Raw genomic sequence first — 71,813 nt, forward strand, 5'->3', positions numbered from 1 at the left:
CAAGTGTGAATGCACAGAAGACCACTTGAAGAACTACGGTTACAGGTAGGAAACCTTGATGCCCCTTTTCATTCCTCATTTCATTCCGCATTTCATTCCAGCCCCTTTTCATTCCTCATTTTTGTGTTTGTGCGTGTGTGCATTTCTTTTAGGTGGCAAATCTGAGCTGAGTAAGGTAAGCAGTGGCAGAGGTGCTTTTACTCCTGGATTTTGGGAATGCAGCCCCTGGCGTCCATACTCCTTGGGGGCTCCCAAATAATCTTTAGTCAGTCCTGGGTGGTGTGGTTTGTGCCCTCAAGAATGTATGTGTTAAAAAATGTTTAATTTGCCATGTGGGGTGTGGGCTCCAAAGGCCTTTAGGTCCAGGCTCCAAAATTACTTAGGTGCACCTCTGAGCAGAGGCGATCTTGCCAGCAGCTCTTTCTCTTGGGGGGTTGTAATTTTTATCCCCCAGTTAATTAGCAGAGCACTAAAGAAGCTACCCATTCCAGTTACAGAGTAGTTGCAGAGTTTAGTTGTTGCAGCTATTTAGAGAAGACACATGGAGATTCTTGTAGAATAAATACAAAGTATTTATTGGTGAAGTATACTTTGGTTAGGAAAGACCTAACCCTAATTTATAGAAGAACATAATGAATAGGTGGGGGAGAGAGAGAGATGTTTCCATCTGCTCTCTAAGAGGAAAGGAAGGGATTCTTTCTGACTCTCAACAGGAAATACCTGAAGAGTCCTATCAGGGGTTATAGAGTAGAGACCTATAGAACAGTTAGGGAGACCCTTACTCACTATCTCTACCCCCAATGCCCCTAGTGGTCATAAGGATAGTTGGTGCAAAAAGTTGATGCACTGGTAGTCCATCTCCAACACTTTCCGGGGCTATGCAATGTAGTCCCTCTACATTCCTCATTTGTGTGTTTGTTTGTTTTAGTTGGCAAATCTCAGCTGCGTAAGGTAAGCAGAGGCAATTTTGCCATCTGGTCTTCCTAGTGCTATGCAATGTGTTCCTTTTCATTCCTCATTTGTGTGTGAGTGTGTTTGTTTCTTTTAGGTCGTAAATCCCAGATGGGTAAGGTAAGCAGAGGCAATTTTGCCATCCTGTCTTTCTAGTGCTAATCAATGTGTTCCTTTACATTCCTTGTGTGTGTGTTTGTGTGTGTTTGTTTTTAGGTGGTGAATCCCAGCTGGTTAAGGTAAGCAGAGGCAATTGCCATCAGGTCTTAGCAGTGCTATGCAATGTGTTCCTGTTCATTCCTTGTTGTCGTTTTGTGTTGTGTGTGTTTCTTTTAGGTGGCAAATCCGAGCTGGGTAAGGTAAGCAGAGGCGATTTTGCCATCAGGTCTTCCCAGTGCTATGCAATGAGTTCCTTTTCATTCTTCTTGTGTATGTGTGTGTTTGTTTTAGGTGGCAAATCCCAGCTGCTTAAGGTAAGCAGATGCAATTGCCATCAGGTCTTGCCTGTGCTATGCAGTGTGTTCCTTTTCATTGGGGGTGTTGTTGGGCCTCGTGGGGTGCAAGGTCTCCATCTGATTGATTCTAGCCCTGTTTAGGGGTGCCAGTCGCTCTGGCCTCATAACTCCTGAGGTCTTGGCAATGTCCTAGGCTAATGCCTCCACAGGCGTTCCTTTGCCTCTGTCACCTGCTGCAGACATGACTTCCAAGAGCTGTCTGCCTCTTGACAGCTCTCAGCCGTCTGCCCCTCATCACGGGCCAGGCCATTTTATATAACCCTGAAATCTCACGGCAACTCTCATGAGACCTGGCGATCTCACTAGTGATCTCGCGAGAGTTTGGAGTGTGATCTTGCAACATGCTAACAACGTCCCACGAGACCACGGCAGTGTCGGGTGACACTAGGTTACCCGACCACGGGAGCCAGTAGGGCCTGCCGGTCTCAGCAGGTGGGGGTTGGGACCCGTCTGAGGGCGCAGCATTCCCGCCCTGGTTGGGAACGTTCCCACCGGAACCCTCTGGACATGGGAGGTGGGGGCTAGAGATATTGGGACCCTGACAGGTGTGTACGAATGGTTCAATAGTAAACTGGTCTGCTGCGAACCAGGCTGGTTCGATGGTTTGATCGTGAACCAGACAGGCCTTCAGGAAAGGTGGTCCAGTCCAAGATCAAGCCAAATCAGCCCTGACCAGCAGCGCCACAATGCTGGTCAGGAAGCCACACTGCTGGTCAGGGATCAGGACATGGCTCCCATGTAGCCGTCCTCTGTGAGAAGTGGCTACATGCATGGGATGGCCAATGGGGTCTGTGTGGTACTGCTGCTTCTTATGCAGCACACATGCTTCCCTCCTCCGAACTTTGCAGGCTTTGCGACTCCCGCCCACCCTCCCTAGTTCAGTGAGAGATTAGCTGGTCGCTTATGGGCCGAGTAGGAATTTTTGGTCTTCACCTGATTGGCTTTGCGTGAAGATTTTTTCGCCTACTCCTCACTGACTGTCTTTTAAAGGGAGTAGCCCCCTTTTTAGGGGTGGGAGTCTGGTTGCAGGTTAAGTGGTCACTTTGGCAGGTGAGTGTGGGCTTTGGAGGTTAAGACCTTGATTGGTGCTCAGCCATAGGTACCTTTCAGGTAGAGATGGTTTCATGGAACAACCTTTCAGGGTTTTGTGGCCCAGGGGTGTCTGAGGTGGCCAGAGCCTAAGGGGTATACTCGTGGGTCAAATGAGCTGTAAGCCAGAATTTGGCTTTTAAAACGCCAAATCTGGTCACCTAGCGAAGGAACCACTTTTAGGGAACTGTTCAGCTGACCCACTCAGAGCTTTGGGGCTGGAGGGGTGATGACCAGTGTTTCCTCTAACAGGGATTCCCAGATGTTGACTACAACTCCCAGAATCCCAAGCTACAATGGCTTTTGCTTGGGGATTATGGGAGTTGTAGTACACAACATCTGGGGATCCATGTTGGAGGGAACAGTGGTGGTGACCCTGGTGGCTACCTCCTTGACACAGTAAACTGTCTGGCTTGGTGGGGCTATGCTGAGGTTTCATATGGCATCTGCCAAGCCTGGCTGCTTTGCCCAACAGTGAGAGGAGCTCAGCCCTCGCTAGGAGGCTGTGCCTACCCGAAAAGGGGATTGGAGTTGCCCACACTCTAGTTTAGGGAGGTTATAGTTATACCTGTTGCAGATCTCTGCATAGTTTAGAGTTAATAAAGTGGCCCTAGTTTTCATCCATACACGTGTGTTGTGTCTTCCTTTGGGGATCTGGGGGCAAAGACTTAATGGCTTGGCGTTGCTGTCCATCGAGAAGCAGAAGATCAAACAAATTCTGGACTTCAGTCATAGAACCATCAAACTGCTTGTAAGACAGAAAGAGTGTCAGGCCAATTTTCTTTACAAACAATGATAAGAAAAGGCACTTCTCCGAACAACCAAATGGAGGATGTTCCAGTCAGAAAAAAAGAGGCAACAGAACAGACATTGTTGCCGGAGCTGAGCTACTTTATTTTGCACTCATTGCAATCAAAACCACCTTTTATTTCGAGGAGGAGGAGAAGGCGGAGGAAGAAGAAGAAGAAGAGGAGGAGGAAGAAGAAGAAGAAGAAGTTGTTGTTATATAGCAAATGTTAATTTATTAAATAAATAATTACATTTGCCACATGCTGCCTTGGCTGAGTATTTGAAAATATACAACTTTCTTCTCACCTAAGCTGTTCCTTAGTGCAGAGAAGCAGGTTGTGGAGATATCTTGCTATTGGCAGTTGGATGCAGAGGCGCACTTACCCCTGGGCCTTGGGGAAAATGTCAGGGGGGCCTCCTGCCATCACCCGTGCCCACCCTGCCGCTGCCCGGCTGTGCTGAACCTCCAGTGTTTTTCATAATTTTTGCTGCCATGTGCATGGCCGGGATGGGGGTGGGGGGTTGATCTAGCAGGCCTCCCCTCCGTGGCAGTGGTCAGAGCAGCCCAGCAGCCCTTGAGAACTCTGAGGCACTCCAGCGCACCTGCACAGTGGGAGTAGATCATCACAAGCCCCTGGATGACAGGCCCAGCGGCTGCTCCGCCCATCGCCGCCACCACCATGGAGGGATGCCTGCTTGGATCACCCCCACCCTCACCGGCCATGCACATGGTGGCTGCAAAAAGGTGGCGAAAAGGGCAAGGAGTGGCGCGGCGGCCAGGGCAGTGGCGTGTGCAGGCAGTGGCGGAAGGAGGCCCCCTATGTTTGCACTGAAAATGTCCAAGGGGGGCCTCGTGGCAGCAGGGGGCTTGTGGCAGGGAGTGTGTGCCTCGTGGCGGCGGGGCCCCCCTCTGAAGCCCTTCAGGCCTGGGCACCAAAATGGGCACCTAGTTACGCCCCTGGTTGGATGAAGGGTTGGTAAACCTAACTGGGAGGTGAATTGAAGATCAAGAAGCAGGCGTCTTGGGAATTCAGCACCCAGACAGCAGACAGGGATACCTTGCCATCGGGTTACCCACTAGGGGGATGAAAAGGGAAGGGATAGGAAGCATTAGGTGTACTTAAACAATTCCCAGCAACTAAATTCCAGCAAACAATTCCTAGCAACACTGCCTAGAGATGTCTATATCAGGCAGTATAGAAATTCAGTAAACAAATAAACCAATAATAGGTTTGATGTTGCTTTGCAGAAGAGCCGCTTTCTGTTGATTAAGGCAGGAAGATAATTTCTGCTGTAATACTCTGACGAAGCAAAGGAGAGAGAGAGAGAGAGAGAGAGACAGAGGATGTTGACACACAGACCTCTAAGCAGGGCCGGCTCTAGGGGATCTGGTGCCCAGATGCAACATTCTGTTGAGCGCCCTTAGTTATCATGAAAAATAAAAATTCGAAATACAATTAGTCTGTATTCAAAATTTAATACACAAAGATTTCATGTAATTATGTACATAACACTGTATCTAATATAATTAGGCATATAATATATATGGACTTTGAAGAAGCCAGATAGAAAAAGCATCGACACTTTTGAACTTTGGTGCTGGAGAAGACTTTGGAGGATACCATGGACAGCCAGGAAAACAAACAAATGGATCAGGTTGGGATCATGATACTAAGGATTCAACCTCAGCTGAAGGAAACTTAGTTGAGTCAGTGTCAGACTGCTCATTGTTAACGCTGATATAATAGGCTGAGGCAGGCAGCTCCTCCCTCAAGAGCAGGGAAAGGGGAACCTGTTTCCCACTCCTTCCAGGGCGCAGCTCCTCCACAGCTTTTCACCCTGTCTGGTATCATTTGCTCCGGTAGCTCTGTCCTCCCTCAAGAGCAGGGAATGGGGAACGGCCGGACCCGCACGCAGGAAAACAAGAGAATTGGCTTGGTTGGTTGCTGCTGCTGCTTGTTTAAACCTCCCTCCCCCCGGAAATGCCCGCAACAAGCTCAGAGGGGAGTCACAGCAAGCACAGCGTCTGGAGCGCGGGAAGAGGAAGGAGGCGCCAGCGGGAGATGGTTGGGATGCTGCACGCAGGCGCCAGGCAGGTCCACGTGATGCACAGTAACAGCGGCGCCAGCAGCAGGGCGTGATGATCGGGCTGGAGCGGAGGGACCAGGGCCGGACTGGGGGCACTGAGAGGGCGGGGGAACATATGTGGGGAGGGCGCCAGGTTTTCAGCAGAATGGGTGGGTTTCATAGCACTTTCTTTTGTTTCATTTAATAATTAATTTTTTTCCTGTTAACTGTTGATATCTAAACTCTGCTTTCTGTTGTTGTTGTTATTATTATTTCCATTTTATATCCCGCTCTTCCTCCAAGGAGCCCAGAGCGGTGTGCTACACACTTGTGTTTCTCTTTCACAACAACCTTGTGAAGTAGGCTAGGCTGAGAGAGAAGTGACTGGCCCAGGGTCACCCAGCTAGTATCATGTCTGAATCAGGATTTGAACTTGGCTCTCCCCGGTCCTAGTCCAGCACTCTAACCACTACACCACGCTGGCTCTGTTACTTATAGGTTACTATTAATACTTCCAATGAAGTATCACTTGTAACTATTAAGAAAGCACAATTCTATGCTAATGAAATAGTTTGGATAGATGTGTTTTTATGTAGCCCAGTTCCTGCAGGATAGTTAGAAACTGAAGTGGATGGCATCTTAATTCACTCCATAAGTCACTTGATAATCTTCCCTTCAGTCCTACAATAGCACTGTTTTATTTTCTCTCTCCCCGCCAGTTTCTGCCCTCCAGCCAGCGTTCCCTCTAATTCTTACCATCAGTGAGCAGAAAGAGTTTTCTTCTGGGCAGCACTATCAAGGCAGTGTGTGCACATCACTCTCTTTCTCACACACACACGCAGACACATTTAAGGGCCTGTGATGGGGGTTTCAGGCAGATTGGGAGGAAGATACTGCATGGGACAGAAGTCTTAGGAAGAAGGCTGAAGATGGAGTCAGAGCTGAAGGAGGAAGGGCAGGCAAAGAGCTCAGGTGCCTGTTCCCTTTCAGGAAGTCAGTTTACCAGGGAAGAGAGTCATTGCTGGCTAGATACTGATGACCTGGGAAATGGCTACCCAGTTTTAAGAGTTTGATTTTAATTGTTGATTTGTTTTCATTGTTTATCATGTTGTGAACCACCCTCAGCCATTTTGGAAGGGCGGTATATAAATCTAATAATAAATAAATAAAATAAAATAAAATAAAATATATAGAGACCAGATTGAGGACTGCAAGAATTCAAGCAAGCCATCAGGGAACAGCAACCAAGCCTGTTTGAAAAATTCAAGGCTGAAGAATCCATCCCAGTTGTCAGAAGGCAGGCCTGGCTTAGAACCGTCCAAGGCCTGTGGCATTTAAAGGGATAGCACACCTTTGTCATCAGCTTCTGTGATTGCCACTTGAAAGGACAATTAGGGGGAACTGATGGAAATGCCAGTTACAGATTCAAACTGATACAACAGAAGGAGAGCTGGTCTTGTGCTGGCAAGCATGACTTGTCCCCTTAGCTAAGCAGGCTCTGCCCTGGTTACATATCAATGGGACACTTGATGTGTGAGCACTGGAAGAGATTCCCCTCAGAGGATGAAGCTGCTCTGGGAAAAGCAGAAGGTTTCAAGTTCCCTCCCTGGCTTCTCCAAAGGTAGGGCTGAGAGAGATTCCTGCCTGCAACCTTGGAGAAGCTGCTGCCAGTCTGTGAAGACGATACTGAGCTAGATAGACCAATGGTCTGACTCAGTATATGGCAGCTTCCTATCTTCCTGTGTTCCTACACACAAATAATGTGCCATGCACAGTGTGGCACACAAAAACATTATATCTCACCTCCAGCCCCCCACCTCTGGCTCTGACTTTACAAGAAGTAAGGTCTTCAGGGTAGCTGAGAAGAGAAAAGTTTCTGCCCCTCAAGCTCTATTATTTATAGCATATAGAAGAACAGGTTCATTTCTCATGGAGTTGTGAAATCTCATGGCTCCTCTGTCCCTTACAGATTATTATTACATTTATATCCCGCTCTTCCTCCAAGGTGCCCAGAGCGGTGTTAAGTTTCTCTTTCACAACAACCCTGTGAAGTAGGTTAGGATGAGAGAGAAGTGAACTTCCCAGAGTCACCCAGCTAGTTTCATGGCTGAAAGGGGATTTGAACCCGGGTTTCCCCAGTCTTAGTGATGTGAATACCGGTTCGTCCCTGGGTCCGCCGTTTTGCCAATCAGACTCAGTGGGGATCAATTAGAGGCAATTTTATTTGCTGCTGCATCCAGCAAGGTAAATCAATGGGCTATTGCTCTGCATTGAGATACAAATTGGTTATAGGTGCATCTCACATTTATACAGACAATCTGAATGATGTTGACACCCTAGACATAGTATACTTGGCAACAAAATGGTGGATAAGTATCTAGTACGCATGCGAAAGATTCATTGTTCATCTGGTGATCACCCCTTATTTGGTTACATCCTGTTTTCTTTAACTGTCAGCAAAGAATGGTGAGAACCAAGTTTCTTTAGATACATTTTAGTGGAGAGAGATAATGTCGTTGATCATGTGAGGCCGTGTCCTTGAGCTGGCCTGAGCTGGGCTAGGGTTACTTTAAGTTAGAGTGAGGTATTCTAAGTAAAATGGAGTTACTTTGGTTTTCTAAAACACATCACTAGTCCAGCACTCTAACCACTACACCACATTGATACATACGCTACATGGAAGATGCTGAAAGGCATCATCTCATACTGCGCAGGAGATGGCAATGGTAAACCCCTCCTGTATTCTACCTAAGACAACCACATGGCTCTGTGGTCACCAGGAGTAGACACCAACTCAATAGCACACTTTACCTTTACATGTCCAGAACTGAATGAGGTGTGTGTGTGTGTGTGTGTGTGAGAGAGAGAGATATCGAGAGATCCGTATGTATATTCTTTAAACTAAGGTGTAACATATAAGTAAGGTATTCATTTCACGGCAATTCACTGGCCAGCATGAACAACCACCTTCACAAAATCCTTCTTACTCCCCTCTCTCTCATCATTGAAACTTGCACAAGATCACACACAGGCTTTTTTCTTTGTGCCAGTTAATCTCAATTTTGTGCATACATTCATGATTAAGCAGGCAAAACACTCAAGTAGTCCTTGCTCCTTATTTTCACCCTTTAAAAAATAGTCCCTACCTATGCCTGTAAATTCTACTCAATTAACTCAAAATAATCATACTGAAAATTAAATTGAACATTATACTGCATTAAGTAAATAAAACATACTGCATTTTTGCATTTTTGCCCTGGATTCTACAGGCACTGCATTTTTTGCATTCATTACTCTGCCATCTCCAGAATCACAGACACAGAGTGATTCCATGCCCGGTATCTCCCCATTTCACAAAACATCCCCCATTTGCACCCCTCCATTTTTGCTTACTGTTTTTGAAATAGGAATGATAAAGGATGCTTCCTCTTTGAAATGAGACTGTGCCTGTGGTCTTGCTCCCCATGTCTCCTTTCTCCTCACTCTGATCTGAAGAGCCTCACCCATGAGGTGAGGAGTGACTATGTGCATGTACAGAGAGTCTAGCCCAGCGAGCAAGCAAGGGGAGGAGGAGAGCCTCTTTCTACTGGCTCTGGTCTAGTTTGTTTGAGAGTCTCTTTGCAAAACAAAGAGAGTCCCTTTGTTTTGACTTGATGACTTGTTGACTCAGACTGAACAGAACAAAGGGAAGCCGAGTCCACCCCCCAGCTCAGCTAGTCTGTCTGTCTTTGCAAATTGCAATCCACTTGTATGCAGATTCCATGCCCTGAAAGAGACAGGCAGGAGGCCCCCACCCCGAGACACACAGGAGCAGGTTGGGGCTCAGGCTGAGGGCACAGCACACTCTGAGACTGTTGCTGCTTTTCTTCAAGTTCCATCGGCAGCGGCACCTTCCCAGCCCAGTGGGTGGCGCTCTGCGGCTTCCAGCAAGCTGTGCCCGATTCAACGCATCTCTTGCTTCATCGGAAGAGCTGACCCTGCTTGGAATGCAGGCAATGTGTGCTCAAATGGCTTCAGCCACACATTTCCTGGGATATTCCGAGGAGCACCTAGCTTTTCTGTGAAACCTTTGGCACGCTGATCTTTATTCTCTATTAAAACTGAGCATGAGCATATGTAAGTGAACACCTATCCTTCCCCAGAGGTGCATCTAGGTAACTTTGTAGCCTGGACCTAAAGGCCTTTGGAGACCCACCCCACCCCCACCCACTGCAAGTTAAACATCATCCCCCTGCACACACACACACACACACACTGTGACACACGCAGTATTTTTAACATGTGGGTTCATGAGGGTACAAAAAGCATAGCATAGTGGTTAGAGTGTTGGATTAGGACTGGGAAGACCCGAGTTCGAATTCCCATTCACCCATGAAACTCACTGCGTGAGTCTGTGGGCCAATCATGTAACTCTCAGCCTAATCTACCTCACAGGGTTGTTGTGAGGATAAAAATATAACCATGTAGACTGTTCTGAGCTCCTCAGAGGAAGAGCGGGATAAAAATGTATAAAATAAAGAAGCAGCAACGGAACTCACAGGAATGTAATAATACAAAACAGGTAGGTTTATGCAAAACTATCATACTTCGGACACATTATGCGAAGAGCCAGCTCCCTTGAGAAGTCCATAATGGTGGGAAAAGTTGAAGGAAAGAGAAGAAGAGGATGACAAGCAGCAAGGTGGATGGACTGGATTATGACAACAATGAAAGCACGACTGAGAGACCTTAAAGGTCAAGTTGAAGACAGATCATCCTGGAGAGAATCTATATGTGGTTACTAAGAGTCAATACCGACTTGACGGCACTCACTCAATCAATCAATCAATCTTTATGCATTAGCAGAATCATTTCAACATGCAATTTAATATATTCCCATCTTACATATTTATTTCCCTACTTCCTCTCTGTCTCTAAAGCGGAGGTCATGCTTGGCCACCTGGCACAGTGTGGGCTGTCTGCAAGGCAACCACATCCCCTGGGACAGACTAAGGAGGATTTGGGGCCCCCAGGGGGTGTGGAGTCCCTGGGCTTCTACCCAGAAGTCCAGGGGGAAGAGTGCCTCTGTCTTCTTCCCCCTTATTTTTCCCTCCTTCTTTCTTTCCAAATGTTTATCCTGTGTACCTCTTCAGGGCAGAGACTGTGCTTCTGTTGCGGCTCCCTATAGCACCCTGCAGCAGCTGCTGCTGCTCATTTCAACAGTAACACTGTTGGGGGAATTGGGCACTGGATCAGGGCTGTTTTCTAGCAAGAAATCCCCACGTTCTGATGGGAGTTACTCCAGAATTTCTTTTTCTTCAAAGAGTTGCTTTGAGTAATAAACCAAGCAGCAATGGATCAAATGTTGCCTCTGATAGGTCAATTTCTCTCTTGATTGTGGTTGCTTCCGCCCAGTACCTCTTGAGTGGTTTTCTGCAGATATCTGGCAGCAGAATAAAAACAGTGGTTTGCATCTGAAAGCCACCATCCAATGGCATTTAGGTGCAACAGAGCAGCAATTGCAATGAAACATTTGAAAAGTCACCACAAATCATGTCTGGACAAAAACAAGAGGAAAACACAGAACACTTTGGAATGCAAAAGGCTGCAATGCTACTGTCTGGAAAAAGAGTGAACAAAGGGTGGCAATTTCAGACTCAGCAGTTTGTGTGGAATTAGCAAACGTGTGTACATGTTAACTTGGAAATCGGAAATAACAAAATAAGAGGTGAATACATTGACATTGCTCAACTGGGTATATTCCAATGTGTCGCATAACTGATATTCCTAGGAAAGAGGGAATGGCCAGGTGTCTTCTGAATTCCTTGTTTGCTTCCTTTTTGCAGGGAATGAAATATGACACAAATGGAGACCCAGAAACAAGGCCTAGCAAGGACCCAGCATCACAGAGACATCACTCTAGAGTGCAGGGAGAGGCAGACCCTAGGCTGGAGCAGAACCAGTGGAGTGCCTCTGGTGGCGGGCTGGGCCCTGCACCTTGTCCCTGCCTGTGACCAGGCCGAAGCCAGCAAGCAGCCTTTCCCCCAAGCCATTTTGGGGGACAGCTGGTGGCAGGAAGGGTCTGAGGAGTCTGGCGAGAGGGGTGCTGGTCTGTGGTGGTGAGTCACCTCCCCATCCAGGCGCTACTATGAGAGTTACGTCTTCCTAACTCAGCAAAAGGGCGTCTCTTGTATGGAGCAGCAGGGGGGAGGGCGGTGGACCCTTTCCAAATTTGGGGGACGCACTTTTGCAAAAGAAGGCATTAAGGCTCCCCGGTGGAGTTGCCACGGATTGCCCAGGGTGATTCTGTAGCACCGAGTGTGAAAAACACCATCACAGGCAATGTCTAAGAGGAGGCCGTGGGGTGGGGGTGGGCAGGGAGGGAGGGAGGGAGGGAGGTCGCCTAGGTAACCAGGTGGGCAGGGAGGGAGGGAGGTCGCCTAGGTAACCAGGCCAGTCGTCCAGTCTAACTCTTGCTGGAGCTGCTGGTGAGTGAGAAGTTGGAAGAGAGAAGAGGGGGGAGGAAGAGCCCCGGGGGGGGGGAGGAGGAGGAGGAGGAGGAGAGACCAAGGCTGGAAGGACGGAGACTTTCCTGAGGAGACGGTCCTGCTGTGAGAGATCCTGAATGGCAGAGAGCAGTGCTGAGGGCCAGGCAATGATGACGGGAGCGGTGAGGGGGCTCTGTGGGGAGGGGCACCTCTGGAGATTGGGATCTGTGTGTGTGGGGGGTATTACCTAGTGCAATGGTCACTGTTTGCTCTGTTTGAAATGTGTCTTTAGGGCCACCGATGTTTGATTTACCTTGAACCGGCTTCTTGCTCTTTCCCATTAAGTTAGGTTCTCTGGCCTCATTTGGTAGATCCCACTGACTGCTGGCAACTCCATCCAGGGCCCGTCACAGATTGGCTGCCGTGGGACAAAGAGCTCTGCCTGAGAGCAGCTGTCAGTCAGAGCAGGGCAATCAGAGGCTGAGGGTTTGCAATGTGGTCCCGGTGTGTGTGTGTGTGTGTGTGTGTGTGTGATAGGTGGCAAATCCCAGCTGGATAATATAAGCAGCTGCAATTGCTCTCAGGTCTAAGTGATGTGTTCCTCTTCATTCCGTGTGTATGTGTGTACCTGGAGGTCCCTCGAGGGCTGCCTGCTGCTCCATATGATTTGCACATTTCTGGTTCACATGACCTTTCCCTGTCCACCCATTCGCTCTGGAGCAGAGACACCAGGGCAAAGCTTGGGCAGCACTTTATTCAGAAGGAACTCAGGATTTGTTTCTGCCTGTTATGTGCTATGTAGTGTGTTCCTTTCAATGCCAATATGTTCTTATTCATTCCGTCCGTGTGTTTGTGTGTGTGTGTGTGTGTGTGTGTGTGTGTGTTCCCTTTTTAGGTTTCGTAATAAGCGGTGAACATGTCAGCAAAAAGGCAGAACAGCAGTCAGTGTTGCTAAAGCTGAGCTGCTTTGTTTTGCACTAAGGATTAAAAAAGCATTGAGCCATGTTTTGTTTGCTGACATATGCAAAGTATATTGCCAATGCCGATTTAATATATATAAAAAATCCATTCCATTCACTACATGTTCTCTGTGCTGAGAACTTTAAAATGTACATCTTCTCACCTAAGTTGTGGAGAAGCTGGCTATGGAGGCTCCCTTAATGAGGAGCTGTGAGGCCCCCTGCTACTTGCAGTGGGATGAAGAGCTGGTCAGCCTAACTCGCAGGTGCATTTCAGATAAGGCAGCAGGCAAGGGTCTTCAGAATGTAGCTCCTAGACAGCAGCAGGCTGAGCAGAAATACAGGCCACCTGGTCCTAGGATTCCCAACTGTGGTGAGTTGCATTTTTCATTATCTTATATCTTAATCTATGGCCTCTTTTTGTCTTATTCTGTCTCTCTCTCTCCCCCCTCCCTTGCAACCCCATTATTTTGTCAACAGGAATCATAGTAAAGGACTGGGGTTGTAATTCAAAAACGTATATGAAAATATTAATGTACTGAGCTAACTTGCACATAACAATCCACAGGCTCCAGATCAGAACAGCGAATATAACATGATTTAGTGGTTCATCTGAAGTCTGCATTGTTTAAAATCAGCTGCTAAGTTCTAAACATCAGACCTAGTATGTGCTGCACATTGGATTTAGTTTCCAAATACATTCCCACCACTCTTAGAAACATTGGAAGTGTTACAGACCAGGCCTGATTTATATACTAAATATCCTCATTAGCTGGTATACAAAATTAGGTCTGGCTCATTGTGTCACCAAGTGACCAAGTTCTTTTATATTAGTGATCATGTATGATCTGGACGCAAGGAAGAAAGGAGATCAAACCACTCCTGATAGAGTTCAATGGGCTTTATTGAGTATAAAAGACTAACAACATAATCTAGCAAAGCAGAAAGCAGAACACTCTATCAGCAACAGTATTTACCAATATTCAACCCGTGTGCCTAACTAACATATGTGTGTGCAATTAAATCTTCCTAAAGCCTAATACAATTCAGATACAGGCAGAAAAAGGGGGTGGGGTGTGTGTAGGGAAAGCTGAGAGCTGGCATGGTTTGGAATTAGTAGGGGAAAGGAGAGGGGGAAGGAGAAGGAGGGGGCAAGGATGAAGGGACCCAAGGCTTGTAGAGGAGCAGCATATTTACCAGGATCAGAGACTTGAGAGTGGAGATCTTTTCAGCTGAGACAAGAGGCTGGAGACAGGAGCGTTCTGCAAGTGCTCAGATCACAGCTGAGAGCCAGATGGCTAGAGAAGCCTTGACTTCTTACTGCGCAGTAGAAGTCACAGACAGTTCCTGTTCATGGACAGAGTTCCTTAGCAGCAAACTCTGGCATTGCTGTGAGCAAATCTTGTTGTATGCACAAGATAGCTAATCTGCCATGTCCAGAGACTCCTTCTTATAGTGGTTCCATCCTTTGATGTCCATTTGAGTCTTCTGGATCACAAAAGGTGTTTTATTCCTGCTATCCTCTGAATATTGTCTTTTAATTACCAAAATTAGCTCAGGATATTTGGTCAGTTCAGAGAGATCTCCATCTCATCTTCTGTTAGCTGCTATCTTGAGGAGGATAGCCCATAGTACATCTGCATCTCTGAGCAAATGGGCCCCCAGATGTGCTAGCCTGATCCCAAAAGGTGTTAAAAATCAGCAGTTAGTGAGAGAGAGTTAGTTCTATTTGTGTGAGACATTATTTCTTGTGTACCTCTATCTAGTGTGTATTTGTATTCAAAGTAACATCAAAAGGTATACCTGTGTGAGGCAAGTTACTTAACACATTTGACTTAAGGCAGAAGCATCCTGGTAAGGAGGATTACTGGACCACAGGTTAATTTCAGCAGTGTGAGACTGGTAATTAAGCCTGACCCATTGTGTCAGTGAGCTTCCACAGACACTGATAACCAATGCTAGATTACCCCTGCCTCTACAAATCATTTACCAAGCATTACCCAGGCAGATCTAATTGAACTCTTAATATAAAATGAAATCAGACACAGGCCTATATTCCATATACTTATTAATGTTCTGGGGTGCTCATAACAGAAGCTGCCTTATACTGCCTTATACTGAGTCAGACCACTGGTCCATCTAGCTTAGTATTTATTTATTTTATTTATTTATTTTTGCATTTATATACCGCCTTTCGTTAAAAAGATAACCCCTGTGTCTACACAGACTGGCAGCGGTTTCCTCAAGGCTGCTCAAAAGCCATAGCCTTTGACAAACAGGGTCCCATAGAATTCTGTTTTGGCCCCCATGATTTTTAACATCTCCATGTCCAAACAAAGCATCTCTGCCACTCCCCTGGGGGAGGTCCTTTGGGGACTTGATGTTGGATCAGAGGAACTGTGGAATGAAATCAAAGAAGTTGTTAAGGACAAATGTGAAAAGAGACTGCCAAAGACCGAGAAACAGAAGAAAGCAAAATGGATGTCAGAACTGACGGTGGAAATTGCCAAGAGGAGGAGAGAAGCCAAAGTCAAGAAAGATAAAGACCTCAGGAAGGAACTTAAAAGGGAATTTCAGAAAGCTGTTAGAAAAGACAAAGAACAGTACTACAATGGCATTTGCAAAGACCTTGAGGAAGGAAATAGACATGGAAAAATAAGGCAAGTTTTCCAAAAGATCTCTGAACTCAGAGGGTGGTTCCAAGTTCCAACCTCGAATTAGTATGTTAAGAGATGCCAAAGGACAGATAGTAACTGATTCAGAGAAGATCAAACAGAGTTGGAAGGAGTATACTAAAAATCTGTACAGCAGGGACGCCAACATCCAAGATACTCTAGAATAGGGATTCTCAATGTTGGGTCCCCAAATGTTTTTGGACTTCAACTCCCATAATCTCCAGTCCCAGTGCCCTTTAGTTGGGGATTCTGGGAATTGAAGTCCAAAAACATCTGGGGACCCAACGTTGAGAATCCCTGCTCTAGAAGATATTCCTACTTGCAAGAACCTCTAGTACGGGAATATGTAGTTACATTAGCACTCCGGTCATTACCAAGTCAGAAGGCTACAGGAATTGATGGAATGGCTAAAGAAATATGGCAGGTAACAGAGGAAGAATCAGTCAAGGCTCTAACCAAACTATGCCAGCAAATCTGGAGAATGACACAGTGGCCAACAGATTGGAAGAGGTCAGTCTACATACCCATACCAAAGAAAGGAGACTTAACAGATTGCACAAACCATCGCACAATATCCTTAATTTCACATGCTAGCAAAATAATGCTGAGGATCATTCAACGCAGATTAGAGCCTTATGTGGAAGGGAAATGCTGGATGTTCAAGCTGGTTTCAGAAAATGCTGAGGAACAAGAGACATCTTTGCTGATGCATGCTGGATCATTGAGAAAGTCAAAGAACACCAGAAAGAAGTAACATGTGCTTTATTGACTACAGAAAAACCTTCGATTACATTGACCACGTCAAGTTGTGGAATATCCTTAGGAAAATGGGTGTCCCAGAACACCTCAATGTTCTCATGAGAAACCTATCCACAGGACAGGAAGCCACAGTCCAGAAGGAACATGGTGGAACAGACTGGTTCCAGATTGACAAAGGAGTAAGACAAGGCTGTATACTTTCTCCTTCTTTTTTCAATTTATATGCCGAACATATACGAGAGAAACTGGATTGGAAGAAGATGAGTGTGGCTTTAAAGTTGGAGGAAGAAACATCAATAACCTGCGCAACGCTGATGACACCACTCTGATAGCTGAGAATGCGGATGATCTGCAAGCTCTAGTAATGAAAGTCAAGGAGCACAGTGAAAAAATGGGACTACAACTAAATGTCAAGAAGACTAAACTAATGGCAACGGGTATAGCTAACAGCCTCAGAATTGACAATGAAGACATTGCAGTGTTGGATAGCTTTTGCCTTTTAGGATTGACCATCAACAGTAAAGGATCCAGAAGTCAAGAAATACACTGTAGCCTAGCACTTGGTAGGGTTGCAATGAAGGCCTTGGAAAGAATATTTAGATGCCGTGATGTGTCTACACCTACAAAGATTAGAATAGTTCGGACAATGGTTTTCCCCATGACACTCTGGATGCGAAAGCTGGACTTTGAAGAAGCAAGATAGAAAAAGCACTGAAGCTTTTGAATTTTGGTGTTGGAGAAGACTTTTGAGGATACCATGGACAGCCAGGAAAACAAACCAATGGATCCTAGAACGAATCAATCCAGAATTTTCATTCAAGGGAAAAATGACCAGGCTCAAACTATCATACTTTGGACACATTATGCAAAGTCCAGATCCCTTGAGAAGTCCATAATGCTGGGAAAGGTTGAAGGAAAGAGAAGAAGAGGACGACCAGCTGCAAGGTGGATGGACTCGATTACGACAACAATGAATGCACCACTGAGAGACCTTAAAGGCCATGTTGAAGATAGATCATCCTGGAGAGAATCTATATGTGGTTACTAAGAGTCGACATCAACTTGACAGCACTTAATCAATCAATCAACCAATCAAATCAATCATCTCCAACAATTTCCCTGCTAGATAGAAGCAGCCAAGTCGGGCTAGATAGAAGCAGCTAAGTCGGGCAAGGATCCAGCGAAGAAGTGGTAGGCCACACTGCCCCAAGCAGCTAGTCCATGTCCTCAGGCATCCCAGATTGAAACTGATCCAATCTAATACTGCAAGGAGGATTGCTGGCCACCACCTTAACAGACTCCACAGAAACAGTGGAGTCGAAGTCGCCTGAATACAGTATAATGTAAACCTAGATAGTAGATTTTAAAATTAATGTGCTTGCAAAAGAGACAGGAATCCAAATACCACTATTTGCGCAAAGACATACAAAATGTGTGTGCCACTTTGGCCACATCGTTGAACTGGCCCTGAATAGTATCTAGTTGGAAGAGGGCACCAGATGCGGACAGGCTGCAGGAGGGAAAGAACCACAAGCCGTCTTTCCCCCCTCATCTTTCATAGTTAACATACCTTTATACAACTCTGAAGTTCTGAGACTTGCTTTTGTCCAAACAAATCTGCAGAAGTTATGCAAACCCCTGTGAATGGACCTCCTTGGGGAGCCTGGGTGCGACTTCTTCACTCTGGGGCAGGAGTGTCCTTCTGGCCTGTCCATGGAGCCGGTTCCTCCCCAGAGTTCTTCAAATACCATAACGAGAATGAAGGCCCAGACCCCGATGGGCTGACCTCTGCTGAATACACTGTCATCTTCTTTGCAACCACCACAAGCTTGGTAGGGGCTCGACCCAATGCCAGAGCTGACCATCCAAACGCTGCCCTCCCCCAAGGCAGACCCAGACTCAGACCCAGAAATAAGCTGTGTGTCTCCCCCTCATCTTTCATGGTTAACTTACTTATATTCAGCTCTGAAATTGTGAGACTTGCTTTTGTCCAAACAAATCTGCAGAGGTTATGTAAACTACTAGGGCAGAACCATCAACAGAAAGGGTGAAGCCTGTCAAAAGATCCAAGAGGTAACCCCAGGCAGAAAGCAGCAGCAAGTGGAAGCCGCCATGGGAGGGCAACCCACCAGCCCTTCTGGGGAAGATCAAGGCAGCCAGGTGTGTGGTCAATGCACCAGGTGGGAGTGTGACTTCTGAGGGGAAAGCCCTTCCCACCTGGGGGAGGGGAGACTCCACAGAAAGAAGCAGGAGGCTGCTGTGGAGCATGCCAAATTATTGCAGCCCCTCCCCAGGAGGAACCTGGACCTTGGGGAGCCTGGGTGGGACGTCTTCCCTCTGGGGCAGGAGTTTCCTTCTGTCTTGTCCAGGGAGATGGTTCCTTCCCAGGGTTCTTCTGGCCATCAGGCCAGCGCTGACCATCCAAGTGCTGGGCCCCACCACAGACCCAGAAATAAGCTGTGTGTCTCCCCCTCATCTTTCTCCCCCTCATCTTTCATCTTTCACTTCACATATTCAGCTTGGAGAAATCTGGAGCAAATAGGCCCATCACCTCCAGCAGCCACACGGTGATCCGGAAGCTGCTACTGCCTCCCTTGGTACCGGAGCCTGGGTCCAGTCCCAGCCAGGCCTTGCAGGAAACCCCCCTTTCTTCTTTGGGGTCTCTGTGCATCACACTTGGGTTAGGCGCCTGAGCAGAGCCACGTTCCAGAACCTTCCAAAGCTTCACCCCCTCATCGACCGCCGCTAGGGCAAGACGTTGGAGCTTTCCTCTGCCTTCACCTCAGAACGTATCTCCTATGCAATTGTCTACTTTTACCTCCTTTTATTCTATCTGTTTCTCTCTTCTGTAAGTATATCTGACCGTCCATTTTGCATTTTGATTTCTTTCGCGCCGCCCCACCCCCCACGCTTCGGTGGCCAGCGGGGCATTGCCCCTTATGGCAGCAGCCCCAAAAGTAACCTTGAAATGTTGCTTGGCCTGTGCAGCAAAAATCCCCACCTTGGACAGGCACGCAAAGTGTCTTCCTTGCTTGGGGGAGGCCCATAAAGTGGATACCTGTACAATTTGTAAGGGCTTCACCAAGCAGGCTTGCCACAGCAGAGATGTGGGAAAGGGCCCTTCAAGCAAGTTCGGCAGCGGCAGGAGGTAGCCCAAGGTCGGGACGTCAAAATCGGATGGAAGGACAGCCCCACTCTGAGTCTGAGCCTGTTGAACAACAAAATGCCACGGTCGCTACTGCCGAGGTCAGCGCACTGGCGCATGCAGCCGTACTCAATCTGTAGCTGCCTCCACTGGAATTACCCCCGCCTCTGCCGGGCTTACCTCCCGTTATACTGAGTCAGACCATTGGTCTATCTAGCTCAGTATCGTCTTCACAGACTGGCAGCAGCTTCTCCAAGGTTGCAGGCAGGAATCTCTCTCAGCCCTATCTTTGGAGAAGCCAGGGAGGGAACTTGAAACCTTCTGCTTTTCCCAGAGCAGCTTCATCCCCTGAGGGGAATCTCTTCCAGTGCTCAGACATCAAGTGTCCCATTCATATGCAACCAGGGCGGAGCCTGCTTAGCTAAGGGGACAAGTCATGCTTGCCAGCACAAGACCAGCTCTCCTTCTGTTGTATCAGTTTGAATCTGTAACTGACATTTCCATCAGTTCCCCCTAATTGTCCTTTCAAGTGGCAATCACAGAAGCTGATGACAAAGGTGTGCTATCCCTTTAAATGCCACAGGCCTTGGACGGTTCTAAGCCAGGCCTGCCTTCTGACAACTGGGATGGATTCTTCAGCCTTGAATTTTTCAAACAGGCTTGGTTGCTGTTCCCTGATGGCTTGCTTGAATTCTTGCAGTCCTCAATCTGGTCTCTCTCTATTTTATTTTATTTTATTTATTTGTCAGATTTATATACCGCCTTTCCAAAATGGCTCAGGGCGGTTCACAACATGATAAACAATGAATACAAATGAACAATGAAAATCAAACTCTTAAAACTGGGTAGCCATTCCCCAGGTCATCAGTATCTAGCCAGCAATGACTCTCTTCCCTGGTAAACTGACTTCCTGAAAGGGAACAGGCACCTTAGCTCCTTGCCTGCCCTTCCTCCTTCAGCTCTGACTCCACCTTCAGCCTTCTTCCTAAGACTTCCGTCCCATGCAGTATCTTCCACCCAATCTGCCTGAAACCCCCATCACAGGCCCTTAAATGTGTCTGCGTGTGTGTGTGAGAAAGAGAGTGGTGTGCACACACTGCCTTGATAGTGCTGCCCAGAACAAAACTCTTTCTGCTCACTGAGGGTAAGAATTAGAGGGAACGCTGGTGGGAGGGCAGAAACTGGCGGGGAGAGAGAAAATAAAACAGTGCTATTGTAGGACTGAAGGGAAGATTATCAAGTGACTTATAGAGTGAATTAAGATGCCATCCACTTCAGTTTCTAACTATCCTGCAGGAACTGGGCTACATAGGAATACATCTATCCAAACTATTTTATTAGCATAGAATTGTGCTTTCTTAATAGTTACAAGTGATACTTCATTGGAAGTATTAATAGTAACTTATAAGTAACAGAGCCAGCATGGTGTAGTGGTTAGAGTGCTGGACTAGGACTTGGGAGAGCCGAGTTCAAATCCCCATTCAGACATGATACTAGCTGGGTGACTCTGGGCCAATCACTTCTCTCTCAGTCTAACCTACTTCACAGGGTTGTTGTGAAAGAGAAACTCAAGTGTGTAGTACACCGCTGTGGGCTCCTTGGAGGAAGAGCGGGATATAAAATGTGGGGTGTGCGGAGGCCCTGGATTTTGAGTGGTGGGGGGGGCATTTTAAAATCTTGTCTCTGGGCCCATTCCAACCTTGCTACGCCCCTGGCAATAGCAATAGCAAAAGCACTTACATTTATATACCGCTCTATAGCCAGAGCTCTCTAAGCGGTTTGCAATGATTTAGCATATTGCCCCCAACATTCTGGGTACTGATTGGCTGCTTACTATAGTATTTGCATTTGTTTGGAGGGGTCCTGGCCAGCGCGGAGTTCCTCTCAGAGGAACCCTTTCAGGGCTCAGCGTTGGAGGCTCAGGCCTCTCAGCTGCGCACGTGTTTTCTCCGCTCTTGCTGTTGCCGCGCCTTAGTCCAGCAGGACTGCTTCAGATTCCCCCTGCAGCCTCAGGCTCAGACAATGGGGACGGGGACCTTGGGGCGGCACTTAGCCAAAACCCCCAAGAGGTCCAGGCGCAGCGGACGCCAAGAAACAGAGGCGCCAGCCTGAGTGAGTCCTTCCAAGGTACTTTTAAGGGAGCGCCTGTTGATTCAGGTGGCCAGCTGGAAATCAAAAGCGCAAGCAACCCAATGGCGCCAAGTGGAAGGCTGGATCCAACAAGCGCCTTCGCTTTGAGGGAGACGACCAGAGCCCGGTGGGCACTATCCTGGCGTCTCAGCCTCCGCCCATTGGGGCCTCAGCGTTTGAGGGGGAACCGGCTGGTCCGCACCCTCAGTGGTCACCGCTGTAAGTAAAGACTTTCTCTCTCCCGGGATTCTCAATGGCTGCGTGAGTTTTTTCGGAGCAGTGGGAGGAAAGTGGTCTTGTGGCAGCAGGCATGAATTTTTTCCCCTTTGCTAAGCAGGGTCCCCCCTGGTTTGCATTTGAATGGGAGACTGAACACTGTAGATATAAAAGTTTTCCATTGAGCCACCTACAGCCTCGCTTGCTACTCCCCTGGCATGGCCCTTACCAGTTCTACGGGGCCTCACCCCTTACACGCAGGGACACGTGTGACTCCCAATTTGTTTCCACCCTCGCCTGAACCCAGCCCATGGCTCAGGGGTTTTTTTCCTCCGTATGAGCGTGGTTGGTGTATGACCAGATTTTTTGCCATGCAAAACCAAGAGAAGGCGCAGGGATTCTTTCCCCTCTTCCTCCCACCCTTGCTGGTGGAACAGGAGTTGTTAACGCCCCATGCTCCCTAGGGCAAAATCAGTGCTGTCTCCCCGTCGGAAGCTGCAGAGACGTTTTCGCCCCTGGACTAACAAGTTTTCCCTGCAGCTGTTCCGGTAACATCCACAGTTATGTTCCCCCCTCTATTTCGCAGGGCGATGTGCGCGGAGTGGCAGCGCCCTGCCTCAGCCAAACCGATGGTTGACCTTCCCAAGAAACATGTCCAGTCCCAGGGGACCCCTCAATACCTTTGGCCATGCCTAAGTTTGTCCCTTCCAGGGGCTCAATTGGTCTCCTACACTCATAGGACAGGGACCTCTCTAGCCCCAGGATGACAGGCGCTGACACTCCCTTCTCTTGAAGGTCCGAGACACCTTCAGCCACGTCCCTCAAGTTATGCACTACCAACCCCATCTTGCTTGAGCGTTCGACTCTGGACCAAGGCACTGTTCAAGATGGTCCCTCCCGACTGGCCTAAGGTTTCACCAGGGCATTAACTAAATGAACAAGACTGCTGCTCTTAGAGCCAAGTCTAGCTTAGATTGTACACAGTCTACACAGTCGGGCCATAGCAGTGGGAGTGGCTGTATACAGGTCATCTTGGCTTAGGACCCAAAATGCTGATGATAATTCAAAGTTTCCTTTGATTACTGCTCCATTTGTGGGAGCTACCCCTTTTGGTCCCACTTAGACCCAGTTTTTGGTCAAAACATGGGATAAGAGTAGGCCATTCCTTCTCCACACAGAGAGCTCAATGGGCCCCCCATAGTTGGTCCGGTTCCCTTTCACCCTGAGGAAGCTCATTTCCTTGGAATGTGTTGTATTGTGATGCAATTATGTGCTAAGAAATTCTGATTAACCATTGCCAGCTCTAACAAACAGTGCCCTGTTTCCACTCTGTCTGGGCTGATTGCTTTGGTGGGGGGAGTTTGGTTCAATTCATCAACTAGTTAGTTACTCAGTCTCTTGCTTCTGCCTTTCTGGCTGCCTCATTCAAGAGAAAGAGAGAAAGAACTGGTTTTGCATTGCATGTCTAAACTCAAGTTTCCATGATACCATGCTTGCCTTGCTGCCAGCCTGAGCCCAGCATGCACGCCTGCTATGGCTACTGCATGCTACTACATGACAGCCTGGGAGTTGATTAATCTGCTGCTGTATTGCTTGCCCCCCCCCCACCCCCCTGCTGCCGCCAGAAGATATTTTTTCTCACCCCCTTGAGAGAATCACTGCCTGACTGTGCTCTGTGTCAGCAGCCACCAGTGTCCTGAGTGAGTGGGGAGGCATGTTGGAGGGAGGTTTGGGGTTACCATTGAATTTAAAAAGTTCTGTGTTGTGGTTTAGTTTAGAGGAAGTTTAAACAGGGGTTCTGTATGGGAGAATCTAGCTATTGTGTAGCTATAGTTATATTGTGTATCTCTGTTCCCTTACTGCTCCCTATTTAGTTACAATGTATTTGTATAGTGTGTGTGTGTGTGTGTGTGTGTGTGTGTGTGTGTGTGTGTGTATACACGACTTGGACTCCACTATTTCTGCAGGGTCTGTGAGGGAAGTATCCCACGATCCCTCTTGCAGTGTTAGGTTGGATCAGTTTCAATCTGTGACTTCTGATGAAGTGGACAAGCTGCTTAGAGCGGTACGGCCTACCACTTGTTCTCTGGATCCTTGCCCAACCTGGCTGCTTCGATCTAGCAGAGAGATTGTTGGAGGTGGCCTAGTTAATATCATAAATGCATCGCTGTGGGAGGGTAGGGTGCCTCCCTGTTTGAAGGAGGCAATAGTTACACCGCTTCTTAAGAAGCGTTCCCTGGATCCCTCAGCGATGGATAGTTATAGGCCAATCTCCAATCTCCCCTGGCTGGGCAAGGTAATCGAGAGGGTGGTGGCTAACCAGCTCCAGGCGGTTTTGGAGGGAACTGATTATCTAGACCCATTTCAAACTGGCTTTAGAACGGGCTATGGGGTTGAGACAGCCTTGGTCATCCTGATGGATGACCTTTACCGGGGAATCGACAGAGGGAGTGTGACTCTGTTAGTCCTTTTGGATCTCTCGGCGGCGTTCGATACCATCGACCATGGTATCCTTCTGGGTCACCTGGGGGAGTTGGGAATAGGGGGCACTGCTCTGAAGTGGTTCTGTTCCAATCTCTCGGGTAGATCCCAGATGGATCCCCAGCCTTGCAAAAGCTATGCTGGATGGTCTGGGCAGAGAGTCTGATGCAGAGAACTCTTCCTGCCTCCTTCCTGGCTTGCTGGGGAATGCCAAGTTCAGGCTTCGGGGAGGCCTACACAGAGGCCTCTCTGGAAGCCCCGCCCACCCGCCGATCAGCTGAGAGGCGGGGAGAGAGGAAGAGCTCTGTGCAGTTTGCAGGCTGCTCCGATCCTAGGCCGGAGCCGGAGGGCAAGGCAAGCAGGATGGCAAGTGGCTGAGGGTCCCTGGGGCTGGGCAGGTGGGCAATGGGGTGGGGGGGGGCAGGAACTGTTGTGGCGTGAAGTGAAGGAGGGAGGAGGCTACTGACGTAATAGTGCAGCAGTCAACCACAGAGAGGCCGCCACAAGGGCCTTTCTTGTATCCCTAATCTAAATCAACCTTCCAAGCCTTTTGCCCACTCCCCCTTTTTAGTTCTCTGAGAGACTAACCTGTTCAGAGCTTTATAGGTTATAGCCAGCACCTTGTATTTTGCCCTGGAACTTATAAGTAGCCAGTGTAGTTCTGTCAATGCAGGAGTAATATGGTCCCTCCGAGAGGACCCAGAGACCCACCTGGCAACCCGTACCGACTGCAGTATCTGGACTACATACAAAGGTAGCTCCACATAGAGTGCATTGCAGTAGTCAAATCTGGAGGTTACCAGCAAATGTAAGCACCGAGGTATATGTAGCAGCATATGGACCACCATTCTGAGGCCATTTATCTCAAGCAATGGACACAGCTGGCGTATCAGCCGAAGCTGATAGAAATCACCTCTGGCCACCGCCGCATCCTGGGACCCCAAGGAGAAGATTCTATCCAGAAGCACTCCCAAACTACGTACCTGTTCCTTCTGGCAAGGTGTCACCCCATCCCAGACTGGCAGATCAAAATCACCCCCTATTTCCGAAGAGGCACAATAAGAGCCTCCGTGTTATCTGAACTCAGTCTCAGTTTCTTATCCCTCATCCAGCCCATCACAATCTCCAGGCAGGCAATTAGGGAGGTTATGTCTTCTCCATATGAAAGTGGCAAAGCAGAGCCTCCCACCCCCTCAGACACTCCATCACCAAAGATGATGATTTCATTATGACAGCAATAGTAGTGCAATAATTAGTTTGAGAATGAGATGCAAAATAAAGCTGTCTTGTGAACAGGGGCATGGCAGATTGAAGTGGGCCCTAGCTAAAAAGTGAAGATTGGCCCCTACCCCCTCTTCTTCAGAGAGGCATGAGCAGGAAAGCAAAGGACAAACTGTCACCAAAGCCAGCTGGTCCCTCTCCCCCTGGGGTTCAGGGACATTTATCCCCCATTGTTCAATTGTAGCCATGCGCCTGCTTGAGAATATTTGATTGAAAAAACAGGATATTAATAATGCTTCTAAACAAAAGATCTATAGCTTCACTAACTAAGTCTGTGTTGGATGTCTGCCTTACACTTGAAACATCTATTCATTTATAAATTCCTTCCCACCAAAAGAGTTAAAACACTTTTTAAAAAAAAGTCTGTAGAACTCCAGATTTATTTATTTTTTTGATTTTTTTAAAAAGTAAGATTGGTAGCCCGACCTGCTCTATGCTGCCTCCTGGTGGGCACATGATAGCATTGCCACACTCTGGAAAGAGCAGAGGACAGAGCCAGTGTGGGGGAGGGGGGAGAAAGCAATCAGGTGTGTGTCCGTGCAGGTGTGAAGTAGTGTCAAGATGGCACTGAAGGAAGGAGTCCTTGTGTCTTGCAGAAACAAGAGCAGACCTCAGCCACAAAGGTAGCTGTTTGGATGAATGGCAGTGGATGGAGGTGTGGGTGTCTGCTATGAGGGACCTGTGATGGTGTTGCTTTAAACATGGTGGTCAAGAGAGCCCTCTGATATCTCAGATAAACCGACATTAGAACATGAAGAGTGAGGTTTGAAAGAACTTCTTCTTCTTCTTCACATCTTTTTGACACAAGTTTCCAAAGCAGTTTACACAGAGTAATAAGAAAGGAAGGAAGGAAGGAAGGAAGGAAGGAAGAAAGGAAGAAAGGAAGAAAGAAAGAAAGAAAGAAAGAAAGAAAGAAAGAAAGAAAGAAAGAAAGAAAGAAAGATGGATTCCCTGTCCCCAAAGGGCACACAATCTAAAAAGAAATATAAGATAGACACCAGCAACCATCACTGGAGGGTTACTGTACAGTGGGTGGAAAGAGCCAGGTGCTCCCCTCCCCTGTTCAGTGAAGAGAATCCCCACTTTAAAAGGGGGCCTCTTTTCCCAGTTGGCAGGAGATGCCTCCAAGTCCTGAAAGCAAGAGGACCAAAGGTCATTGTTGAGGCTTATGACACATCCTCTAGAGGCAAGAGGACCAATGGCCATTGTTGAGGCTTATGACACATCCTCTTTCATGACACCTCCGGGGCTCAGCTGCTCTTTGTGGGAGAGTTAGGCGAGGAGGGAGGAGGTGAGGTGGAGAGGAGCTGGAGAGATAGAGAGGAAAGAGAGTGTTAGAGAGTCCGTTTCTGTATCTGTCAAATCTATCTATCTATCTATCTATCTATCTATCTATCTATCTATCTATCCATCCATCTATTTATCCATCTATTTATTCATCCATTTATTCATCCATTCATTTATTTATCAATTTATTTATTTATTCAGTGTTACAGTTAGTGTTAGTGTTTGTTATTTTGTTGTTTGTTTGTTTGTGGTGGTTTTGGGAGGGGTCTAGGGGGGAGGGAGGGACAGTCAGCTTTTAGTAACAGGAGCGACAGTTAGTCGGTGGGGGGAAGAGTTAAGACAGGGAGGGAAATGGGGGAGAAGATGAGGAAAGACTTCTTCGCAAAGTAAGTAGGATTACATAACAGCTTTGCCTTTTTCCCCTGAGTAGGAGATCCTCAGGATGGGTAGTGAACTGAGCATGCTCGAGACAGAACTGGACCACGTGACTTGTTTGTGGGCGTAGCCTCCTCCGTCCTAACCCCAGTTCCAGTTCTGTCTTGCTCGGGATAGCAATAGCAATAGCAATAGCACTTACATTTATATACTGCTCTATAGCTGGAAGCTCTCTAAGCGGTTTACAATGATTTAGCATATTGCCCCCCAACATTCTGGGTACTCATTTTACCGACCTCGGAAGGCTGAGTCAACCTTGAGCCCCTGGTCAGGATCGAACTTGTAACCTTCTGGTTATAGGGCGGCAGTTTTACCACTGCGCCTCCAGGGGCTCATGGATAGGATGTGTTAGGAGAGAGCTCCTGCAGTTAAGCCTTTGCTTCAGTTTGTTTTCTTTATTCTCCTTCATGACCAGCCTCTGGCTATGGAGGGAAAGAGGAGTCACCACTCTTTGGGTCTGTGCCTGCCTGGTGGTTTCCCTCCCCCTCCCCCCCTTCCTCTCCGCTTGGCCCTGCAAGGGTGGGGAAGGGAGCTGCCTCTCTTTGGAGCCAGCAAACAAACAAACCATCAGATAAGTTTTCCTACTCAAGTTAATCCTTTTAGCTTGCATTCGGCTTGATTGGCTGCTTACTAAAGTATTTGCATTTGAGAGCTTTATAGGTTATAGCCAGCACCTTGTATTTTGCCCTGGAACTTATAAGTAGCCAGTGTAGTTCTGTCACAAAGATGCTTTTCTGTCAGAAGGTTCAGATTTCGTAATAGTGTATTATATAGGAAAGTATAACAGGATGGTATCGGAGTTCTAAACTTAATGGCCTACTATGAAGCCTTGCATCTTAGGGATATTTTGTGGTTAATAGTAGTTCTCTTAGAGCCAAGTCTAGCTTAGATTGTACACAGTCGGGCCATAGCAGTGGGCGTGGCTGTATACAGGTCATCTTGGTTTAGGACCCAAAATGCTGATGATAATTCAAAGTTTCCTTTGATTACTGCTCCATTTGTGGGAGCTACCCCTTTTGGTCCCACTTAGACCCAGTTTTTGGTCAAAACATGGGATAAGAGTAGGCCATGCCTTCTCCACACAGAGAGCCCAATGGGCCCCCCATAGTTGGTCCGGTTCCCTTTCACCCTTACAGGCAACACTACTTCACTCCGATTCCAGCGGTACAGCTCTCTGCCGGGAGGCTGAGTGTGCGGACTTAGTGGCCAAGGGCCACAAAGATGCTTTTCTGTCAGAAGGTTCAGATTTCGTAATAGTGTATTATATAGGAAAGTATAACAGGATGGTATCGGAGTTCTAAACTTAATGGCCTACTATGAAGCCTCGCATCTTCGGGATATTTGGTGGTTAATAGTAGACCTGGAAAGGTTCTGGGTGAAGATGAAGGTTCCCGAGGAACATCTTGGTAATTTCAAGAACCAGTTATTGATGTTTGAATTTATTAAGAGTTCTAAATCTGTTACAAATCCACCTTAAGTACCACATTTAAGATCTGGGGGAATTGGCATAAAATTTCTGCCCTCCCATATTTCCCCTTGTTAACCATTTGTAGTCATCCCAAATTTCCAACTTTGACTCTCCCTCCCGATTACTTGATGTCTGGGAGGTGTCACACAATAGATTAAAGGATTTTTATTATTTCGATACCCCAATTGATTAGAACCATTTTGGGAGAAGTTTATGAATAAGCATTGCTCTTGGTTAAAATTTTCTTCAGTTTCACTCCTCTATTTTACATCCTGATATAGTTAAGCAAGCTAATAGGAGTTTGACTATGTTTGTGGAATTAATATTAAAGGCTTCAGAAGACCCTAAGGGCCTGATTTCTAGATTATAGGAGATTTTAATAAGCCAATCATCTGATCCATTAACTGGCCTTAAGTTGGCTTGGGAAAACGACCTATAGCAAACTATTAGCGACTTACTATGGAAAGGAATACCCAAATGGAAGCTGGTGTTTTCTACCTCTTCCTGAATTAGAGGGTATTCTGTTAAGCTCTCTGTCAGGTGGTATTTGACCCCTTCTAGAGCAGCCCACATCAATCAGAGTTGGTCCCCATGATGTTGGAATGGCTGTTGTGATAGGGTGATAGGGTGTTGTGATTGAGAATACTTCCGTTTATGCTGGTCTCATTCTGCTTTTGGGCAGAGTTGCCTCTATTACATATATTTTCGGAAGTTAGTTTGACATTATCATCTAAGGATCTTATAGTTTTTATGTTAACTGAGGCTGGATTTTCCATTGCACTACGCTGGAAGCATAAAACTATGTCGTTGACTTCTTGGTACCAGTCTTGTGGCACATTGCCATATCTGGGGGAAAAATTGACTCATATTATTCGTCTTCGAACACATCAAGCTAATTCTCGCTCCAAAATTACTTAGGTGCACCTCTGAGCAGAGGCGATCTTGCCAGCAGCTCTTTCTCTTGGGGGGTTGTAATTTTTATCCCCCAGTTAATTAGCAGAGCACTAAAGAAGCTACCCATTCCAGTTACAGAGTAGTTGCAGAGTTTAGTTGTTGCAGCTATTTAGAGAAGACAGATGGAGATACTTGTAGAATAAATACAAAGTATTTATTGGTGAAGTATACTTTGGTTAGGAAAGACCTAACCCTAATTTATAGAAGAACATAATGAATAGGTGGGGGAGAGAGAGAGATGTTTCCATCTGCTCTCTAAGAGGAAAGGAAGGGATTCTTTCTGACTCTCAACAGGAAATACCTGAAGAGTCCTATCAGGGGTTATAGAGTAGAGACCGATAGAACAGTTAGGGAGACCCTTACTCACTATCTCTACCCCCAATGCCCCTAGTGGTCATAAGGATAGTTGGTGCAAAAAGTTGATGCACTGGTAGTCCATCTCCAACACTTTCCCGGGCTATGCAATGTAGTCCTCTACATTCCTCATTTGTGTGTTTGTTTCTTTTAGTTGGCAAATCTCAGCTGCGTAAGGTAAGCAGAGGCAATTTTGCCATCCGGTCTTCCTAGTGCTATGTAATGTATTCCTTTTCATTCCTCATTGGTGTGTGAGTGTGTTTGTTTCTTTTAGGTTGTAAATCCCAGATGGGTAAGGTAAGCAGAAGCAATTTTGCCATCCTGTCTTTATAATGCTAATCAATTTGTTCCTTTACATTCCTTGTGTGTGTGTTTGTGTGTGTTTGTTTTTAGGTGGTGAATCCCAGCTGATTAAGGTAAGCAGAGGCAATTGCCATCAGGTCTTCCCAGTGCTATGCAATGAGTTCCTTTTCATTCTTCTTGTGTATGTGTGTGTGTGTGTTTGTTTTAGGTGGCAAATCCCAGCTGGGTAAGGTAAGCAGAGGCAATTTTGCCATCAGGTCTTCCCAGTGCTGTGCAATGTGTTCCTGTTCATTCTTCTTGTGTATGTGTGTGTGTGTTTGTTTTAGGTGGCAAATCCCAACTGGTTAAGGTAAGCAGATGCAATTGCCATCAGGTCTTGCCTGTGCTATGCAGTGTGTTCCTTTTCATTGGGGGTGTTGTTGGGCCTCGTGGGGTGCAAGGTCTCCATCTGATTGATTCTACCCCTGTTTAGGGGTGCCAGTCGGTCTGGCCTCATAACTCCTGAGGTCTTGGCAATGTCCTAGGCTAATGCCTCCACAGGCGTTCCTTTGCCTCTGTCACCTGCTGGAGACTTGATTTCCCAGAGCTGTCTGCCTCTTGACAGCTCTCAGCTGTCTGCCCCTCATCACAGGCCAGGCCATTTTATATAACCCTGAAATCTCACAGCAACTCTCACGAGACCTGGCGATCTCACTATTGATCTCGCGAGAGTTTGGAGAGTGATCTTGCAATATGCTAACAACGTCCCACGAGACCACGTCAGTGTCGGGTGACACTAGGTTACCCGACCACGGGAGCCAGTAGGGCCTGCCGGTCTCAGCAGGTGGGGGTTGGGACCCGTCTGAGGGCGCAGCATTCCCGCCCTGGTTGGGAACGTTCCCACCGGAACCCTCTGGACATGGGAGGTGGGGGCTAGAGATGTTGGGACCCTGACAGGTGTGTACGAATGGTTCAATAGCAAACTGGTCTGCTGCGAACCAGGCTGGTTCGATGGTTTGATCGCGAACCAGACAGGCCTTCAGGAAAGGTGGTCCAGTCCAAGATCAAACCAAATCAGCCTTGACCAGGAGGACATGGCTCCCATTTGGCCATCCTCTGTGAGAAGTGGCTACATGCATGGGATGGCCAATGGGGTCAGTGTGGTGATGCCGCTACTTATGCGCCACACATGCTTCCTTCCTCCAACTCTGCAGGCTTTGCGGCTCCCGCCCACCCTCCCTAGTTCAGTGAGAGATTAGCTGGTTGCTTATGGGCCGAGTAGGAATTTTTGGTCTTCACCTGATTGGCTTTGTGTGGAGATTTTTTCGCCTACTCCTCACTGACCGTGTTTTAAAGGGAATAACCCCCTTTTTAGGGGTGGGAGTCTGGTTGCAGGTTAAGTGGTCACTTTGTCAGGTGAGTGTGGGCTTTGGAGGTTAAGACCTCAATTGGTGCTCAGCCATAGGTACCTTTCAGGTAGAGATGGTTTCATGTAACAACCTTTCAGGGTTTTGTGGACCAGGGGTGTCTGAGGTGGCCAGAGCCTAAGGGGTATACTCATGGGTCAAATGGGCCGTAAGCTAGAATTTGGCTTTTAAAAAGCCAAATCTGGTCACCTAGCGAATGAACCACTTTTAGGGCACTGTTCAGCTGACCCACTCAGAGCTTTGGGGCTGGAGGGGTGGTGACCAGTGTTTCCTCTAACAGGGATTCCCAGATGTTGACTACAACTCCCAGAATCCCAAGCTACAATGGCTTTTGCTTGGGGATTAAAGGACTTGTAGTCCACAACATCTGGGGATCCATGTTGGAGGGAACAATGGTGGTGACCCTGGTGGCTACCTCCTTGACACAGTAAACTGTGTGGCTTGGTGGGGCTATGCTGAGGTTTCATATGGCATCTGCCAAGCCTGGCTGCTTTGCCCAACAGTGAGAGGAGCTCAGCCCTCGCTAGGAGGCTGTGCCTACCCGTAAAGGGGATTGGAGTTGCCCACACTCTAGTTTATGGAGGTTATAGTTATACCTGTTGCAGATCTCTGCATAGTTTATAGTTAATAAAGTGGCCCTAGTTTTCATCCATACACGTGTGTTGTGTCTTCCTTTGGGGATCTGGGGGCAAAGACTTAATAGCTTGGCGATGCTGTCCATCGAGAAGCAGATGATCAAAGAAATTCTGGACTTCAGTCATAGAACCATCAAATTGCTTGTAAGACAGAAAGAGTGTCAGGCCAATTTTCTTTACAAACAATGATAAGAAATGGCACTTCTCCAAACAACCAAATGGAGGATATTCCGGTCAGAAAAAAAGAGGCAGCAGAACAGGCATTGTTGCCGGAGCTGAGCTACTTTATTTTGCACTCATTGCAATCAAAACCACCTTTTATTTCGAGGAGGAGGAGGAGGAGGAGGAGGAGGAGGAGGAGGAGGAGGAGGAGGAGGAGGAGGAAGAAGTTGTTGTTATATAGCAAATGTTAATTTATTAAATAAATAATCACATTTGCCACATGCTGTCTTGGCTGAGTATTTGAAAATATATATCTTTCTTCTCACCTAAGTTGTTCCTTAGTGCAGAGAAGCAGGTTGTGGAGATATCTTGCTATTGGCAGTTGGATGCTGAGGCGCTCTTACCCCCGGACCTTGGGGAAAATGTCAGGGGGGCCTCCTGCCACCACCCCGTGCCCACCCTGTTACAGACCAGGCCTGATCTATATACCAAACATGCTCATTAGCCAGTATACAAAACAGGTCTGGACCATAATGTCACCAACGTGACCTTGTTCTTTTATATTGATGACCACGTATGATCTGGATTGCAAAGAAGGAAGGAGATCAAACTAGTCCTCAAAGAGGTTCAATGGGCTTTATTGAACATAAAAGGCTTAACAACAACCTAGCAAAGCAGAATTGCTAACAGTATTAAAACAGAACATCTAGCCAGTACCAATATTTTCCAACCAGTGTGCCTAAATGACATTTGTGCGTGCAATTAAATCTTCCTAGAGCCTAGTACAGTTTAGATATAGGCGGAAAAGGGGGGGGGGAGGAAGGAAGGCTGAGGGCTGGTAAGGTTTTTGGGGGATCAGAAATTAGTAAGGGGGCGAGGGGAAGGGAGCAGGAGAAGGGGAGGGGATGAAGGAATTCCAGGCTTGTAGGAGCAGCATATTTACCAGGCTGGAGAATGGTGGATCTTTCAGCTGAAGAGGAGAGACTGTAGCTGGGAACAGCAACAGAGAATGGTCTGGCTTCTGGTGGTCAAGCAGACAGTTTGCTCAGAGCGAGGCAGAGAGTGAAGGTGCCATGGCTGGGGAAAAGTCTTGACTTCTCACTGCGCACTAGAAGTCACAGGCAGTTCCTGTCCATGAGCAGAGTTCCTGAGCAAATCTTGCTGTAGGCACAAGATAGCTAGCGTGTGAGCAGAATGCCCGTAGGCACAGAACTGCTAAACTGCCATGTCCAGAGACTCCTTCTTATAGTGGTTCCATCCTTTGATGTCCCTTTTTAGTCTTCTGGATCACAAAAGGCATTCATTCCTGCTATTCTAGGAATATTGTCTTTTAAATATCAAAATTAGCTCAGGATATTTGATCAGTCCAGATAGATCTCACTCTCATCTCCTGTTAGGCTGTTATCTTGAGGAGGGGACAAAGTCCAAAAGCAAATCTGCATCCCAGATGTGCTAGCCTGGTCCCAGAAGGTGTTAAAAGTTAGCAATTAGTGAGAGGGAGTTAATTCTATTTGTGTGAGACATTATTTCTTGTATACCTCTATCTAGTGTGTATTTGCAACCAAAGAATATTCAAAGTAACATCAAAAGGGTAAGCATGAGTGAGGCAAGTTAATCAACACATTTGACTTAAGGCAGAAGCATCCTGTTACTGGACACAGGTTAATTTCAGCAGTGTGAGACTGGTAATTAAGCCTGACCCATTGTCTCAGTGAGTTTCCGCAAACCCTGATAAACAATGCTCCATTCCCCTGACTCTACAAATCATTGACCAGGCAGTCATGAGATTCACCTCCAGTTCAGACATTGAACTGAACTCTTAAAATAAATCAGACACAGGCCTATATTTCATCATGCTTCTGAGTTGGTACCTCTGGTTATGATGGGTTATGACCATTCACAACAACCCTGCCGCTGCCAGGCTGTGCTGAACCTCCAGTGTTTTTCATAATTTTTGCTGCCATGTGCGTGGCCGGGGTGGGGGTGGGGGGTTGATCTAGCAGGCCTCCCCTCCGTGGCGGTGGGCGGAGCAGCCCTTGAGAACTGCGAGGCACTCCAGCGCACCTGCACAATGGGAGTAGATCATCACAAGCCCCTGGATGACAGGCCCAGCGGCTGCTCCGCCCATCGCTACTACCACCATGGAGGGATGCCTGCTTGGATCACCCCCACCCTCACCGGCCATGCATATGGTGGCTGCAAAAAGGTGGCGAAAAGGGCAAGGAGTGGCGCGGCGGCCAGGGCAGTAGCGTGTGCAGGCAGCGGCGACAGTAGGACACCTAGGTTTGCATTGAAAATGTCGAAGGGGGGCCTCGTGGCAGCAGGGGGCTTGTGGCAGGGAGTGTGTGCCTCGTGGTGGCGGGGCCCCCCTCTGAAGCCCTTCAGGCCTGGGCACCAAAATGGGCACCTAGGTGTGCCCCTGGTTGGATGAAGAGTTGGTAAACCTAACTGGGAGGTGAATTGAAGGTCAAGAAGCAGGCGTCTTGGGAATTCAGCACCCAGACAGCAGACAGGGATACCTTGCCATCGGGTTACCCACTAGAGGGATGAAAAGGGAAGGGATAGGAAGCATTAGGTGTACTTAAACAATGCCCAGCAACTAAATTCCAGCAAACAATTTCCAGCAACAGTGCCTAGAGATTTCTATATCAGGCAGTATAGAAATTCAATAAACCAATAAACCAATAATAGGTTTGATGTTGCTTTGCAGAAGAGCCGCTTTCTGTTGATTAAGGCAGGAAGAGAATTTCTGCTGTAATATTCTGATGAAGCAAAGGAGAGAGAGAGAGAGACAGAGGATGTTGACACACAGACCTCTAAGCAGGGCCAGCTCTAGGGGATCTGGCGCCCAGATGCAACATTCTGTTGAGCGCCCTTAGTTATCGTGAAAAATAAAAATTCGAAATACAATTAGTCTGTATTCAAAATTTAATACACAAAGATTTCATGTAATTATGTACATAACACTGTATCTAATATAATTATGCATATAATATATATGGACTTTGAAGAAGCCAGATAGAAAAAGCATCGACACTTTTGAACTTTGGTGCTGGAGAAGACTTTGGAGGATACCATGGACAGCCAGGAAAACAAACAAATGGATCAGGTTGGGATCATGATACTAAGGTTTCAACCTCAGCTGAAGGAAACTTAGTTGAGTCAATGTCAGACTGCTGATTGTTAACGCTGATATAATAGGCTGAGGCAGGCAGCTCCTCCCTCAAGAGCAGGGAAAGGGGAACCTGTTTCCCACTCCTTCCAGGGCGCAGCTCCTCCACAGCTTTTCACCCTATCTGGTATCATCTGCTCAGGCAGCTCTGTCCTCCCTCAAGAGCAGGGAATGGGGAACGGCCGGACCTGCACTCAGGAAAGCAAGAGAATTGGCTTGGTTGGTTGCAGCTGCTTGTTGTTTAAACCTTCCCCCCAAATGCCCGCTACAAGCTCAGAGGAGAGTCAGAGCAAGCACAGCGTCTGGAGCGCGGGAAGAGGAAGGAGGTGCCAGCGGGAGATGGTTGGGATGCTGCACGCAGGCGCCAGGCAGGTCCACGTGATGCACAGTAACAGCGGCGCCAGCAGCAGGGCGTGATGATCGGGTTGGAGCGGAGGGACCAGGGCCGGACTGGGGGCACTGAGAGGGCGGGGGAACATATGTGGGGAGGGCGCCAGGTTTTCAGCAGAATGGGTGGGTTTTACAGCCCTTTTTTTGGTTTCATTTAATAATTAATGTTTTTCCTGTTAACTGTTGATATCTAAACTCTGTTTTCTGTTGTTGTTGTTGTTATTAACATTTTATATCCCGCTCTTCCTCCAAGGAGCCCACAGCGGCGTACTACACACTTGAGTTTCTCTTTCACAACAACCCTGTGAAGTAGGTTAGACTGAGAGAGAAGTGATTGGCCCAGAGTCACCCAGCTAGTTTCATGGCTGAATGGGGATTTGAACTTGGGTCTTCCCGGTCCTAGTCCAGCACTCTGTGTTGAGGGGCACCTCTGGAGATTGGGGTGTGTGTGTGTGGTTGGAGGAGGGGGTCTTAACTAGTGCGATGGTCACTGTTTGCACTGTTTGAAATGTGTCTTTAGGGCCACCGATGTTTGATTTACCTTGAACCTGCTTCTTACTCTTGCCCATTAAGTTAGGTTCTCTGGCCTCATTTGATAGATCCCACTGACTGCTGGCACCCCCAGGGCCCGTCACAGATTGGCTGCCATGGGACAGAGTGGGATCTGGGGCAACGGTAATGGGTCAAGATAACGAACTAAATGAGAACCAGTGACCCAGGCTTCAAGGCTAAGGGTAAGCCATCACTGAAGTGTTTCCAGGGGCGTAGCGAGGTTGGAGTGGGCCCAGAGACAAGATTTTAAAATGCCCCCCTCTCATTCATATGCATATATATCAGCGATATAGGAAGATGCTGCAAGGCATCATCTCACACTGTGTGGGAGATGGGAATAGTAAACCTCTCCTGTATTCTACCAAAAGAAAACCACAGGGCTCTGGGGGTGCCAGGAGTCAAAAATGACATGACAGCACACTTTACGTTTACCTTCTAGACCAGTGCAGGGGCCTAACGATAATAGGGCAAGGGGAGAAATCTCAAATGAAATGAAGTACACTTGTGCCATTTCTTTTCTCGGGACTCCTGTTCCTTTTTGGAAGGGAATTGATGCTAAAGATGCTCCTGCAATGGTAGAGTCCACAGTCCCGGAGAGCACAAAACCTTGGAAGAAGGGAAGTAGAAAGAAGCAACTCACAGCAGGCTGTGGATGAGGTTAGTCTGGCTTTGAAATAGGAACTGGATCTTGCTCACATTGGCTGGGAGGTGCAGGGTGCTAACACTTCCGCCCTCTTCTGATAGATGAGGCCCACATTCGGAAGGATATGCAGCAAGGGGCTTGATGCCTCCATGTGGGGGGATTGCAGCTTCTCCCCCTGTGGCTTTGAAAGCAATCCAGGAGAGGCTGCGGGAGGGAAAGAGCCACAAGCTGTCTGTCTCCCCCTCATCTTTCATGGTTAACATACCTTTATTCAGCTCTGAAATTCTGAGACTTGCTTTTGTCCAAATAAATCTGCAGAAGTTATGCAAACCCCTGTGAATGGACCTCCGTGGGGAGCCTGGTTGCGACTTCTTCACTCTGGGGCAGGAGTGTCCTTCTGGCCTGTCCAGGGAGATGGTTCCATCCCAGGGTTCTTCTGGCCATCAGGCAAGCGCTGACCATCCAAGTGCTGGGCCCCACCACAGACCCAGAAATAAGCTGTGTGTCTCCCCCTCATCTTTCTCCCCCTCATCTTTCATCTTTCACTTCACATATTCAGCTTGGAGAAATCTGGAGCAAATAGGCCCATCACCTCCAGCAGCCACACGGTGATCCGGAAGCTGCTACTGCCTCCCTTGGTACCGGAGCCTGGGTCCAGTCCCAGCCAGGCCTTGCAGGAAACCCCCCTTTCTTCTTTGTGGTCTCTGTGCGTCACACTTGGGTTAGGCGCCTGAGCAGAGCCACGTTCCAGAACCTTCCAAAATGAAAAAAAATGTGGGAAAAAGTTATACAGTGTAACATGGCAGGGAACACACAAACACCTCAGTTACACTGTTTAACTTCACAGAGGGAGGCTGGCTGTACCTGCCCGGGCGCAGCTACTGGGCAGGCACCACTACCTCTGTAGGCTGATCCCCACACTACCTCAGTCTTTCATCGACCGCTGCTAGGGCAAGACGTTGGAGCTTTCCTCTGCCTTCACCTCAGAACGTATCTGCTATGCAATTGTCTACTTTAAACTCCTTTTATTCTATCTGTTTCTCTCTTCTCTAAGTATATCTGACCGTCCATTTTGAATTTTGATTTCTTTCGCCCCCCCCCTCCACGCTTCGGCAGCCAGTGGAGCGTTGTGCCTTATGGCAGCAGCCCCAAAAGTAACCTTTAAACATTGCTCAGCCTGTGCAGCAAAAATCCCCACCTCAGACAGGCAAGCAAAGTGTCTTCCTTGCCTGGGGGAGGCCCAGAGGGTGGATACCTGTACAATTTGTAAGGGCTTCACCAAGCAGGCTTGCCACAACAGAGCTTCCCACTTAGGTACATTGCTGTGGGAAAGGGCCCTTCAAGCAAGTTCGGCAGCGGCAGGAGGTAGTCTAAGGTCGGGACCTCAAAATCGGATGGAAGGACAGCCCCACTCTGAATCTGAGCCTCTTGTTGAACAACAAAACGCCGCGGTCGCTAATGCCAAGGTCACCGCACTGGCGCATGCAGCTGTGCTCGATCTGTTGCCGCCTCCACCAGAATTACCACCGCCTCTGCCGGGCTTACCTCCCGTTATGGTGCAGGGCGAGAAGGTGCGGCTTGCGTCCTCGAAACCTGCCACGAGCTCGATCAAGGCAAAGCGGACTCCGGTGTGCCCTGGGCCAGCCCCGCCTACTCAGGAGGATTGTGCAGGAGGTGGGGACTTGGGACTGAAGGAGCGTAAGAAAGCTGGTGCTTTCATCCCGATGACAGCTAGCTCAGGCTCGAATACTGTTCAGGAGCCTGGAGAACAAGTGAAGAAAAAGTAAAGGAAGCTCCCTGGTGGCACGAAGAGAGAAAAGCTTGCTAAAGAGAGGCGGGAGGCTGAATCCACTCCAAAAAAAATGTAAAAGTAAGAAGATGCATGTACCGCACTCCCCATCTCCAAGCCCAATTTATCTGTCTCTGATCTGCTTGCTATCAAGTGTCTCCTCGGGATCTAACTCACCACTGAAACCTCAGCCAGATCCCGAAATATCTTCTGAGAGTGGTTTGGACCCCTGCTACCCAGGTTCCCCCTCATCCTCCTCGAGTGAGACATCCGGCAGATCTAAACATCATGGGAAACGTTATCATTGGTTTTACGACCCATTGCTCTCTAGATGGGTCTATGCCCCACACTTTGAGAGGGACAGGCACCCTTCGCACTGGATGATGGCTCCTTACACTGATGTGGAGCCGGTGAACTATTTTGGATTTCCGTCTGGTCCATTCTACAGGGACAGACTAAGGGATTATCTAGGCGGAAAGAGGAGAGGACATAAGCGGTCACGCTCCCATTCTATGTCGGGATCAGATTCCTCCTCTAGCCCTAAGAGGCGTAGCAGGAAACAAGAGAAGAAGCCAAAGAAAGCAAGACCAGCAGATCTTCGATCTCCTTCGATCCCGAGCGCTCCACTCAAGGTCCCATTGCCACCCCCGATGCCTGTGGATCCTGTGCTTCCAGCCCCGACCCAGCCTGTGGACCCTATGCTGCCAGCTCCTATGGCTCCGCCTGCAGAGCCAGTAGATCCAACGCTTCCGTCGCCAGCACCGGTGGTGGAGATTGATACTCCTGTCCAGGACCTGAGGTTGCCATCGCTGGATCCACCAGGTACTCCAGAGACGTGGATGGAACAGAGAGTGCAACGGAACAGCCGGAATCGGAGTAACCGGAGGGTGCCTCCTTAGCGGAACTGAAACGTTACACGGAGCAGCTCCTGCGCATGGCATTGGCGACCTCCCTCAGGTTGGATATTTCGGAGCTACATCAGACTGCTCAGGATTCCATCTTTGAGCTGATCCAACCGCAGGCTACAGGGATAGTAGCCCTTCCCCTGATACCAACCATTGCCCAGATAATTAAAGTAGCCTGGGAGAAACCTGCCTCAGTTGCCTCACTTCCAAATGCCTGGAGGGCATGTACAGGGTGAAAATGCAAGATATACAATACCGTGGAGCGTACTGGCATAGGTACAATGCTGGACGAAGTCCGCACATCTGACGGGTGTGTGTGTCCCTTTCCAGCGCTCTCCTCTGAGATTGTCAATAACAACCAACGCTTCCACATCTGGATGGGGAGAGCACTTCGGGAAATTCACAGTGGCCGACCTTTGGCCTCACCATCTCAAGTACGAACACAGAAACTACCTGGAGTTAATGGCCATCCTCCTAGCACTAAAGGCCTTCCGCCACTGGATCTGAGGACAGTCTGTACTCATTTTGACAGACAATACCACAGCCCGCTCATACCTAAACCTTCAAGGTGGGATGGTCTCTTGCAAGTTATTGTTTCTGGTACTTGAGATCTGGGTGTGGTGCACACGCAGAGGTATCTGGCCAACAGCGGAGCACATAGAAGGAGTCTCGAACACCCTGGCGAATGCCTTCAGCCGTCAGACAGGAAACTCTCATGAGTGGTCTCTAGAGAGGAATGTGTTGAAAGGCTTGTTCCATCGCTGGGGGACTCTGTCGGTGGATCTATTCGCCTCGGAGAGCAACAGGAAGTGCGTCCAGTATTTCAGCAGGGGTGGGAAAGGCTGACGATCCCTGGGTGATGCGTTCCTTCACCACTGGGGAAGAGACTTTGTGTACGCATTCCCGCCGTTCCCTTTAATTCCAAGGGTACTTGAGAAACTGAAAAGGGACAGAGCAGATGCGATTCTGGTGGCATTTGGTGGCCGCGGCAACCCTGGTTCACTTCCCTCCTGCAATTGGCCAACCACACCTTTGTGCACCTGCTGGTATACCTGGAACTGTTGACATTGGAGGGGGCCCGCAGTATCCATCTGAACGTAGAATCCCTCCATCTGACTGCTTGGAGGATCTGACGCTCCGCTCCCTCTCAGACTCTGTACTTAAAGTCCTGGAAGCAGCACGGAAGCCATCTACACGACGCTGCTATCCTGTCAAGTGGAAGAATTTTTCTGATTTTGTGGCGAAGTCTGGTCTAGCCCCTGATCAGGTCTCGGTCCAGACTATCCTGGAATATCTTCTGGCTCTGAGAGAGTCTGGACTGGCACAGGCATCCAACAGGGTGCATTTGGCCGCTCTTGCTTCCTACCACAGTTATTTGGGTCTGTTTGTTGACCTGGTGGTTAAGAAGTTTTTGAAAGGGTTATTAAATTTGTTCCCAATTCATCCATGTTTGTTGCCCATATGGGACCTTCAACTAGTTCTTTCACGGTTAATGTCGCCACCTTTCGAACCCATGGCGACTTGTTCTTTGAAGCTCCTGTCATTGAAGACAGTATTCCTCATTGCCATCTGCTCAGCTAGTAGGGTGAGTGAGATTCGCGCACTTTGTTGCGACCCACCTTATCTGATTTTTCACAAAGATAGGGTAGTGATGTGGCCAGACCCCATGTTTCTTCCGAAGGTAGTGTCGGAGTTCCATCTGGCGCAAGAACTAAGGCTGCCCGTTTTCTTCCCTGATCCACGCTCGGAGAAAGAAAGGGCCTACCACTCTTTGGACGTTCGGATGGCTCGTGCCTTCTATGTAGATCGGACAAGACCCTTCAGAAGGACAGAGAGACTCTTTGTCAGCTTTTCAGGCTCATCTATGGGCATGCCTATGTCAACGCAGCGAGTTTCATCCTGGGTAGCAGAGACTGTACGTTTAGCCTACCAGCTGGCTAAGAAGCAATTGCCGGGCCCTATTTGGGCCCATTCCACGAGGGCAGTGGCGTCATCAGAAGCCTTTTGGCGGGGAATTGCATTGGAGGAGATTTGCAGGGCAGCTACCTGGGCTAACCCGTCTACCTTCATACAACACTATGCGCTGGATGTCCGTTCCAGAGATCAGGCATGCTTGGGGACGGCAGTACTTCACTCAGTCTCTTATTAGGCTGCTCCCACCAGCCAGGTAAGCTAGCTCCCTATGATCTCAAGTGTGATGCACAGAGACCACGAAGAAGAAGGGCAGGTTTCCTACTTGTAACCCAGGCGCATAACTATGATTGGACAAGGGGATACAGTTGTCTAGGGGCCCCCCAGCTTAGGGGGCCTCCGAGAGACAGGTCACGTGCCTCCCCCACCCAGCGCTGGCCCCAGCTTCCTCGAATGAGTGTATTTTTTTAATTTTTTTTAAAAAAATCCTCCTTTGTTCCCGCTCCGGGGAGCGCCGTATTTCCTGCCTGCTGCTGCCTCCGCCCACCCACCACCCTTTTGCCTAGTTGTGTGGCCGTGGGCTCCTCCTCCTTCCCCACCCATTGGCTGCTGCTGGTGCAGCACATTACCCAGAAACGCGCATGATCAGCTCAGCTGCTGCTACTGCCTAGCACGTGCTGCCGAGCAAGGAAGGAAGAGGTCGCAGCCATTATTCCTAGTGCCCGCCAATCTATCTAGCAAGCAAGCAAGCAAGGAAGCTCGGAGACTCACTCACCCTACAGATGGAGCGGCAAGAGGCTCAGGAACCCTCAGGTTAGTTAGCTGACACCCCAACGGGCATGGATGCCCCCCCCATTTCTCCCCCCACCCCCCAAAAAAACTCCTCTAAGTTGCACAAACGGCATGTTCCCCGATGTTGGCGGCGGCAGCAGCGGTTGCTCCCCCGCACGCACCTTCCAAGGCAGAAGGGGAGGCCGAGGCGCACAAGCACCGCTTGTTCTCTCTGCTTCCAAGAAGCCGCCCAGTGGTTAGTGCTGCTGCTGCTTTTTTACCCATTTCCCATTTCCCTGGAGATTCAGCCTGCCCGTTAGTGATATAAATTGTCCAGAGCATAAGGGAAAGCCCTCTTGCTTATGTGGGTGGGAGATGGGCGCGGGGGAAGAGAGTTCCTTTCCCTTCCCTTTTGAAACCTTTCCCGGCTGGGAATGAGAGACCTTGTACACCCGGACTGGCTGGCTGGAGAGGAAGCAGAACACTCTGTGGGTAAGGAGCGCCCAACGCCCGGCCTCCGCAGCCGCGGAAGCGTGGTGGGGGAAAGTTCTTCCCCGTCCCCAGGACGGAGGCATTTGTTGCGTCTCCGGTGCCCCGACTCGTTAGGCGGCAGCAGCCGCAGAAGCGTGGTGGGGGAAAGTTCTTCCCCGTCCCCAGGACGGAGGCATCTGTTGCGTCTCCTTGGGGGCCTGTGGTGTGGAGGCCCTGGACTTTGGCCAGAGGTCCTGGGGAAAGGAAGACTCTGCACTTTTCCTATTTCACTTGCACTAGTAATGGAAACTCCGAGTACCAGCCATTCCAGTCTTACACGGAAACAGATGAGTGGTGCTCAAAAACGTGGGTTGAAGAAAGCAAGGTTAGAGAAGGAGGCCAAGCTACCAAAAATCACATCATTTTTCATGAAGACCAGCCAAGGCATGTCATTGGAGGAAGATAAGGTGACTCAGACTGCAGAAACAGCAACAGTGAGTGCAATCTGCCATGGCTCAAGTCCTGTAGAGCAGGAACAAGGTGAACATGCGACAGATATGACAACACAGCAGTCAATACCTACTGAGCAAGGTGAAGACATTCAAACGAGAGGACGTGAAGGAGAGACAAGAGAACATGCTGGCAAGGAATTGAATGTAGATTTGATCTCAAAAACATTTCCTACTGACAAAGAACTCTACAGTGAACCTCTTAGTACAGATGAAAAGATCTTCATTATTTCAAATGGGCCATGCCAACCACCAGGTCCATTTCCACAGCATGGCCAGTCAAACAGACGTTTCTCAAAAACCTACGATTCAGAATTGAGTAAAAGTGGTCTAAAACTGCAGCAGAAATGGCTGTGCTACTCGCCAACCTCAGACCAAGCCTACTGTCAACCATGCTGGCTTTTTTCTCAGGACAGAGAGGGAGGATGGGTGAGAGGAGTTCGTGACGGGCATAATCTGAAAGGGAAGATAGAAGTCCATGAAGGTGCTGTTGGCCATCAGGAGTGTAGCACTGTTCTGGATCATTGGCGGCTGAACAAAACAGTGTCAGCAGAAGCAGAAGCTGCGATTAGGAAAGAGGCAAACTTCTGGAGGCAAGTGCTTGATAGAATCATCAATGTTACACTGACCCTGGCTACGTCCAACCTGGCATTTAGAGGTCACAGGGAAGATGTGAGCTCAGGTGGAAATCATGGCAACTTTCTCTCCATCATCACCTTAATTGCAAAATATGATCCTGTATTGCAAGAGTTGCTAAATATTCCAGAGCGACAAACAAAGTACCTGAGCCCTGCTCTTCAAAATGAACTGATTGATATACTCTCAGAAAGCGTCAAGGAAGAAATAATAAAGGATGCCAACACAGCTGCATTTTTCTCTGTCATCATAGACACAACACAGGATGCTGGCAAGACAGATCAGCTCAGCCAGGTAGTCCGCTTCGTTTCTGTTGAGACCAACGAAAAGGATCAGCCAGTTGAAATAAAAATACATGAAACATCCTTGGGCTTTCTGGTGGTGGAGGATCAGTCTGCATCTGGCTTCACAGAGACTATTTTGAATGCTATGGAAAGCAATAAACTGGACCTCCTAAAATTGCGAGGCCAAGGTTATGATGGAGCTGCAACCATGAGTGGTGTCTACAGTGGTGTGCAAGCTAGAATTCAGGCTTTACAGCCAAAGGCAACTTACGTTCATTGTGCTGCCCACAACCTGAACCTAGTCTTGAATGATGCAATGTCCAGTATTCCAGAGGTAAGGAACTTCTTTGGAGTTGTGGAAAGAATATACATCTTCTTTGCACATAGCATCAAACGCTGGCATACATTAGCTCACTTAACATCTGAATCAAAAACCACACTGAAGAAACTTTGTCCGACCAGATGGTCGTCACGTCATGAGGCACTAGTAGCCCTTCAGTGCCGCTTCACAGATATCCTCAAAGTGCTTACTGAAATAATCCTCCTAAGCAAGAAGAAAGATGAAATCTCAGAAGCCAAAGCTTTGAAATCCACAATGGAGCAGTTTCAGTTTGTCTTCCTTATTGTGCTGCTGTCTAACATTTTAGGACCTGTTAATACTGTTTCAATGATGCTACAGTCCCCAGAAACCGACCTCAGCAAAGCAGCAACCTATCTCCGAACCATTCACACTTTTATGCAAGAGAACAAAAATGAGTATGACTCCCTCGGTGAAACTGCAGCAAAAATGTCAGAAAAGTGGGGAGTATCCCAAGTGTTTGAGGAGCAACACGTGTGAAAGGTGAAGAGGTTTCATGATGAGCTATCTGAGGATCAAAGGCTAACAAATGCAGAGGACCGTTTTAGAGTAAATGTGTTCCTCTGTGTGCTGGATATAGCTTCCTCACAATTGAAACAACGCTTTGAGGGCCTACATGAAATTGTTACTATCTTCAGTGCTCTTCACCCATCAACACTGACATCAGCAACTGATGTTGACTTAATTGAAGCAGGAGAACTTTTGGTCAGTAAATATGACACGGACTTCACTACCTCTCTTCCAAGACACTTGCTACAGTTTAGAAATTTATTGAAAGAAGAGATTAAAAACAAACAAACAAACAAACAAACAAAAAACTATAAAGGAAGTTGCTGAACTGCTCATGATTGACAATTGTGGCCTTTGCATCAGTTACCCTGATATCTACACAGCATATATGCTTTTCCTGACCCCACCCGTAACAGTGGCATCTTCTGAGAGATCATTCTCAAAACTGAAGCTCATCAAGAACTACACGAGGAGTTCCATGTCGCAGGAAAGACTCAGTGGCCTTGCTCTTCTATCCATTGAAAATGAAAGAGCAAAGAAATTGGATATACAAAAGATAATAGACAACTTTGCTGAACTGAAGGCACGCAAGAAGCCATTGAATTAAGTTCTGGATGGTGCGTGTGAGATATCATAGTTGGGATATGTGCAATGTGAAGTTCTTCATCAATACTGTTGTAATAGTTCTGTTATTTATACCTTGTAACTGTTGGAATGTGTGCAATGGTTAAAGTTCTTCATTGATGCTGTTTTAATAGTTGGTTCTGTTATTTATGTGTGCAGTGTTAACGGTTCTTCCTTGATACTGTTTTTAGTTTGAATATGTGCAATGAGTAAAGTTCTTCTGTTGTATTAGTTGGATCTGCTGTGCTGTTATTTATACCTTTTAACTAGTTGGGATAGTTAGCAGAGTCTACATTGGGCCAGGAGAAGGAGAGGAAGGTGGTGACGGGTGGGGGGGGGCATTTTAAAATCTTGTCTCTGGGCCCAAACCAACCTTGTTACGCCCCTGTTGTAACCGTAGTTCTTCGAGTGGTCTTCTGTGCATTCACACTCCCGCCCTACCTCCCCACAGCAGCTGGTCTCTTTAGTTGAGCGGCGGTCTCCTTGACTGAGGTAGTGTAGGGATCAACCTACAGAGGGAGTGGGTCTTCTCACTCTTTTTTCCTTTTTGGGGAGTGAAGCTTTGGAAGGTTCCAGAACGTGGCTCTGCGCAGGCGCATAACCCAAGTGTGAACGCACAGAAGACCACTTGAAGAACTACGGTTACAGGTAGGAAACCTGCCCTTTCCTTGATGCCCCTTTTCATTCCTCATTTCATTCCGCATTTCATTCCAGCCACTTTTCATTCCTCATTTGTGTGTTTGTGCGTGTGTGCATTTCTTTTAGGTGGCAAATCTGAGCTGAGTAAGGTAAGCAGTGGCAGAGGTGCTTTTACTCCGGGATTTTGGGGATGCAGCCCCTGGCGTCCCTACTCCTTGGGGGCTCCCAAATAATCTTTAGTCTGTCCTGGGTGGTGTGGTTTGTGCCCTCAAGAACGTATGTGTTAAAAAATGTTTAATTTGCATTGGGGATGGGTGGGGGCTCCAAAGGCTTTTAGGTCCAGGCTCCAAAATTACCTAGGTGCACCTCTGAGCAGAGGCAAACTTGCCAGTAGCTCTTTCTCTTGGGGGGTTGTAATTTTTATCCCCCAGTTAATTAGCAGAGCACTAAAGAAGCTACCCACTCCAGTTACAGAGTAGTTGCAGAGTTTAGTTGTTGCAGCTATTTAGAGAAGACACATGGAGATTCTTGTAGAATAAATACAAAATATTTATGGGTGAAGTACACCTTTGGATAGGAAAGAGCTAACCCTAATTTATAGAACAACATAATGAATAGGTGGGGGAGAGAGAGAGATGTTTCCATCTGCTCTCTAAGAGGAAAGGAAGGGATTCTTTCTGACTCTCAACAGGAAATACCTGAGGAGTCCTATCAGGGGTCATAGAGTGGAGACCGATAGAACAGTTAGGGAGACCCTTACTGACTATCTCTACCCCCAGTCCCCCTAGTGGTCATAAGGATAGTTGGTGCAAAAGGTTGATGCACTCGTAGTCCATCTCCAACACTTTCCGGGGCTATGCAATGTAGTCCTCTATATTCCTCATTTGTGTGTTTGTTTGTTATAGTTGGCAAATCTCAGCTGCGTAAGGTAAGCAGAGGCAATTTTGCCATCTGGTCTTCCTAGTGTTATGCAATGTGTTCCTTTTCATTCCTCATTGGTGTGTGAGTGTATTTGTTTCTTTAAGGTTGCAAATCCCAGATGGGTAAGGTAAGCAGAGGCAATTTTGCCATCCGGTCTTCCTAGTGCTAATCAATGTGTTCCTCTACATTCCTTGTGTGTGTTTGTGTGTGTTTGTTTTTAGTTGGTGAATCCCAGCTGGTTAAGGTAAGCAGAGGCAATTGCCATCAGGTCTTCCCAGTGCTATGCAATGTGTTCCTTTTCATTCCTTGTTGTTGTTTTGTGTTGTGTGTGTTTCTTTTAGGTGGCAAATCCGAGCTGGGTAAGGTAAGCAGAGGCAATTTTGCCATCAGGTCTTCCCAGTGCTATGCAATGAGTTCCTTTTCATTCTTCTTGTGTATGTGTGTGTGTGTTTGTTTTAGGTGGCAAATCCCAGCTGGGTAAGGTAAGCAGCTGCAATTGCCATCAGGTCTTGCCTGTGCTATGCAGTGTGTTCCTTTCCATTGGGGGTGTTGTTGGGCCTTGTGGGGTGCAAGGTCTCCATCTGATTGATTCTAGCCCTGTTTAGGGGTGCTAGTCGGTCTGGCCTCATAACTCCTGAGCTCTTGGCAATGTCCTAGGCTAATGCCTCCACAGGCGTTCCTTTGCCTCTGTCACCTGCTGGAGACCCCTTGACTTCCCAGAGCTGTCTGCCTCTTGACAGCTCTCAGCCGTCTGGCCCTCTTCACGGGCCAGGCCATTTTATATAACCCTGAAATCTCACAGCAACTCTCACGAGACCTGGCGATCTCACTATTGATCTCACAAGAGTTTGGAGTGTGATCTTGCAACATGCTAACAACGTCCCACGAGACCACGGCAGTGTCGGGTGACACTAGGTCACCCGGCTATGGGAGCCAGTAAGGCCTGCCGGTCTCAGCAGGAGGGGGGTGGGACCTGTCTGAGGGCGCAGCGTTCCCGCCCTGGTTTAGGAACATTCCCACCGGAACCCTCTGGACACGGGAGGTGGGGGCTAGAAATGTTGGGACCCTGACAGGTGTGTACGAATGGTTCAATAGCAAACTGGTCTGCTGCGAACCAGGCTGGTTCGATGGTTTGATCGCGAACCAGACAGACCTTCAGGAAAGATGGTCCAGTCCAAGATCAAACAATATCAGCCCTGACCAGGAGGACATGGCTCCCATGTAGCCGTCCTCTGTGAGAAGTGGCTACATGCATGGGATGGCCAATGGGGTCAGTGTGGCGCTGCTGCTACTTATGCTGCACACATGCTTCCCTCCTCCGAACTTTGCAGGCTTTGCGGCTCCCGCCCAACCTCCCTAGTTCAGTGAGAGATTAGCTGGTCGCTTATGGGCCGAGTAGGAATTTTTGGTCTTCACCTGATTGGCTTTGCGTAGAGATTTTTTCGCCTACTCCTCACTGACTGTGTTTTAAAGGGAATAACGCCCCTTTTAGGGGTGGGAGTCTGGTTGCAGGTTAAGTGGTCACTTTGGCAGGTGAGTGTGGGCTTTGGAGGTTAAGACCTCGATTGGTGCTCAGCCATAGGTACCTTTCAGGTAGAGATGGTTTCATGGAACAACCTTTCAGGGTTTTGTGGCCCAGGGGTGACTGAGGTGGCCAGAGCCTAAGGGGTATACTCATGGGTCAAATGAGCCGTAAGCCAGAATTTGGCTTTTAAAAAGCCAAATCTGGTCACCTAGCGAATGAACCACTTTTAGGGCACTGTTCAGCTGACCCACTCAGAGCTTTGGGGCTGGAGGGGTGGTGACCAGTGTTTCCTCTAACAGGGATTCCCAGATGTTGACTACAACTCCCAGAATCCCAAGCTACAATGGCTTTTGCTTGGGGATTATGGGAGTTGTAGTCCACAACATCTGGGGATCCATGTTGGAGGGAACAGTGGTGGTGACCCTGGTGGCTACCTCCTTGACACAGTAAACTGTGTGGCTTGGTGGGGCTATGCTGAGGTTTCATAGGGCATCTGCCAAGCCTGGCTGCTCTGCCCAACAGTGAGAGCAGCTCAGCCCTCGCTAGGAGGCTGCGCCTACCCGAAAAGGGGATTGGCGTTGCCCACACTCTAGTTTAGGGAGGTTATAGTTATACCTGTTGCAGATCTCTGCATAGTTTATAGTTAATAAAGTAGCCCTAGTTTTCATCCATACACGTGTGTCCTGTCTTCCTTTGGGGATCTGGGGGCAAAGATTTAATGGCTTGGCGATGCTGTCCATCGAGAAGCAGATGATCAAAGAAATTCTGGACTTCAGTCATAGAACCATCAAACTGCTTGTAAGACAGAAAGAGTGTCAGGCCAATTTTCTTTACAAACAATGATAAGAGAAGGCACTTCTCCGAACAACCAAATGGAGGATGTTCCGGTCAGAAAAAAAAGAGGCAGCCGAACAGCCATTGTTGCCGGAGCTGAGCTACTTTATTTTGCACTCATTGCAATCAAAACCACCTTTTATATGAAGAAGAAGAAGAAGAAGAAGAAGAAGAAGAAGTTGGTGAAGTTGTTATATAGCAAATGTTAACTTATTAAATAAATAATTACATTTGCCACATGCTGCCTTGGCTTAGTATTTGAAAATATACATCTTTCTTCTCACCTAAGTTGTTCCTTAGTGCAGAAAAGCAGGTTGTGGAGATATCTTGCTATTGGCAGTTGGATGCAGAGGCGCTCTTACCCCCGGACCTTGGGGAAAATGTCAGCGAGGCCTCCAGCCACCACACCGTGCCCACCCTGCCGCTGCCCGGCTACGCTAAGCCTCCAGTGTTTTTCATAATTTTAGCTGCCATGTGCGTGGCCGGGGCTGGGGGGTTGATCTAGCAGGCCTCCCCTCCGTGGCGGTGGGCGGAGCAGCCCTTGAGAACTGCGAGGCACTCCAGCGCACCTGCACAGTGGGAGTAGATCATCACAAGCCCCTGCATGACAGGCCCAGAGGCTGCTCCGCCCATCGCCACCACCACCATGGAGGGAGGCCTGCTTGGATCACCCCCACCCTCACCGGCCATGCACATGGTGGCTGCAAAAAGGTGGCGAAAAGGGCAAGGAGTGGCGCGGCGGCCAGGGCAGTGGCGTTTGCAGGCAGCGGCGGCAGGAGGCTCCCTTGGTTTGCACTGAAAATGCCCAAGGGGGGCCTCGTGGCAGCAGGGGGCTTGTGGCAGGGAGTGTGTGCCTCGTGGCGGGGGGGCCCTCTGAAGCCCTTCAGGCCTGGGCACCAAAATGGGCACCTAGGTGCGCCCCTGGTTGGATGAAGGGTTGGTAAACCTAACTGGGAGGTGAACTGAAGATCAAGAAGCAGGCGTCTTGGGAATTCAGCACCCAGACAGCAGACAGGGATGCCTTGCCATAGGGTTACCCACTAGAGGGATGAAAAGAAGGGATAAGAAGCATTAGGTGTACTTAAACAATGCCCAGCAACTAAATTCCAGCAAACAATTCCCAGCAACACTGCCTAGAGATGTCTATATCAGGCAGTATAGAAATTCATTAAATCAATAAAGCAATAATAGGTTTGATGTTGCTTTGCAGAAGAGCCGCTTTCTGTTGATTAGGGCAGGAAGAGAATTTCTGCTGTAATACTCTGACAAAGCAAAGGAGAGGGAGAGAGAGACAGAGGATGTTGACACACAGACCTCTAAGCAGGGCCGGCTCTAGGGGATCTGGCGCCCAGATGCAACATTCTTTTGAGCACCCTTAGTTATCGTGAAAAATAAAAATTCAAAATACAATTAGTCTGTATTCAAAATTTAATACACAAAGATTTCATGTAATTATGTACATAACACTGTATCTAATATAATTAGGCATATAATATATATGGACTTTGAAGAAGCCAGGTAGAAAAAGCATCGACACTTTTGAACTTTGGTGCTGGAGAAGACTTTGGAGGATACCATGGACAGCCAGGAAAACAAACAGATGGATCAGGTTGGGATCATGATACTAAGGTTTCAACCTCAGCTGAAGGAAACTTAGTTGAGTCAATGTCAGGCTGCTCATTGTTAACGCTGATTTAATAGGCTGAGGCAGGCAGCTCCTCCCTCAAGAGCAGGGAAAGGGGAACCTGTTTCCCACTCCTTCCAGGGCGCAGCTCCTCCACAGCTTGTCACCCTGTCTGGTATCATCTGCTCAGGCAGCTCCGTCCTCCCTCAAGAGCAGGGAAAGGGGAACGGTCGGACCCGCACGCAGGAAAGGAAGAGAATTGGCTTGGTTGGTTGCTGCTGCTGCTTGTTTAAACCTCCACCCCCCAAAATGCCCGCAACAAGCTCAGAGGGGAGTCAGAGCAAGCACAGCGTCTGGAGCGCGGGAAGAGGAAGGAGGCGCCAGCGGGAGATGGTTGGGATGCTGCACGCAGGCGCCAGGCAGGTCCACGTGATGCACAGTAACAGCGGCGCCAGCAGCAGGGCGTGATGATCGGGTTGGAGCGGAGGGACCAGGGCCGGACTGGGGGCACTGAGAGGGCGGGGGAACACATGTGGGCAGGGCGCCAGGTTTTCAGCAGAATGGGTGGGTTTCACAGCCCTTTTTTTGGTTTCATTTAATAATTATTTTTTTCCTGTTCACTGTTGATATCTAAACTCTGTTTTCTGTTGTTGTTGTTGTTATTATTATTAACATTTTCTCTTGTTGTTGTTGTTGTTATTAACATTTTATATCCCACTCTTCCTCCAAGGAGCCCACAGCGGTGTACTACACACTTGAGTTTCTCTTTCACAACAACCCTGTGAAGTAGGTTAGACTGAGAGAGAAGTGACTGGCCCAGAGTCACCCAGCTAGTATCATGTCTGAATGGGGATTTGAACTCGGCTCTCCCCAGTCCTAGTCCAGCACTCTAACCACTACACCACGCTGGCTCTGTTACTTATAGGTTACTATTAAAACTTCCAGTGAAGTATCACTTGTAACTATTAAGAAAGCACAATTCTATGCTAATGAAATAGTTTGGATAGATGTGTTCCTCTGTAGCCCAGTTCCTGCAGGATAGTTAGAAACTGAAGTGGATGGCATCTTAATTCACTCTATAAGTCACTTGATAATCTTCCCTTCAGTCCTACAATAGCACTGTTTTATTTTCTCTCTCCCCACCAGATTCTATGAGATGCTGCCCTCCCACCAGCGTTCCCTCTAATTCTTACCATCAGTGAGCAGAAAGAGTTTTCTTCTGGGCAGCACTATCAAGGCAGTGTGTGCACATCACTCTCTTTCTCACACACACACGCAGACACATTTAAGGGCCTGTGATGGGGGTTTCAGGCAGATTGGGTGGAAGATACTGCATGGGACGGAAGTCTTAGGAAGAAGGCTGAAGATGGAGTCAGAGCTGAAGGAGGAAGGGCAGGCAAAGAGCTCAGGTGCCTCTTCCCTTTCAGGAAGTCAGTTTACCAGGGAAGAGAGTCATTGCTGGCTAGATACTGATGACCTGGGGAATGGCTACCCAGTTTTAAGAGTTTGATTTTCATTGTTCATTTGTTTTCATTGTTTATCATGTTGTGAATCACCCTGAGCCATTTTGGAAGGGCGGCATATAAGTCTGAAAAATAAATAAAAAATAAATTAAAAAAAATAGAGAGAGACCAGATTGAGGACTGCAAGAATTCAAGCAAGCCATCAGGGAACAGCAACCAAGCCTGTTTGAAAAATTCAAGGCTGAAGAATCCATCCCAGTTGTCCGAAGGCAGGCCTGGCTTAGAACCTTCCAAGGCCTGTGGCATTTAAAGGGATAGCACACCTTTGTCATCAGCTTCTGTGATTGCCACTTGAAAGGACAATTAGGGGGAACTGATGGAAATGTCAGGTACAGATTCAAACGGATACAACAGAAGGAGAGCTGGTCTTGTGCTGGCAAGCATGACTTGTCCCCTTAGCTAAGCGAGCTCCGCCCTGGTTGCATATGAATGGGACACTTGATGTGTGAGCACTGGAAGAGATTCCCCTCAGGGGATGAAGCTGCTCTGGGAAAAGCAGAAGGTTTCAAGTTCCCTCCCTGGATTCTCCAAAGATAGGGCTGAGAGAGATTCCTGCCTGCAACCTTGGAGAAGCTGCTGCCAGTCTGTGAAGACGATACTGAGCTAGATAGACCAATGGTCTGACTCAGTATATGGCAGCTTCCTATCTTCCTGTGTTCCTACACACAAATAATGTGCCATGCACAGTGTGGCACACAAAAACATTATATCTCACCTCCAGCCCCCCACCTCTGGCTCTGACTTTCCAAGAAGTAAGGTCTCCAGGATAGCTGAGAAGAGAAAAGTATCTGCCCCTCAAGCTATATTATTTATGGCATATAGAAGAACAGGTTCATTTCTCATGGGGTTATGAAATCTCATGGCTCCTCTGTCCCTTACAGATTATTATTACATTTATATCCTGCTCTTCCTCCAAGGAGCCCACAGCGGTGTACTACATACTTAAGTTTCTCTTTCACAACAACCCTGTGAAGTAGGTTAGGCTGAGAGAGCAGTGACTGGCCCAGAGTCACCCAGCTAGTTTCATGGCTGAAAGGGGATTTGAACTCGGCTCTCCCCAGTCCTAGACCAGCACTCTAACCACTACACCACATGATACACATGCTACATGGAAGATGCTGAAAGGCATCATCTCATACTGTGCGGGAGATGGCAATGGTAACCCCTCCTGTATTCTTCCTAAGACAACCACATGGCTCTGTGGTCACCAGGAGTAGACACCAACTCAATAGCACACTTTACCTTTACATGTCCAGAACTGAATGAGGAGTGAGTGTGTGTGTGAGAGTGTGGGTTTGAGAGATCCGTGTGTATATTCTTTAAACTTAGGTGTAACATATAAGTAAGGTATTCATTTCACAGCAATTCACTGGCCAGCATGAACAACCACCTTCACAAAATCCTTCCTACTCCCCTCTATCTCATCATATGAGCCCCTGGTGGCGCAGTGGTAAAAACTGCCGCCCTGTAACCAGAAGGTTACAAGTTCGATCCTGACCAGGGGCTCAAGGTTGACTCAGCCTTCCATCCTTCCGAGGTCGGTAAAATGAGTACCCAGAATGTTGGGGGCAATATGCTAAATCATTGTAAACCGCTTAGAGAGCTCCGGCTATAGAGCGGTATATAAATGTAAGTGCTATTGCTATTGAAACTTACACAAGATCACTCACAGGCTTTTTTCTTTGTGCCAATTAATCTCAATTTTGTGCATACATTCATGATTAAGCAGGCAAAACACTCAAGTAGTCCTTGCTCCTTACTGTCACCCTTTGAAAAATAGTCCCAATCTATGCCTGTAAATTCTACTCATTTAATTCAAAATAATCATACTGAAAATTAAATTGAACATTATACTGCATTAAGTAACTAAAACATACTGCAGTTTTGCATTTTTGCCCTGGATTCTACAGGCACTGCATTTTTTGCATTCAGTACTCTGCCATTCCCAGAATCACAGACACAGAGTGATTCCATGCCCGGTATCTTCCCATTTCACAAAACATACATCCCCCATAAGCACCCCTCCATTTTTGCTTACTGTTTTTGAAATAGGAATGCTAAAGGATGCTTCCTCTTTGAAATGAGACTGTGCCTGTGGTCTTGCTCCCCATGTCTCCTTTCTCCTCACTCTGATCTGAAGAGCCTCACACATGAGGTGAGGAGTGACTATGTGCATGTACAGAGAGTCTAGCCCAGAGAGCAAGCAAGGGGAGGAGGAGAGCCTCTTTCTACTGGCTCTGGTCTAGTTTGTTTGAGAGTCTCTTTGCAAAACAAAGAGAGTCCCGTTGTTTTGACTTGATGACTTGTTGACTGAGACTGAGCAGAACAAAGGGAAGCCGAGTCCACCCCCCCACCTCAGCTAGTCTGTCTGTCTTTGCAAATTGTATGCAGATTACATGCCCTGAAAGAGACAGGCAGGCTTCACGGGACACACAGGAGGGGGTTGGGGCTCAGGCTGAGGGCAAAGCAAACTCTGAGACAGTTGTTGCTTTTCTTCAAGTTCAATAGGCAGCGGCACCTTCCCAGCCCAGTGGGTGGTGCTCTGCCCCTTCCAGCAAGCTGTGCCCGATGCAACACATCTCTTGCTTCATCGGAAGAGTAGAACCTGCTTGGCATGCAGGTAATGTGTGCTCAAACGGCTTCAGCCACACATTTCCTGGGATAATCCGAGGAGCACCTAGCTTTTCTGTGAAACCTTTGGCACGCTGAACTTTACCTTCTACTAAAACTGAGCATGAGCATATGTAAGTGAACACCTGTCCTTCCCCAGAGGTGCATCTAGGTAACTTTGTAGCCTGGACCTAAAGGCCTTTGGAGACCCACCCCACCCCTACCCACTGCAAGTTAAGCATCATCCCCCTGCACGCACACACACACACTGTGACACATGCAGTATTTTTAACATGTGGTTTCATGAGGGTACAAACAGCATGGCGTAGTGGTTAGAGTGTTCGATTAGGACTGGGAAGACCCAAGTTCGAATTCCCATTCACCTATAAAACTCAGGGGGTGACTCTGTGGGCCAATCATGTATCTCTCAGCCTAATCTACCTCACAGGGTTGTTGTGAGTATAAAAAAATAACCATGTAGACTGCTCTGAGCTCTTCAGAGGAAGAGCGGGATATAAATGTATAAAATAAAGAAGCAGCAATGGAACTCACAAGAATGTAATAATATAAAACAGGTAGGCTTATGCAAAACTATCATTCTTCGGACACATTATGTGAAGATCTAGCTCCCTTGAGAAGTCCATAATGCTTCGAAAAGTTGAAGGAAAGAGAAGAGGAGGATGACCAGCAGCAAGGTGGATGGACTTGAGTACAACAGCAATGAATACAACACTGAGAGACCTTAAAGGTCAAGTTGAAGACAGATCATCCTGGAGAGTATCTATGTGGTCGCTATGAGTCGATACTGACCAAACGGCACTTAATCAATCAATCAATCAATCAATGTTTATGCATTTGCAGAATCATTTCAACATGGAATTTAATATATTCCCATCTTACATTTTTCTTTCCCTACTTCCTCTCTGTCTCTAAAGCAGAGGTCATGCTTGGCCACCTGGCACAGTGTGGGCTTTCTGCAAGGCAACCACATCCCCTGGGACAGACTGAGGATTATTTGGGGGGCCCCCCAGGGGGTGTGGAGTCCCTGGCCTTCTACCCAGAAGTCCAGGGGGAAGAGTGCCTCTGTCCTCTTCTCCCTTCTTTTTCCCTCCTTCTTTCTTTCCAAATGTTTCTCCTGTGTACCTCTTCAGGGCAGAGACTGTGCTTCTGTTGTGGCTCCCTATAGCACCCTGCAGCAGCTGCTGCAGCTGCTAATTTCAACAGTAACACTGTTGGGGGAACTGGGCACTGGATCAGGACTGTTTTCTAGCAAGAAATCCCCACGTTCTGATGGGAGTTACTCCAGAATCTCTGTTTCTTAAAAGAGTTGCTTTGAGTGATAAACCAAGCAACAATTGATCAAATGTTGCCCCTGATAGGTCAATTTCTCTCTTGATTGTTGTTGCTTCCACCCAGTACCTCTTGAGTGGTTTTCTGCAGATATCTGGCAGCAGAATAAAAACAGTGGTTTGCATCTGAAAGCCACCATCCAATTGCATTTAGGTGCAACGGAGCAGCAATTGCAATGAAAAATTTGAAAAATCACCACAAATCATGTCTGGACAAAAACAAGAGGAAAACACAGAACACCTTGGAATGCAAAAGGCTGCAATGCTACTGTCTGGAAAAAGAGTGAACAAAGGGTGGCAATTTCAGACTCAGCAGTTTGTGTGGAATTAGCCAACGTGTGTACATGTTAACTTCGAAATCGGAAATAACAAAATAAGAGGTGAATACATTGACATTGCTCAAATGGGTATATTCCAATGTGTCGCATAACTGATATTCCTAGGAAAGAGGGAATGGCCAGGTGTCTTCTGAATTCCTGGTTTGCTTCCTTTTTGCAGGTAATGTGATATGACACAAATGGAGACCCAGAAACAAGGCCTAGCAAGGACCCAGCATCACAGAGACATCACTCTAGAGTGCAGGGAGAGGGAGAGTCTAGGCTGGAGCAGAACCAGTGGAGTGCCTCTGGTGGCGGGCTGGGCCCTGCACCTTGTCCCTGCCTGTGACCAGGCCGAAGCCAGCAAGCAGCCTTTCCCCCAAGCCATTTCGGGGGTCAGCTGGTGGCAGGAAGGGTCTGAGGAGTCTGGCGAGAGGGGTGCTGGTCTGTGGTGGTGAGTCACCTCCCCTCCAGGCGCTACTACGAGAGTTACGTCTTCCTAACTCAGCAAAAGGGCGTCTCTTGTAGGGAGCAGCAGGGGGGAGGGCGGTGGACCCTTTCCAAATTTGGGGGACGCACTTTTGCAAAAGAAGGCATTAAGGCTCCACGGTGGAGTTGCCACGGATTGCCCAGGGTGATTCTGTAGCACCGAGTGTGAAAAACACCATCACAGGCAATGTCTAAGAGGAGGCCGTGGGGTGGGGGTGGGCAGGGAGGGAGGGAGGGAGGGAGGTCGCCTAGGTAACCAGGTGGGCAGGGAGGGAGGGAGGTCGCCTAGGTAACCAGGTGGGCAGGGAGGGAGGGAGGTCGCCTAGGTAACCAGGCCAGTCGTCCAGTAGAACTCTTGCTGGAGCTGCTGGTGAGTGAGAAGTTGGAAGAGAGAAGAGGGGGAAGGAAGAGCCCCCGGGGGGGGGAGGAGGAGGAGGAGGGAAGGTGACCCAGGACTGGGGGTGCAGCTATAATTGAGCGGATTTTTCTGGGGAAGCCATGGAGCCCTACCCGAAGAAGCTGTGACAGGAGCCTGTAGAGAAGCCCAGCAAGAACACTTCTGTGTGAAGAGACACAAAGAGGGGCAGGCAAACCCCCAGAGGCCCCATCTTCCTGATTCTGAGGAGTGAGAGCCTGTCACGTCACCAGCTGCAAGATCTGAGTCCCCATCCGGTGGCTGTGAGTGAAAGCCTTGGTGGACCCCATTGTAACTGGAGGGAAATTGGGCTCTGGTGGACAGAGCGGTGGGGGGCAGGGGAGGATTCTTGGTGTGAATCTTAAAATGAGCTGGTATTAATCAAGGATTGGCACTATCCCATCTAGCCTACATCTTTCTCCCATTCTGAGAAACTAACAAGCAAATCATATTTTTTTAAAAAATCTATTTACGTTGTATTGTGGTAGCACAGGGGTGAGTGGCGAGGTGATCTGGATTGGCGGGGTGGTGGGGAGAGAAGGAAACCAGGCTGCCAGGCAGTGGTGTAGTGCTGCAGGGAGGGTATTTTCCCCCATCTAGGGTCTCAGCAGGGATGCAAAGCCCTTGGCTTTCGACATAGGGCTAGTGTGATGCTCTTGCTCTTCCAACCGTTGATTAGCATGCTACCTATCTTAGGAACAGAGGGAGCTGCCTTCCTAGAGTCAGACCCTGGGCCCCACTGACTGGCAGCAGCTCTTCATGGTTTCAGGCAGGAGTCCTTCCTAGCGCTACCTGATTAAAGCAAGTACTGTCAGCATGCGAGTCCTCTGGTGGGTTAGTGTCCTCAATCAAATGGCAGGGAATGCCCACTGAAATGCACTGCTTCCTTCTAAACGGATTCCTCTGGCCGCTGTTTGGGTGGGTGTGGCTACACCTAGGAATTTACGACTACTTCACTGCTGCCAGGAATCCCAAAATGCACTATGCGAACAGTGCAGTGCATTGAGGATGTTCCCAATGCTGTTCCACTCCATGCGCCCCCCCCCCCGGCTCTGTGGAAAGGATGGCTGCCGTCAGCCTGAGCGACCACACCACCCGGGTATGAGGTAGAAGGCAAGTACACATCCTGCTACCTCACTTTTAGCCTGGGTAAAAGCAGGGCTGCCTGGGGATAGAGCACCAGGATCAGGAGTGATTCTGGCGCTGCACATGACCAGCCCTACGTAAGTTTGCCTTGTCCCTGTAGGGTCGGTCATGTGAAGCACCTGAGTGTGGATTTAGACTAGAGCGTCCGTCGTCACTGACTGATCAGGTCATGATGTCACAACAAGCCACAGAATTCTGTGATCTTGGTTTCCTTTGGAGACTCCCTTGGAGTCTCTATGGGCTTCCTGTGCAAAGGAACAGCAGACAGGGTTGGTAAGAGGAAGACCAGGGATCCTGGGTAGCTAGGAAAAGAGCTTTTCCAGAGAGCAGCTGTCAGTCAGAGCAGGGCAATGAGAGGCTGAGGGTTTGCAATGTGGTCCCGGTGTGTGTGTGTGTGTGTGTGTGTGTGTGTGTGATAGGGGGCAAATCCCCCCCGGATAATGTAAGCAGCTGCAATTGCTCTCAGGTCTAAGTGATGTGTTCCTCTTCATTCCGTGTGTATGTGTGTACCTGGAGGTCCCTCGAGGGCTGCCTGCTGCTCCATATGATTTGCACATTTCTGGTCCACATGACCTTTAACTGTCCACCCATTCGCTCTGGAGCAGAGACACCAGGGCAAAGCTCGTGCAGCACTTTATTCAGAAGGAACTCAGGATTTGTTTTGGCCTGTTATGTGCTATGTAGTGTGTTCCTTTCGATGCCAATATGTTCTTATTCATTCCGTGTGTGTGTGTGTTACCTTTTTAGGTTTTGTAATAAGCGGTGAACATGTCAGCAAAAAGGCAGAACAGCAGTCAGTGTTGCTAAAGCTGAGCTGCTTTGTTTTGCACTAATGATTAAAAAAGCATTGAGCCATGTTTTGTTTGCTGACATATGCAAAGTATATTGCCAATGCGGATATAATATATACAAAAAATCCATTCCATTCACTACATGTTCTCTGTGCTGAGAACTTTAAAATGCACATCTTCTCACCTAGGTTGTGGACAAGCTGGCTATGGAGGCTCGCTTAATGAGGAGCTGCGAGGCCCCCTGCTACTTGCAGTGGGATGAAGAGCTGGTCAGCCTAACCCGCAGGTGCATTTCAGATAAGGCAGCAGGCAAGGGTCTTCAGAATGTAGCTCCTAGACAGCAGCAGGCTGAGCAGAAATACAGGCCACCTGGTCCTAGGATTCCCAACTGTGGTGAGTTGCATTTTTCATTATCTTATATCTTAATCTATGGCCTCTTTTTGTCTTATTTTCTCTCTCTCTCTCTCTCCCCCTCCCTTGCAACCCCATTATTTAGTCAACAGGAATCATAGTAAAGGACTGGGGTTCTAATTCAAAAACATATATGAAAATATTAATGTACTGAGCTAACTTGCACATAACAATCCGCAGGCTCCGGATCAGAACAGGTAATATAACATGATTTAGTGGTTCATCTGAAGTCTGCATTGTTTTAAATCAGCTGCAAATTTCTAAACATCAGACCTAGTATGTGCTGCAGATTGGATGTAGTTTCCAAATACATTCCCACCACTCTTAGAAACATTGGAAGCTGTCTTATACTGCCTTATACTGATTCAGACCATTGGTCCATCGAGCTTAGTATTGTCTACACAGACTGGCAGCAGTTTCTTCAAGGCTGCTCAAAAGCCATAGTCTTTGACAAACAGGGTCCCATAGAATTCTGTTTTGGCCCCCATGATTTTTAACATCTCCATGTCCAAACAAAGCATCTCTGCCACTCCCCTGGGGGAGGTCCTTTGGGGACTTGATGTTGGATCAGAGGAACTGTGGAATGAAATCAAAGAAGTTGTTAAGGACAAATGATTCAGAGAAGATCAAACAGAGTTGGAAGGAGTATACTGAAAATCTGTACAGCAGTGACGCCAACATCCAAGATACTTTAGAACAGAGATTCTCAATGTTGGGTCCCCAGATATTTTTGGACTCCATAATCTCCAGTCCCAGTGCCCTTTGGTTGGGGATTCTGGGAGTTGAAGTCCAAAAACATCTGGGGACCCAACGTTGAGAATCCCTGCTCTAGAAAATATTCCTACTTGCAAGAACCTCTAGTATGGGAATATGAAGTTAGATTAGCACTCCGGTCATTACCAAGTCAGAAGGCTACAGGAATAGATGGAATGTCTAAAGAAATATGGCAGGTAACAGAAGAAGAATCAGTCATGGCTCTAACCAAACTATGCCAGCAAATCTGGAGAATGACACAGTGGCCAACGGATTGGAAGAGGTCAGTCTACATACCCATACCAAAGAAAAGAGACTTAACACATTGCACAAACCATCGCACAATAGCCTTAATTTCACATGCTAGCAAAATAATGCTGAGGATCATTCAATGCAGATTAGAGCCTTATGTGGAAGAGAAATGCTGGATGTTCAAGCTGGTTTCAGAAAATGCTGAGGAACAAGAGACATCTTTGCTGATGCATGCTGGATCATTGAGAAAGTCAAAGAACACCAGAAAGAAGTCAACATGTGCTTTATTGACTACAGAAAAGCCTTCGATTGCATTGACCATGTCAAGCTGTGGAATATCCTTAGGAAAATGGGTGTCCCAGAACACCTCATTGTTCTCATGAGAAACCTATCCACAGGACAGGAAGCCACAGTCCAGACGGAACATGGTGGAACAGACTGGTTCCAGGTTGACAAAGGAGTAAGACAAGGCTGTATACTTTCTCCCTCTTTTTTCTATTTATATGCCAAACATATACGGAGAGAAACTGGATTGGAAGAAGATGAGTGTGGCTTTAAACTTGGAGGAAGAAACGTCAATAACCTGCGCAACGCTGATGACACCACTCTGATAGCTGAGAATGTGGATGATCTGCAAGCTCTACTAATGAAAGTCAAGGAGCACAGTGAAAAAAATGGGACTACAACTAAATGTCAAGAAGACTAAACTAATGGCAACGCGTATAGCTAACAGCCTCAGAATTGACAATGAAGACATTGCAGTGTTGGATAGCTTTTGCCTTTTAGGATCGACCATCAACAGTAAAGGATCCAGAAGTCAAGAAATACACTGTAGACTAGCACTTGGTAGGGTTTTAATGAAGGCCTTGGAAAGGATATTTAGATGCCGTGATGTGTCTACACCTACAAAGATTAGAATTGTTCGGACAATGGTTTCCCCCGTGACTCTCTGGATGCGAAAGCTGGACTTTGAAGAAGCAAGATAGAAAAAGCACTGAAGCTTTTGAACTTTGGTGTTGGAGAAGACTTTTGAGGATACCATGGACAGCCAGGAAAACAAACAAATGGATCCTAGAACGAATCAATCCAGAATTTTCATTCAAGGCACAAATGACCAGGCTCGAACTATCATACTTCGGACACATTATGTAAAGTCCAGCTCCCTTGAGGAGTCCATAATGCTGGGAAAGGTTGAAGGAAAGAGAAGAAGAGGACGGCCAGCAGCAAGGTTGATGGACGCCATTACGACAAAAATGAATGCACCACTGAGAGACCTTAAAGGCCAAGTTGAAGACAGATCATCCTGGAGAGAATCTATATGTGGTTACTAAGAGTCGACACCAACTTGACGGCTCTTAATCAATCAATGAATCAAATCAATCATCTCCAACAATTTCCCTGCTAGTTAGAAGCAGCCAAGTTGGGCTAGATAGAAGCAGCTAAGTTGGGCAAGGATGCAGAGAAGAAGTGGAAGGCCGCACTGCCCCAAGCAGTTTGTCCATGTCCTCAGGCATCACAGATTGAAACTGAAATACCACTATTTGCGCAAAGACATACAAAATTAAATTATTGAAATTCTGGGCAAGACCATCACTGAAAAGATCTTGTCTGCAATCAAGAAAGCAAAGTACTATTTTATAACATTGGACTGCATTCCAGACCTCAGTTACACTGAGCAGATGATGGTTATTATTCATTTCGTTTCCTGCAAAGAAGGCACTGTGGATATAGAAGAACATTTCCTAGGTTTCCTGGAAGTGCATGATGCAACTGGAGAGGGTTTGTGTGACACTCTTGTCAATCAACTGCATCCCTGGAATCTTAATATTGGTGATATGAGGGACCAAGGCTACGACAACGGAGCCAACATGAAAGGGAAAAGGAATGGGCTGCAGAGGTGGATTTTAAAAATGAACCCTCAAAGTAAATTCAAGCAAGAAACAAAACACAGAATTAATGTGTGCCACTGTTCAAAGAAATTTGCTCTCTGAAGCCAGCCCCTTCCTAATAAGTGCAAGCACAAATGCAGAATGAATGTGTGCTACTCAAAAAGAAATGTCCCTGAGGAAACCATCTTTACTTATTTCTCACTCTTCTATGTAACTTGTGTTGAAAAGCAGTATACAAATAGCTAAAACGGAAGCAAGTAGACTTCCTCCCTTCAAAACTCTTATTTTTAGTCATATCACGTGTCAATCAGTTAATCACATCTGACTGATTTACTGATTAATTGATCGATCAATGAAAACTAATTGGATTAATCAGTCAAGGTGTCCTTAACCAGATAATAGCTTGATTAGGCAGGAAGGCTTTAAATAGAGTCCTCGGGTTTCCCCACCCCACCCCCCAGTTTTCCAAAGCACAAGTGAAATTGAGAAGAGATCCCTGGTCAGGGGGAGAATGATCGTGCTTAAGCACACCACACAAACACCACGCAGCCTTGCTAAACACAGCAGGTGTGTGCGTGCGCGCTGGTGAAGGAGCTCCCTCCCTCTCACCTGTTACCCAGACAGTTCCAGCAAGATAGGAAGCCTGTGTGGAAAGGAGAGCAGCAGGTACGCGCTTTCCTTCCCCAGCCCACCATCCTCCTCCGGAGCCCATTAATCCTCGGCACCCCTGGCCAGTGCCACTTTGGCCACATCGTTGAACTGGCCCTGAATAGTATCTAGTTGGAAGAGGGCACCAGATGGGGACAGGCCGCGGGAGGGAAAGAACCACAAGCTGAATGTCTCCCCCTCATCTTTCATGGTTAACATACCTTCATTCAGCTCTGAAATTCTGAGACTTGCTTTTGTCCAAACAAATCCGCAGAAGTTATGCAAACCCCTGTGAATGGACCTCCTTGGGGAGCCTGGGTGCGACTTCTTCACTCTGGGGCAGGAGTGTCCTTCTGGCCTGTCCATGGAGCCGGTTCCTCCCCAGAGTTCTTCAAATACCATAACGAGAATGAAGACCCAGACCCCGATGGGCTGACCTCTGCTGAATACACTGTCATCTTCTTTGCAACCACCACAAGCTTGGAAGGGGCTTGACCCAATGCCAGAGCTGACAAACTAAACGCTGCCACCCCCCAAGGCAGACCCAGACTCAGACCCAGAAATAAGCTGTGTGTCTCCCCCTCATCTTTCATTGTTAACTTACTTATATTCAGCTCTGAAATTGTAGACTTGCTATTGTGCAAACAAATCTGCAGAGGTTATGTAAACTACTAGGGCAGAACCATCAACAGAAAGGGTGAAGCCTGTCAAAAGATCCAAGAGGTAACCCCAGGCAGAAAGCAGCAGCAAGTGGAAGCCGCCATGGGAGGGCAACCCACCAGCCCTTCTGGGGAAGATCAAGGCAGCCAGGTGTGTGGTCAATGCACCAGGTGGGGGTGTGACTTCTGAGGGGAAAGCTCTTCCCACCTGGGGGAGGGGAGACTCCACAGAAAGAAGCAGGAGGCTGCTGTGGAGCATGCCAAATTATTGCAGCCCCTCCCCAGGAGGAACCTGGATCTTGGGGAGCCTGGGTGGGACGTCTTCCCTCTGGGGCAGGAGTGTCTTTCTGGCTTGTACAGGGAGATGGTTCCTTCCCAGGCTTCTTCTGGCCATCAGGCCAGCGCTGACCATCCAAGTGCTGGGCCCCACCACAGACCCAGAAATAAGCTGTGTGTCTCCCCCTCATCTTTCTCCCCCTCATCTTTCATCTTTCACTTCACATATTCAGCTTGGAGAAATCTGGAGCAAATAGGCCCATCACCTCCAGCAGCCACACGGTGATCCGGAAGCTGCTACTGCCTCCCTTGGTACCGGAGCCTGGGTCCAGTCCCAGCCAGGCCTTGCAGGAAACCCCCCTTTCTTCTTTGTGGTCTCTGTGCATCACACTTGGGTTAGGCGCCTGAGCAGAGCCACGTTCCAGAACCTTCCAAAGCTTCACCCCCTCATCGACCTCCGCTAGGGCAAGACGTTGGAGCTTTCCTCTGCCTTCACCTCAGAACGTATCTCCTATACAATTGTCTACTTTAACCTCCTTTTATTCTATCTGTTTCTCTCTTCTCTAAGTATATCTGACTGTCCATTTTGCATTTTGATTCCTTTCGCGCCGCCCCACCCCCCACGCTTCGGTGGCCAGCGGGGCTTTGCCCCTTATGGCAGCAGCCCCCAAAGTAACCTTGAAATGTTGCTTGGCCTGTGCAGCAAAAATCCCCACCTTGGACAGGCACGCAAAGTGTCTTCCTTGCTTGGGGGAGGCCCATAAGGTGGATACCTGTACAATTTGTAAGGGCTTCACCAAGCAGGCTCGCCACAGCAGAGATGTGGGAAAGGGCCCTTCAAGCAAGTTCGGCAGCGGCAGGAGGTAGCCCAAGGTCGGGACCTCAAAATCGGATGGAAGGACAGCCCCACTCTGAGTCTGAGCCTATTGAACAACAAAATGCCACGGTCGCTACTGCCGAGGTCAGCGCACTGGCGCATGCAGCCGTACTCGATCTGTAGCTGCCTCCACTGGAATTACCCCTGCCTCTGCCGGGCTTACCTCCTGTTATGGTACAGGGCGAGAAGGTGCGGCTTGCGTCCTCAAAACCAGCCACGAACTCAATCAGGGCAAAGCAGACCTGGGCCAGCCCTGCCTACTCAGGCAGATTGTGTAGGAGGTGGGTTGGACCCCTGCTACCCAGGTTCCCCCTCATGCTCCTCGAGTGAGACATCCTGCATATCTAAACATCATGGGAAACGTTATCATTGGTTTTACCACCCATTGCTCTCTAGATGGTTCTATTCCCCACACTTTGAGAGGGACACGCACCCTTCGCACTGGATGATGGCTCCTTACACTGATGTGGAGCCGGTGAACTATTTTGGATTTCCGTCAGGTCCATTCTACAAGAAAAGGCTAAGGGATTATCTAGGCGGAAAGAGGAGAGGACATAAGCGGTCACGCTCCCATTCTATGTCGGGATCAGATTCCTAGATCAGATTCTAGCCCTAAGAGGCGTAGCAGGAAACAAGGGAAGAAGCCAAAGAAAGCAAGACCAGCAGACCCTCGATCTCCTTCGGTCCCAAGCACTCCACTCAAGGTCCCATTGCCACCCCCGATGCCTGTGGATCCTGTGCTTCCAGCCCCAACCCAGCCTGTGGACCCTAGGCTGCCAGCTCCTATGGCTCCGCCTGCAGAGCCAGTAGAGCCAACGCTTCCGTCGCCAGCACCGGTGGTGGTGATTGATACTCCTGTCGAGGACCTGAGGTTGCAACCGCTGGATCCACCAGGTACTCCAGACGTGGATGGAACAGAGAGTGCAATGGAACAGCCGGAATCGGAGCAACCGGAGGGTTCCTCTTTGGCGGAACTGAAACGTTACACAGAGCAGTTCCTGCGCATGGCATACCTACCAGTACAAGGTACTCCCGTTTGGTTTGGCCTCTGCACCTCGAGTCTTTACGTAATGTATGGCGGTGGTAGCGGCACACCTCCGGCTGCAAGGGGTGATGGTCTTCCCGTTCATCGACCATTGGTTATTGGAAGCAAACTCCCGCAAAGGCCTCAAAGAACCTTTCAGCTGCTCACCTTTCAGCTGCTTCGGTCCCTGGGTCTAGAGGTCAACTTCACGAATTCGAAATTCTGACCACTGCAACGTGTGGAGTTCCTCAGCACACTGTTGGATTCCAGAGAGAGCAGTGCATACCTTGGCCCTCACAGGGTGCTGAGCATCAGAGAGGCAGCCCTGCGTTTCTGCCACAAGAGGTGTCACAGGGCCAGGGTGGTGCAGAAGATACTTGGGCACATGGCTTCATCTACGGCTGTTCTGCCACTTGCACGCTTTCACATGAGGCCTCTACAAATGTGGTTCCTGGACAACTTCAATCCCCACCTTCATGGCCCCGACAGAGATGTGGGCCCCGTGGAGCGTACTGGCATAGGTACAATGGTGGACGAAGTCCGCACCTCTGACAGGTGTGTGTGTCCCTTTCCAGCGCCCTCCTCCGAGATTGTCAATAACAACTAACGCTTCCACATCTGGATGGGGAGCGCACTTTGGGAAATTCACAGTGGCTGACCTTTGGCCTCACCATCTCAAGTACCAACACAGAAACTACCTGGAGTTAATGGCCATCCTCCTAGCACTAAAGGCCTTCCGCCACTGGATCTGGGGACAGTCTGTACTCATCTTGACAGACAATACCACAGCCCGCTCATACCTAAACTGTCAAGGTGGGATGGTCTCTTGCAAGTTAATGTTTCTGCTACTTGAGATCTGGGTGTGGTGCACACGCAGAGGTATCTGGCCAACAGCGGAGCACATAGAAGGAGTCTCGAACACCCTGGCGAATGCCTTCAGCCGTCAGACGGGAAACTCTCATGAGTGGTCTCTAGAGAGGAATGTGTTGAAAGGCTTGTTCCATCACTGGGGGACTCGGAGAGCAACAGGAAGTGCGTCCAATATTGCAGCAGGGGTGGGAAAGGCTGACGATCCCTGGGTGATGCGTTCCTTCACCACTGGGGAAGAGACTTTGTGTACGCATTCCCGCCGTTCCCTTTAATTCCAAGCGTACTTGAGAAACTGAAAAGGGACAGAGCAGATGCGTTTCAGGTGGCGCCTTGGTGGCCGCGGCAACCCTGGTTCACTTCCCTCCTGCAATTGGCCAACCACACCTTTGTGCACCTGCTGGTATACCTGGAACTGTTGACATTGGAGGGGGCCCGCAGGATCCATCTGAACGTAGAATCCCTCCATCTGACGGCTTGGAGGATCTGACGCTCCCCTCCATCTCAGACTCTGTACTTAAAGTCCTGGAAGCAGCACGGAAGCCATCTACATGACGCTGCTATCCTGTCCAGTGGAAGAAGTTTTCTGATTTTGTGGCGAAGTCTGGTCTAGCCCCTGATCAGGTTCCGGTCCAGACTATCCTGGAATATCTTCTGGCTCTGAGAGAGTCTGGACTGGCACAGGCATCCATCAGGGTGCATTTGGCCGCTATTGCTTCCTACCACAGTTATTTGGGTCTGTTTGTTGACCTGGTGGTTAAGAAGTTTTTGAAAGGGTTATTAAATTTGTTCCCAACTCATCCACGTTTGTTGCCCATATGGGACCTTCAACTAGTTCTTTCACGGTTAATGTCGCCACCTTTCGAACCCATGGCGACTTGTTCTTTGAAGATCCTGTCATTGAAGTGTCGGAGTTCCATCTGGCGCAAGAACTAAGGCTGCCCGTTTTCTTCCCTGATCCACGCTCAGAGAAAGAAAGGGCCTACCACTCTTTGGATGTTCGGAGGGCTCTTGCCTTCTATGTAGATTGGACAAGACCCCTCAGAAGGACAGAGAGACTCTTTGTCAGCTTTTCAGGCTCATCTATGGGCATGCCTATATCAACGCAGCGAGTTTCATCCTGGGTAGCAGAGACTGTACGTCTAGCCTACCAGCTGGCTAAGAAGCAATTGCCGGGCCCTATTCGGGCCCATTCCATGAGGGCAGTGGCGTCATCGGAAGCCTTTTGGCGGGGAATTGCATTGGAGGAGATTTGCAGGGCAGCTAGCTGGGCTAAAACGTCTACCTTCATACAACACTATGCGCTGGATGTTCGTTCCAGAGATCAGGCATGTTTGGGGACGGCAGTACTTCACTCAGTCTCTCATTAGGCTGCTCCCACCAGCCAGGTAAGCTAGCTCACTATGATCTCAAGTGTGATGCACAGAGACCACGAAGAAGAAGGGCAGGTTTCCTACTTGTAACCGTAGTTCTTCGTGTGGTCTTCTGTGCATTCACACTCCCGCCCTACTTCCCCACAGCAGCTGGTCTCTTTTGTTGAGCGGCGGTCTCCTTGACTGAGGTAGTGTGTGGTTCAACCTACAAAGGGAGTGGGTCTTCCCGCTCTTTTTTCCTTTTTGGGGGTGAAGCTTTGGAAGGTTCCAGAACGTGTCTCTGCGCAGGCGCATAACCCAAGTGTGAACGCACAGAAGACCACTTGAAGAACTACGGTTACAGGTAGGAAACCTGCCCTTTCCTTGATGCCCCTTTTCATTCCTCATTTCATTCCGCATTTCATTCCAGCCCCATTTCATTCCTCATTTGTGTGTTTGTGCGTGTGTGCATTTCTTTTAGGTGGCATATCTGAGCTGAGTAAGGTAAGCAGAGGCAGAGGCGCTTTTACTCCTGGATTTTGGGGATGCAGCCCCTGGTGTCCATACTCCTTGGGGGCTCCCAAATAATCTTTAGTCAGTCCTGGGTGGTGTGGTTTGTGCCCTCAAGAACGTATGTGTTAAAAAATGTTTAATTTGCATTGGGGATGGGTGGGGGCTCCAAAGGCTTTTAGGTCCAGGCTCCAAAATTACCTAGGTGCACCTCTGAGCAGAGGCGATCTTGCCAGCAGCTCTTTCTCTTGGGGGGTTGTAATTTTTATCCCCCAGTTAATTAGCAGAGCACTAAAGAAGCTACCCATTCCAGTTACAGAGTAGTTGCAGAGTTTAGTTGTTGCAGCTATTTAGAGAAGTCACATGGAGAGTCTTGTAGAATAAATACAAAGTATTTATTGGTGAAGTACACCTTTGGATAAGAAAGACCTAACCGTAATCTATAGAACAACATAATGAATAGGTGCGGGAGAGAGAGAGATGTTTCCATCTGCTCTCTAAGAGGAAAAGAAGGGATTCTTTCTGACTCTCAACAGGAAATACCTGAAGAGTCATATCAGGGGTCATAGAGTAGAGACCGATAGAATTGTTAGGGAGACCCTTACTCACTATCTCTACCCCCAATGCCCCTAGTGGTCATAAGGATAGTTGGTGCAAAAAGTTGATGCACTGGTAGTCCATCTCCAACACTTTCCCGGGCTATGCAATGTAGTCCTCTACATTCCTCATTTGTGTATTTGTTTGTTTTAGTTGGCAAATCTCAGCTGCGTAAGGTAAGCAGAGGCAATTTTACCATCTGGTCTTCCTAGTGCTATGCAATGTGTTCCTTTTCATTCCTCATTTGTGTGTGAGTGTGCTTGTTTCTTTTAGGTGGCAAATCCCAGATGGGTAAGGTAAGCAGAGGCAATTTTGCCATCCTGTCTTTCTATTGCTAATCAATGTGTTCCTTTACATTCCTTGTGTGTGTGTTTGTGTGTGTTTGTTTTTAGGTGGTGAATCCCAGCTGGATAAGGTAAGCAGAGGCAATTGCCATCAGGTCTTCCCAGTGCTATGCAATGTGTTCCTTTTCATTCCTTGTTGTTGTTTTGTGTTGTGTGTGTTTCTTTTAGGTGACAAATCCGAGCTGGGTAAGTTAAGCAGAGGCAATTTTGCCATCAGGTCTTCCTAGTGCTAATCAATGTGTTCCTCTACATTTCTTGTGTGTGTGTTTCTGTGTCTTTGTTTTAGGTGGTGAATCCCAGCTGGATAAGGTAAGCAGAGGCAATTGCCATCAGGCTGGTTCTCTGAACCAGCCTGACAACCAGGCTGGTTCGATGGTTTGATCGCGAAACAAACAGGCCTTCAGGAAAGGTGGTCCAGTCCAAGATCAAGCCAAATCAGCCCTGACCAGGAGGACATGGCTCCCATGTAGCCGTCCTCTGTGAGAAGTGGCTACATGCATGGGATGGCCAATGGGGTCAGTGTGGCGCTGCTGCTACTTATGCGGCACACATGCTTCCCTCCTCCGAACTTTGCAGGCTTTGAGGCTCCCGCCCACCCTCCCTAGTTCAGTGAGAGATTAGCTGGTCGCTTATGGGCCGAGTAGGAATTTTTGGTCTTCACCTGATTGGCTTTGTGTGGAGATTTTTTCGCCTACTCCTCACTGACTGTGTTTTAAAGGGAATAACCCCCTTTTTAGGGGTGGGAGTCTGGTTGCAGGTTAAGTGGTCACTTTGGCAGGTGAGTGTGGGCTTTGGAGGTTAAGACCTCGATTGGTGCTCAGCCATAGGCACCTTTCAGGTAGAGATGGTTTCATGGAACAACCTTTCAGGGTTTTGTGGCCCAGGGGTGTCTGAGGTGGCCAGAGCCTAAGGGGTATACTCATGGGTCAAATGAGCCGTAAGCCAGAATTTGGCTTTCAAAAAGCCAAATCTGGTCACCTAGCGAAGGAACCACTTTTAGGGCACTGTTCAGCTGACCCACTCAAAGCTTTGGGGCTGGAGGGGTGGTGACCAGTGTTTCCTCTAACAGGGATTCCCAGATGTTGACTACAACTCCCAGAATCCCAAGCTACAATGGC

General features: G+C 48.2%; 1 long non-coding RNA gene across 1 annotated transcript; it reads left to right on the forward strand.

Moving 5' to 3' along the window:
- Positions 1–1,161: 1,161 nt before the first annotated feature.
- On the forward strand, positions 1,162–31,883 carry LOC128343467 (uncharacterized). The gene is made up of 2 exons (XR_008315551.1): positions 1,162–2,495; positions 31,700–31,883. It is a non-coding gene; the product is annotated as an uncharacterized LOC128343467 (long non-coding RNA).
- Positions 31,884–71,813: the final 39,930 nt, after the last annotated feature.

This window comes from Hemicordylus capensis, chromosome 2, assembly GCF_027244095.1.
Source record: "Hemicordylus capensis ecotype Gifberg chromosome 2, rHemCap1.1.pri, whole genome shotgun sequence".
NCBI lineage: Eukaryota > Metazoa > Chordata > Lepidosauria > Squamata > Cordylidae > Hemicordylus > Hemicordylus capensis.